The sequence below is a fragment of the Dendrobates tinctorius genome, unplaced genomic scaffold, assembly GCF_039654945.1.
Source record: "Dendrobates tinctorius isolate UK_male_01 unplaced genomic scaffold, ASM3965494v1 ptg000188l, whole genome shotgun sequence".
Classification (NCBI taxonomy): Eukaryota; Metazoa; Chordata; class Amphibia; order Anura; family Dendrobatidae; genus Dendrobates; species Dendrobates tinctorius.
In genome coordinates, this window is record NW_027361855.1 from 6,902,708 (window position 1) to 6,974,796 (window position 72,089).

The following is a 72,089-nucleotide window of genomic DNA, read 5'->3' on the forward strand; positions in this document are numbered from 1 at the left end:
GGATGCCTGAACATGCTCACTAGACATACTGTTCAGAACTGCCATTTTACTTCAGGGCGCCACAGCCCTTTTACTGATTCCATGTAAATACATGTATTAGTGCCTGGGGTTGCGGATTTACACCTGGAATGGTCACAAACCCTAGAGGCACCCACCAAGGTGACAATATGGTTGTGTTGCTGTTTTTACAAGAGATAACGACCTCACACAGTCTCTCTTTACAGCATTACCCAATCCTGAATACCCTTTCACCACCAGAGGTCACTCTCTATGCAGTTCCCATTCACTCTATTTCACACATACCAGGCATTAGTATACTGCAGTGAAATGGCCATAAAACTCATTCTATAGAAAAATGAAAAAATATATATTTTTACATAACGCCTTTTATTAAGTACCCTTCATAATCTTGTAGTCACTATCTTCACAGCATCATAGAACTGGAAAAAAATAAAAAGGATATAATTATAAACATATCCATATATATTAAAATATCAATAGCACATACATCACACAGAAGTCAGGTTACATGGAAAGTTATAGCCAAAAAAGGTAAGTTTCTCAAAACATATGTACCTTAAAATCAACGTTTAATCCTGCCGGTTTTAATGTCCCTAATTCGTATATCCATCTCATTTCCAATTTTTTAAAAACTTCCATACGGTTCCCTCCTCGTCTATGTACCGGTACATAATCTATAATTCTAAATCTCAAATCTTTCTCTGTATGTCCTTGTATATTAAAGTGCTTAGGGACAGGCAGATCTTTGCGTTTTTTCCGTATGTCGCACCTATGCTGATTTAACCGTGTCTTCAGATCACATGTTGTTTCTCCAATATAATAAAGTGGACATGGACATTGTAACATGTATATTACATAATCTGTATTGCACATTAAAAAATGTATGATGTTTAACGTATGTCCTGTACGAGGATTTTGGAATGTGGAGCCTTTAAGCATTAATGGGCAGTTTACACAACAGGGAAAACAACCCTTCCGCTGAGTATTTGTTAGAGTCAACTGCTTAGTTTGTTTTAATAACCCAATGTCTGCTTTAATCAATCTGTCACCCAGACTTCTACTCTTTCTATATGCAAGAATTGGGTTTTTTTTTAAATTCCTCTATTTGTGGACACCCCTTATTCAGAATCGGCCAATGGTTCATTATAATTTTAGATATTTGTGGACTTTCTTCACAGAAATTACTTACAAAAGGAATTCTACTCATATTATCCCGTTTTTTCTCCTCAAACAAATCTCTCCTTTCCACCTCATCCAGTCTCCTTTTCTGTTTAGCGAATATACTTTTGGGGTACCCCCTCTGTACGAATTTTTTACTCATATTGTCAACTGTCTCTGTTAGTTTTTCATCTTTGCTAACTATTCTCTTAGCACGTAGATATTGGCTATATGGAATAGCATCCAGCATTTTTTGTGGGTGATGGCTAGAATAATGGAGGAGGTTGTTTCGATCCGTCTTCTTGCAAAAAAGTTCAGTATCCAACCTCTCTCCATCCTTCCTTATCAACACATCCAAAAAGTTCAACTCTACTCTGGAACATTCCATTGTAAATTTTATGGTTTCATTAATAGAGTTCAAAAAGTCAAAAAACTCTTGAAGCTCTTCACGTGATCCAGTCCAAGTCAGAAAAATATCGTCAATGTATCGCCACCATCCCCCTACTTTGGGTAAATGGGGCGACACATAGACGTACCTCTGCGTCTCTATATATATATATATATATATATATATATATATATAGATAGAGAGAGAGAGAGAGAGAGAGAGAGAGAGAGCTGGCAAAAGCTGTGTATGTATATCTACAGCTCTTGAGTTATTAAAGCCTAACCATTGCTGGAAATCAGGATATTCTCCTCTCCTAAGGTAGTACTGATATCCCTTATAGTTGGTGTGCTCATAGAGGATCCAGTTTCCAGTTTCCACTCAGGTGGAGTTAAAATGACTAAAATGTGAGAATAGGTTGGAGTAATCAGAGCTGCACTCATAGGAGCGGCCCTGGAAGTTCTTGTCCTCATAGAAAATGATCTGCAATTTATTAATGAAACATGCATTGTTATCTTTACCTAAATATTATCATTAGAATACTGATATTTTTTAAAATCTCAAAGATGCCAAACTAGCATTTTAAGCACAGAGGAAAGGCCAATGAATAAAAAACATGTACAGGAAATAAATGTTTGTGTCATAAAGATTTGTTCATTCAATAATTGTTTCATTCACCTTTTCCACCAATTCCCTGCTCTTTCAAATAACTTTTTTATTTTTCTGGTCGACAAAACCATTTGAAGACTTATTTATCTAGGGACAAGGGGTAATGCCATACAATGTACTGGAAAATGAGAAAAATCTCCAAGAGTGGTGAAACTGTCTTTTCTTTTAATAAGAATAAATATGCATCATGATTCTTCAGGTCAGTTGAATCAAAGTGATACACAGCTCTGGCAAAAATTAAGAGACCACTGCAAAATTTTCAGTTTGTCTGATTTTTCTCTTTAGGCTGGAGTCACACACAACGAATAAAAAAAAAAAAATCGGTCCCATTTTAACGGTCCGAAATCGCACAAAGGTATCTTAACCAGTGATGCGTTTTTGATGCGATTTATCTTCATTGATGTGATTATAATCTCATGTAAGCATCCTTTTGACATCCGTCTGGCGAGATTTTCTCGCAGGAAAGCAAAATGGACATATAATGGAGCCTAATGACAGGTTTCCCCACACAAACTAATTAATAGATATAGACACATTAAACAAATAAATATATATACTATATATATATATATATATATATATATATATATATATATATATATATATATATATATATATATTTTATACATGTTATAGAGACACATTAATATATATATTTCTAGTTCATACAGTTCTTAATTGCAGAATAGCCGCTGACACATTAGCCGGCTTTTGTATAACATTCTCCTGCCCGACATGAAATGACACATGGTTTACATATAGTTAACCATTTAATTTCATGTTTTTTACTTTATGTCTATCACTATTAATTATATGAGGGCTTGTGGGTTAAATTTTGGGCTTGTAGGGGTTCATTTAAGGGGTTATAGATAAGGGTAGTGATAGACATAAAATAAAAAACATGAAATGAAATGCTTAACTATATGTAAACCACGTGTCATTTCATATCGGGCAGGAGAATGTTATACAAAAGCCGGCTAATGTGTCAGCGGCTATTCTGCAATTAAGAACTGTATGAACTAGAAATATATATATTAATATGTCTCTATAACATGTATAAAATATATATAAAAATATATATATATATTTATTTAATGTGTCTATATCTATTAATTCGTTGCTTTATTTAACTGGACACTGTGATTTTACTGTCTTTAGGAAAAAAAATTGCCGGCTTTTGGCGCGATTTTTATCGCAACTCACACATCGGGTCCGTTTTTACTCCCATTTTTTCTCGCCCCCATAGACATGCATTGTCGAATCCGATCCGAAAATCCGTGACAATCGCAGAATGCTGCGATTGTTTCGGTCAGAGGATCGGATGCGATAAAAAAAAAAAAAAAAAAAAAAAAAAAAAAATCGCATGATGGGAGCTGCCCCATAGAATAACATGGGTTCGAATGCAATGCGATTTTTTATCGCATTGCATTCGTCCGTTTTATTCGCCAGTGTGACTCCAGCCTTATAGTTATATTTTTGAGTAAAATGTAAATTGCACTCTTAGGCTACTTTCACACATCTGGTGTGTGGGGTCCGGCGATGTGCGGCGAAAAGCCGGGCTGCCGGATCTGGCCTGCAGCCGTGACACCGGATGTGTATGCAGCGTCTGATACGGCTCGGACATGATTTAAAGGAGCCGCAGGAGGAACATATACATCAGGGGACAGAGGCAGCCGCTGAGAGAGACAGCTGCTGAAAGGGAGCTGAGGGGAGGGGAGGTGAGGTGAGGGGAGGGGGGGTGGAGAGAGAGACACATGTGGGGTTAACACTCAGTGTCCAGGCGAGAGACTCTCTCTCTCTTGCCGGGCACTTGTGGGGTTAACCCCACAGAGAGATCTCTCTCTCTCACCCAGACACTGTGAGTGTTAACCCCACAAGTGCCCGGCGAGAGAGATCTCTCACAAGTGTCCGGGTGACAGAGAGAGATCTCTCTCTCTTGCCGGGCACTTGTGGGGTTAACATTCACAGAGTCCGGGCATGCGCTGTTGAAAAAGCCGGTCCGGCGCTGACAAAAAACATTGCAGAGAACATTTTTTGCAGATGCCGGACGGCTAATTTTTGCCGTGTCCGGCAACAACCGGACACGACGCATAACCATCCGGCACGATGCGGCGACCATGAAAGCTTATGGGACAAAACCGGATCCGGTGCTGGATCCGGTTATTAAAAATTTTGCCGGATTACAAAAACCGGATGTGTGAAAGAGGCCTTATTCTATAAACTACTGACAACATGTCTTCGAAATTCCAAGCACTAAAGTTTGTATTTATTTTCAAAAAATTAAAAAGAACAAAAAAATGCAGCGCTTGCAGACCTCAAATAATACTAAGGGTACGTGCACACGCTGCGGAATCCGCTGCGGATTAATCCGCAGGGATTTTGCAAAAACCGCAGATAATCTGCAGGTCAAAAGACCTGCGGATTATCTGCGGTTTTGCCTGCGGTTTGGTCCTGCGGATTCACTATCTCCACAATGGTGGAAATAGGTTTCCGCAGAAAGAATTGACATGCAATTCTTTCTGCGGATTCAAAACCGCAGCAAATCCGCGCGGATTTTTCCGCAGCGTCGGCACAGCGTTTTTTTTTTTTACCATTCATTTGAATGGTACTGTACACCGCCAAAACCGCTGCGGAAACGCAGCGGAATCCACAGCGTGTGCACACAGCCTAAGAAAGCAAGTTTATATTCATTTTGAAACAACAATATTAATGTTTTAACTCAAGAAGAGATCAGAAATCAATATTTTGTGGAATAGCCATGATTTTTAATCACAAATCACAAATTTCTCACACAGCAATGCCATAAAATGAGACTAGGGACTTTTTTTTTACGGTGGCGGAGGAATACAGTGCGGAAGGATACTTACCTCCCGTCATTGGTTTCCTGGAGCCCGTAGAGAATGGTAGCATCAGCTGATGCTGCTGTTCTCCACGCAAGATCGTCGTGGGACACTCGTGGACTTCTGTGGATCAGGGGTAAGTATATTGGTGGTTTGTTATTTTAATATTTATTCCACAGATGACAATGGCTTCGGGGATCAAAGTGACAAGTGATGGTGAGTATGTACTCTATGTTATATGTACTGTATGTCTATATGTATGTATTGTATGAATGTATTGTATGTAGTATATATGTATGTTGCATGCATGTAGTATATATGTATGTTGCATGCATGTAGTATATATGTGGTATATATGTAGTATGCATGTTGCATATATGTATTTTGCATGCATGTGGTATATGTAGTATGTATGTAGTATGTATGTATGTTGCATGTAGTATATATGCATGTATGTATGTTGCATGCACATAGTATATATGTAGTATATGTATAGTATGTATGTAGCATGTATGTAGTATATATGTGGTATATATGTAGTATGCATGTTGCATGCATGTAGTATATATGTAGTATGTATGTTGCATGCATGTAGTATATATGTAGTATGTATGTAGCATGTATGTAGTATGTATGTTGCATGTATTTTTTTTTTTTTTTGTACATTCAACACTTTAGCCGGATGATGGGACTACTACTGTCCCATCATTGGCTAATGTGTCAATCACCGTCATGGTAGCAGGCATCGCCCGATGGGACTTGTAGTCCCATCGGACGATCCTGCACAGACCCCCCGCAGCCTGCACAGACCCCCGGACAGTGGGTACAGACCACCGGCACAGCCCCCCGCAGCCTGCACAGACCCCCGGACAGTCGGTACAGACCACCGGCAGGCCGGCACAGCCCCCCGGCAGGCCGGTACAGACCCCCACAGCCTGCACAGACCCCCAGTCGGTACAGACCCCCGGCAGGCCGGCACAGACCTCCAGCAGGCAGGTACAGACCACCAGCAGTCGGCACAGACCACCGGCAGGCCGACACAGACCCCGGGAAGGTCCGTACACCCCCCCCCCCCGAGAGGCTGTACAAGGACAGAAGAGGGTTTTTCTTATTCCGATACCGGGGACTTCCGGTATCAAAATCGGCGATACCCGATACTTTTTTCATATCATACCATACCATACCATCCGATCCGATATTTTAGGGTATCGGATGGTATCGCTCAACACTAAATATCACCATTACACACTGAACGGTAAACCACTGTGTAAATCTGACATGGAGAAGAACTTGGGGATCCTAGTTAATGATAAACTTACCTGGAGCAGCCAGTGCCAGGCAGTGGCTGCCAAGGCAATCAGGATCATGGGGTGCATTAAAAGAGGTCTGGAAACACATGATGAGAGCATTATACTGCCTCTGTACAAATCTCTGGTTAGACCGCACATGTACAGTTTTGGGCACCAGTGCTCAGGAAGGATATAATGGAACTAGAGCAGGTACAAAGGAGGGCAACAAAATTAATAAAGGGGATGGAGAACTACAATACCCAGAGAGATTAGCAAAATTAGGATTATTTAGTCTAGAAAAAAGATGACTGAGGGGCGATCTAATAACCATGTATAAGTATATAAGGGGACAATACAAATATCTCTCCAAGGACCTGTTTATAGCAAGGAAGGTGATGGTCACAAGGGGGCATTCTCTGCGTCTGGAGGAGAAAAGGTTTTTCCACCAACATAGAAGAGGATTCTTTACAGCTAGGGCAGTGAGAATCTGGAATTCCCTGCCTGAGGAGGTGGTGATGGCGAACTCAGTCGAAGGGTTCAAGAGAGGCCTGGATGTCTTCCTGGAGCGTAACAATATTGTATCTTACAGTTATTGTTAGGTTCTTTAGAAGGACGTAGATCTGGGGATTTATTCTGACAGAATTTTATAGGCTGAACTGGATGGACTAATGTTTTTTTTCAGCCTTACTAACTATGTTACTATAATCTTTTGGTATACAAGCAGATCCATACACTTCTTCTAATTGATTCTTCTCGAATAAGCTGTGAACTAATGCAGTTGACTAGTGTTGAGCGATACCGTCCGATACTTAAAAGTATCGGATGGTATCGGCCGATCTAAAAAAAATATCGGGTATCGCCGATTCCGATACCGTAAGTCCCATTCAAGTCTATGGGACTTCTGGTATCGGAATAAGAAAAACCCTATTTTTGCCTTGTACAGCCTCTCTGGGGTCTGTACGGGCCTTTCGGGGGGCTGTGCCGGCTTGCCGGGGGGTCTGTGCTGGCCTGCCGGTGGTCTGTGCAGGCTCGGGGGGCTGTGCCGGCTTGCCGGTGGTCTGTGCAGGCTCCGGTGGTCTGTGCCGGCCTGCCGGGGGGCTGTGCCAGCCTGCCGTTGGTCTGTGCAGGCTCCGGTGGTCTGTGCTGGCCTGCCGGTGGGCTGTGCAGGCTCCGGGGGTCTGTGCAGGCATTGTCCGATGGGACTACAAGTCCCATCGGGCGATGCCTGCTACAATGACAGCAATGGCATAAAGTGAGACTAGGGACTTTTTTTTTTTTTTTAAAGTGGTGGAGGAATACAGTGCGGAAGGATACCTACCTTCCGTCATTGTATTCCTGGAGCTGGTAGAGAATGGTAGCATCAGCTGATGCTGCTGTTCTCCACGCAAGATGGACGTGGGACCCTCGTGGACTTCTGCGGATCGGGGTAAGTATATTGGTGTTTTTTTATTTTGATATTTATTCCTCAAGGGGACAATGGCTTCGGGGATCAAAGTGACAAGTGACGGTGAGTATGTACTCTATGTTATATGTACTGTATGTCTATATGTATGTAGTATATATGTATGTTGCATGCATGTAGTATATATGCAGTATATATGTAGTATGCATGTTGCATGCGGTATATATGTGGTATGTATGTAGTATGTATGTTGCATGTATGTAGCATGTAGTGTGTATGTATGTAGCATGTATGTTGCATGTATGTAGCATGTAGTGTGTATGTTGCATGTATGTAGCATGTAGTATATATGTAGTATGTATGTTACATGTAGTATATATAGTATATATGTAGTATGCATGTTGCATGCATGTAGTATATATGTATTATGTATGTAGCATGTATGTTGCATGTATGTAGCATATATGTAGTATGTATGTTACATGTAGTATATATAGTATATATGTAGTATGCATGTTGCATGCATGTAGTATATATGTTGCATGCATGTAGTATGTATATTATGTATGTAGTATGTAGCATGTATGTAGTATGTAGCATGTATGTAGTATGCATGTTGCATGTAGTATGTATGTTACATGTAGTATATATGTAGTATGCATGTTGTATGTATGTAGCATGTAAATTTTTTTTTTTTTTTACATTCAACACATTAGCCGGATGATGGGACTACCACTGTCCCATCATTGGCTAATGTGTCAATCACTGTCATGGTAGCAGGCATCTCCCAATGGGACTTGTAGTCCCATCGGACGATGCCTGCACAGACCCCCGGAGCCTGCACAGACCACCGGCAGGCCAGCACAGACCCCCGGAGCCTGCACAGACCACCGGCAGGCCGGCACAGCCCCCCAGCAGGCCGGCACAGCCCCCCGGCAGGCCGGCACAGCCCACCAGCAGGCTGGCACAGCCCCCCGGAGCCTGCACAGACCACCGGCAGGCCGGCACAGCCCCCCGGCAGGCCGGCACAGACCACCGGAGCCTGCACAGACCACCAGCAGGCCGGCACAGACCCCCGGCAGGCCGGCACAGACCCCCCCGAAGGCCCGAACTGACGGCGCATCATGATGCGCACAGACAGCGCATCATGATGACGTCATTTCGGCAGCCAATCAGAGCAACAAAAGTGGCTCATTGCATTTTGGACTTCCGATTCTGGTATCTGATAAGAAAAAAGTATCGGTACTCGGTATCGGAATTCCGATACGGCAAATATCGGCCGATACCCGATACTTGCGGTATCGGAAAGCTCAACACTGCAGTTGACATATTTTATATTCAGATAAATTTATCCCTTTCCAAGGGTTTTTTTAAGCTTCAGACCGTTTCCCTTTATGAGGCATTCTGCAACAGTAATAATACATTTCTTTATAAAGATGTATTCAAATACAGGCTAATACAACCATAAATCCTGTCAAATAATAGACTTAGGCCTTATTCACAGGAGCACTTTTCCGGCACTAAATGTGAACTTTTTTAAACTCGCACCTTTTTTAATCACAGTGCCGAAAATGTGCTTGAAAAACGTGAACATTGCTATATAGAACTCTATGTGCCAGGAAAGTATGCATTAAAGGTATGTTTTTTTTTAAGTGCTTAAATTATTGCAACATGAGCTATTATCCAGCGTTTAGCGTTGACAAATGACCCATTATCTCCTATGGAGAGTGCAAAATTGCCTGCAAAAACATCTGCTTAGGTGTTTTTTGCAGGCGATTTTCACAGCATGGTCCAGTTTGTCACACACTGGACAGTAAAGGGTTAATACTCACCTGTCCTGCTGCTGGCCATGGTGTTTTCTTTGTGGTGCAAAAGTACCTGCCTGACATCAGCAACCCATGTGACTTCTGTATTTTTCGGACTATAATCCACCGGACCATAAGAAGCACCCCAAATTTTCAGAAGAAAAATAGGGAAAAATATTAATGCGTCAAATGAGGGTCCGTCTTATTACAGTCTGAATTATTCAGCTTACCTGGGGGGTAGGGTGTGATATGGAACGCTGGTTGAGTGGGGTCACGGGAGGTGGTCTGCCTCATCCCTGGCTGGTGCAGCAGGTTCGGTGGTGTGGGGGCTCTGCCATTTTGTGAAAGCCCCCACACATCCATCCTAGGCTGATGGGCGGCGATTTGGCAGATGATCGGTGGTGCGGGGGCTCCGCCGGCATTGGTGGAAATCCCGGAGCACCAGCACATCATGGGCTGGTGCGACACTTTTGCAGGTGATTGGCGGTGCAGGGGCTCCGCCGGCATTTGGTGAATGGAGCCCCCCGCACTTCCATTGTAGTAATGCTGATTTGAAAATGGCGGCGCATAGTGAGATCTCGGGAGACGAGATGTTGTCCCGGGAGACGAGATGTTGTCCCGGGAGACGAGATATCGTCTCCTGAGATCACACTCTGTGCATGCGCCGCCTCCGGCGGCCATTTTCCTGAAGCTCAATTCAGCATTACATTGCGGCCATTTTCCTGAAGCTCAATTCAGCATTGCATTGCGGCCATTTTCCTGAAGCTCAATTCAGCATGCACAGAGTGAGATCTCAGGAGATGAGATCTCGTCTCCCGGGACGACATCTCATCTCCCGAGATCTCACTATGCACAGCCATTTTCAATTCAGCATTACAACAATGGAAGTGCGAGGGCTCCTTTCACATAATGCCAGCGGAGCCCCTGCACCGCCGATAACCTGCAAAAGTGCTGTACCAGCCCGAAATGGATGTGCGGGGGCTCCGGGATTTCCACCAATGCCGGCGGAGCCCCCTCACCACGATCATCTGCCAAATCGCCGCCTTTCAGCCTCGGATGGTGTCTCCTGGTAAGTGCATCTGGACGATAAGATGCACTCCAATTTTTCCCCAAAATTTTTTGGGAAAAAAGTGCATCTTATGGTCCGAAAAATACAATAGTTCATGGGACGATCCATTGGTCACACGTAACACTGACGTCACGCAAGTCCTTTTGCACCAAAAGGAAGCTGCCGTGGCCAGCAGTAAGGACAGGGTGGGTGAGTATTAACCCTTTTCTATCCGGTATATGACAGGTGGTGACATTGAGATATTCCGCGATTAACTGTTAGGCCGGGGTCACACTAACCGACGCAAAATACGGTCAGTATTTTACATGCGTAATACGGATGAATGGCCCCTAAACAGTGCTCCGTATGTCATCCGTAATCAAGGTGTGGTCGCGTATTTTGTGCATGTAAGCATCCGTATGTAATCCGTATGGCGAGATTTTCTCGCAGGCTTTCAAAATGGACATATAATGGAGCCCTATGACAGGGTTTATAACAGAAACCAAAGAATAGATATCGACACAGAATATATATATATGTGTCTATATCTATTCATTCGTTTCTTTATTAAAACAAAGACAACTGGTGCGTATTTCTCGCAAATCACGTGTGGTCCGTGTGTAATCCGTATTTTTTGCGCACCCATAGATTTGCATTGGCACACTACGGCCGTAGTACGCTGACAATCTCAGCATGCTGCGATTGGCACGGACCGTAGAATACGGATGAGAAATATACGGCTGATGGGAGCTGCCCCATAGCGAATCATTTGTCCGTGTCTAATGCGTGCTTTTAGCGCCTCTCACTCGGCCGTATTCCTCGCCAGTGTGACCCCGGCCTTAGGGGTTGGCTGTCACCCTGCAGTGACAGCCGGCTGCCACCAGCTCTCTAGAAAGTGCCCAGGAAAAGTGTTTTCTGGGTGATTTTGACTGGTACTTAAAAAAGCGCAGATGTAGGTACTTTTTTTTTTATGCACAGGGCAATATCACCTGGAAAGTGCTTATCTGAATAATGCCTTAGGGGGTTATTTAGACAAGCACTTTTTTCCAGCGCTAAACTCACTTATTTTTTACTCACATGTAGTGATTGAAAAGCACTCAAAAAACACAATCATAGCCTCATAAAAGTATATGGGATAGAAAAGTGCATGTTAATTGCATACTTAGGCCGGTTTCACATTAGCGCTTTTTCAGCGCGCGCACGGCCGGGGGTAGCTCCGCCCCCGAGCCGGCTCTCTGCCCAGCGTGCCCGCCCCTTGCTTGTAGCGCCGCCTACTAGCGGACAGCGGCGCCTGCGATCGGCGCACCCTATCTTTAGCATAGGGTGCGCAGATCGTGCGCAGGCCGTGCGCTAGTTGCGCTTTGACCTGCGCTGCGCACTTTTGACGGTGCGCCGTAATCAAACTTTTCGGATTTTGGCGCGCACGGCGCACCGTCAAAAGTGCGCAGCGCAGGTCAAAGCGCAACTAGCGCACGGCCTGCGCACGATCTGCGCACCCTATGCTAAAGATAGGGTGCGCCGATCGCAGGCGCCGCTGTCCGCTAGTAGGCGGCGCTACAAGCAAGGGGCGGGCACGCTGGGCAGAGAGCCGGCTCGGGGGCGGAGCTACCCCCGGCCGTGCGTGCGCTGAAAAAGCGCTAATGTGAAACCGGCCTTATCCATCAGCGTTAGGGCCTTTTTACACTGGCTCTTTTTTATGCAACTGTCGCATGACAAAATCGTGCTGCAGGTGCATCCCCTTGATTTCAATGTGCCCATGCACACTGGCAAAGTTTCTCAGCGTGAAAGCAGCGAGAGAAATACATTGTGGTCATGACTTAAATTTGTGCTAGAGTTGCGTTCACACTACCCATTCAAATGAATGGGAAAGAAAAAAAAAATTCCAAAAACATGCCAGGGGTTGTGCGACCGCTGGCGATTTTTCCCCCTTCTCCCATTGAATTCAATGGGCAGTGCGACACCTGTCAAATCATGTGACTGGTGTCAAAAGTTGCAAAGTCAAATGATGGTTGCAAGCAAAAAGTCGACCAAGTATCACAATCACTAATGTGCTTAAGCCCGTTTAAGCGCATTAGTGCTGGGAAATTGCCCATTATAACATACGGGAGCCTTGAAAATCGCTTGCAAAAACATCTGGCTGGGCATTTTTGCAGGCGATTATAACAGACTTTTATAAAGGGGCCATGAAAAGCCATGTAAAAGCATCAGGAGTATGTGCAAAATACAAAATTGGTGCAAATTTTTCCAGTATAAATTTTGTCTTTGAGTTTCACTCCTGGTTTTTGCCTCCAAACATCATTGAAAAAAATCAACACTGCTGTATGCCTGAGGCCTATTTTAGTAAATTTTCCCAAATTTACTGCAGACTGCAAAATTGTTACAGACACACAGCAAATCCACAGCATTAGGTTCGTTTCACAGGGGCAATTTTTTGGCATGAGAATTGCGGACAATTTTCTCGCTAAAAATCATGACCCATTGTTATCAATGGGCATATTCACATGTGGCCATGTGAATACGGCCATTGAAAATAATAGGTTGTGATTTGTAGAGCTAAAATGTCCGGCTATATTCGTGCCAAAGAATCTCATGTGTGAAACGACCTTATTGCCACAAAACCTGTAGCAAATCTGCTTGAATAAGCACGGCATAGTTCCCCCCATGGAAATTAATAACAGAGGTGAAATACTGTATTTTAGGGCTGCGGGAAAGAAACAATGACATGCCCTATTTTTGGCTCCCAGCCCTTACATAATACTGTATGGCAAAATCTGCTATGAGAAAAAAAAAGGCAGCGATTTGTTAACTGCTCTTCTCACACGTGTGAATACACCCTTAGGGGCAGATTTACCTCAGTGGAAATTCCTACTGAAATTCTGCTTTGTGTTATTCACCGAACACAGAAATGAGGCCGGGGTCACACTAGAGAGGAATACGGACGAGTGAGAGGCGTAAAAAGCACGCATTACACACGGACAAATGATTCTCTATGGGGCAGCTCCCAACAGCCGTATAATTCTCGCCCGTATTCTACGGTCTGTGCCAATCGCAGCATGCTGCGATTGTCAGCGCACTACGCCCGTAGTACGCCAATGCAAGTCTATGGGTGCGCAAAAAATATGGATGACACACGGACCACACGTGTGACTTGCGAGAAATACGCAGGTCTTTTGGCAGGTGACAGGAAATGGGCCAATCCATCATCAGGAAGCTTAGACATTCAAATGAGCTCCAAAAGCGCTCCAGACATCCAGGAAGAATGCCTCCACGGAGTACATCAGCGTCTTGGCGCCATATTTTCTCAATGTGGAGATGTTTATTGTCTTAGTGCAGGAGCGGCCAGAAATCTGGGACCAACGTGATGCCCATTATGCCAACCGGGCAAGAAAGGAGGCGTCATGGAGGCGCATATGTCGCCAGATGTTCCACGATTTTGGTGATCGGCCACGTGCGGAGCAGCAGCAACTGAGTAAGTACAACCCAAAAACTGTTTAAAATTACCTCACATCAAAAAATGCATATAGAATCAGTCCCCCCTTCCTGTGCTTGCACTCTTTTCCTCATGAGGCGGGTAGATTTTGATGTGACCCATGGTTTTACACTGCCATAATTTGGGCCAGGCCACAAGCTCCTCATCCTCCTAGCCAACCAAGTTAGAATGTGTAGTTACTTGATACATGAACTACTGTGACCCTGTGTATCTGGCCTGTATACCTCAATTATATATGCCACCCTGGGTAGAAAGCACACCCCAGAAGGCCACATGCCTAGGCTACTGGTAGCAAATTTGACCTATCAAATATGTGAAATTGAGAATATTTCCTGTCACATTGCAGTGGAAGATGTGATGAGACGCTGGTGCAGCATCCGTGACCAATACAGGCGGGAACGTCAGCAGTGGTCCAGGAGTGGTGATGCGGGCCACCTAAAGAGGAAATACATATATTATGACCGCCTCTCCTTCCTCGCCCCTATTCTGGATCTGAGACCGTAAGTAGATACCTCACACCACATTACACAGATACTTTACAGGGCCAAAATTATTGATTTATTTTTGGCTCTGTTCTATTTCATAACAGAACTCAGTCCAACCTTACGGAGAGAGGAACTGGCTCAGATACAGAGCCCATCATTGATCCTGTAGGGAATGAGGTGGCTGGCCCATCTTCTCCCCCTACAAGAAGCATGGGTGAAGAATCCTCTCAGGAAAACCCAGTGCCTGCGCCACAAACCCCACCACCAGGACCACATCCACAACCAGGACTGTCTGCTGCAGGAGGAGCAGGGCAACATGAGCAGCAGCCCAACTGCCCAGATCCGGGGCTCTCCACAGCCTGCTGGACCATCCCAGCGAGGAAGAAGAAGGTGCCAGATCCCTGCCCAAGATACATGTACAAATGTGGACACTGGGGTCCTCAACTATTTGGCTAGAGTCAATAATGATGATGGCGAGGAGGCATACTCGCACAGCCTGGCCCTATATCTTCGTGCCCTTTCCCGTGAGGTGAGGCTCCGTATTCGAGGAGGTTTTCAAATCCTGCTTGATGCTTGCACAAACCCCAATACCCCATATGAATTATTTGAATATCTTGAGAGGTGGCAGCTTTCACCCAGAAATCTAATGCGCCTTAGACACCCCACACACATGCTTGCTCAAGCAGGCTCTGAGGATCCTCAAATACTTGAGCCTACACCTCACCCCCTTCCTCCCCCTACCCAACCTTCCCAACAGCAGCCACATATGTCTGGCTCTAGCCAACCTCACCAATATGGCCACTTGTTCCCACCCAGTGTTGGAGGCTGGTCCCAACCTGGTTGGTGACGACATGGATATATTGGTGGGTATGAGACATGGGCCTACCAGACCCAACAAGATGCCCCTCTTCATTTTCACTCTGGCCAGTACCCACAACAATCCCAAGAGGCAGTACACTACCCACATCATGGGCAACAGTATGCCCCCACACAGGGCGATGTTGGGCAAAGTAGCCAGCAGCAACCACAGGCTGGTCTTCCGCCTTCTCCATCCCCAACTTACCAAAATTTATAATGTAGCCATTTTGGTATTGCATAATGTTGTTTTTTTTTTCTATGTGTTAAAATTTTATTTGGAAAAAATGTTTACATCTGCAAATAGGCCAATTTGGCCCATTACCACAGTTCACATATGGCAATAATATGTTTTGGTTAAAAAAAAAAAACAAAAAAAAAGGCAAAAGTAAACATTTGTCTACTACATTTTACGTCTGTCTCAATTCTAAAAAACAGTGTCAGCATACTAACATACGCTTACCAATGCAATTAAACAGTCATAGAATCAGAAGGGGTAGAGCTATATATGTTTAGACACACATAAACCAAAAAATTGTAACATAGACACAGCATGCTCTTGCCAAGAAGTTTCCCCCTCAGGTGACATAAAGTAATTTGTGAAAATATCACGCACTTTGAGGCCAGAGAGCGGTCTACGTTGAGGGTTGATAGGTGGTCTCGCCCTACGCACATTGTCCAACCCACGCACAACACCAGCAGAGGAGGAACAATCATGTATCCTGGTGAAGTTATGAAGAACCACACAGGCTTTAACTACTTCATTAATATTTTGTTCACTCAGCTGAATGGCAGACTGGAGTACCCGCCATTTGGCACAAAAAATGCCAAAGGAACACTCCACCAGTCGCCGAGCACGTGATAGGCACGTTAAAAATTTTGCTCCGGTGGTCAAGGTTGCGCCGGGGATATGGCCTCATGACATTGCGCGTTAACTGAAATGCCTCATCTGCCACAAGGACATAAGGGACAGATTCTTGAGTGGAGCCTGGTAGCTGGCGTGGTGGTGGTAGATCCAACTGGTTGGTGCATAGCCGCCGAGCCATAATGGAAGTATTGAAGACTCGAGAGTCTCCCGTCCTTTCATAGGCCCCAATGTCAACAATTATAAACTTGTATTGAGGATCGACCAGAGCCAACCATACAACAGAAAAGTATTGTTTATAATTGAAGAATTGGGAGCCAGAGTTCGGCGGCTTACACACCCGGATATCTTTGCCATCAAGGGCCCCAATACAATTAGGAAACTGGCATTCCTCCTCAAAGTCCCTTGATATCCTCAACCAGTCTTCCATCCTGGGCTCGGGCATGACGAGTTGATGTAATCTTGACCATATTTCACTACATGTCGACCTGACTATGCCAGAAATGGTAGATCTTCCAATCAGAAACTCATGGTGGAGGGCAGCATAAGACAGGCCAGTGGACAGGAAGCTGAAGAACAACAGAAAAGGAACATTTTAGAATGCACAAATTAACCAAAAAACAGGTACATACATACCAAACTTGTTAGGATTTCAGATCTACTAACACACATATTTGGTCGCACAATAACTAAGTGATATTCAGTACATATTACACATAACATTCTGGTCTGTAAGTTTCAACATATCTGGAATAAGATGAGGGCATTAAAATTAGTCAATGAAGCAATAAATACAGACTTTGGGCAACACATCATGAACATAGAGAATGTGGTTGTGTGGTACATACCGTAATGTGAGTAGAAGTCGCTCCTCTGCAGATATAGCTTTGCGCATCCTTGTGTCCTGAAAGGTTATCCCAGGGCGCACGGTCTCCAAGAGTCAATCAAATGTTGCAAGGCTCATGCGACAGTATTGGTAGAATTTTGCAGGATGCTCCCGCAGAGAAGAATAGAGGCGGTGAAAATGACCTCTTGTGAGTCGCTGCCTCAAAAGTGGATGGACCCACATGCGTCTCCTCCTCCGCGGATCCACTATCACTGGGTATGGTTGACCAAAGCGGCGTGACAAAAGCCAGTTGAAAAGAACCTGCTCAGTTGTGTTGAAACTCAGACTGTCTGCCATGTTGCACATACAACACCAACACACCTAGTGAAGACAAGGTCACAAATGGACAGAATGGAGGCAGCCACCTGTTCCTGAGCAAATAGATATGGTGCAGGCTAATGATTTAATCAGTTTGCAGGCCTCAAAACCATTAAATGTCCATTTTGCAAGCCTGCGAGAAAAACTCGCAATACGGATTCCATACGGATTACATATGGATGCTGACATGCGCAAAATTCGCGACCACACCTTGCTTACGGAGCACTATTTAGGGGTCATTCATCCATATTACGCATGTAAACTACGGACCGTATTTTGCGTCGGTTAGTGTGACCCCGGCCTTAGAAGGTGACTAGCAGATTAGGAAGAGCAGGTCTCACACAGTGAAACTGCCTGACAGACTGCTCTAGTGGCCCTGACAACCAATTAGCAGTCAGCTTTCATTTTACCTCAGCAGTTTCAAATATGGAAGCTGACCTCTGGTTGCTATGGACAACCAAAATGGTTTTACTCTGAGGCAATTTTCATTAATCAGGCCACTAACATTTGTTATAGACATCAAGGGAATATTGTCACATACATTTCTTATAGCAGTGCAGTGGTCCCTATTGTGAGGTAGCGCTGTCATTTACTTAGGGGATTCTCGCTTGCAGCAAACAAAAACCAGATGCGGCACGGATTTTCCCATCAAATCATACAGTCCTTGCGGTTTATTCTCACCTCATAAACCACAGCAGCAACAGAAAGTTCACTTAATAGCATTACCAGCATAGCGTCCATTATAATGCTTCACTCTTATTATCAATGTCCAGTATGCAGGCTCACTTAGCCTCAGAATTATCTCACCCACGTCAGGGCTCCTCATGCGGCTGCAGCATTCCGCACACGTTCGTTCCCTCCAGGGAACTCTCAGGCACACATCGCCATTGCTCCCAGCCACTTCACACGTGCTGTCTGGGAGGAAGCTCCATCTCTGCAGGACCTTCCACACTGGACCAACCAGGTCCCAGCATTCACCACATGTGACCTACCCTGGCCACATTATATGGTCTATAGCCACACCCACCGGGTCACGTGACTATGACCTCATCACAGGTCCTTCACACCCTCACAGTCTTTTACTACAGGCGTTTTCAGACACACCTCTGGGTGAGTTTGTAGGTAACTGGCCTGCCCAACTCCCAAGTTACCTAGAGACTTCTCCCTTATACCTTGAAATAACACCTCAGCAATACCATTGCTGATCAATACGCATAACTAAGTCCCCATCTCAAAGCCACCCCCTTTGAGATACACAACCATCCTTCAGGATTCTGCCACTCATCCTCTCCCTTGGAACCTCCACACAGCGCCCCCTAGCGGACATAGTGGTTACTACACCACATACCTCACCCCTCTGTTCAAACTCGTGGGGTTGAACACACAACATTACATCAGGCTCTCGAGACCGGGCACTCACCATACCTTGCCCTACAGGTCGAGAGAACCTTTTCCACCTGTCATATGGCCACCTCTCTACGTTAGGCCTCCCCCACCCCCAGCGGTCAGAATATCGGTCCTGCTCTTTGACCCTCCAGTTACAGTGCGTCATCAGACACGGTACAGTCACCACCTTCCTCTCTCTGTTTGTTCCGTTCCCCGACCAGCTCCCCCGCTTGGTACGGTAATCAGTCCTAATCAGGCCTACTGTCTGGCCTGAGTCTGATTCATTCAGGGTCTCACAGGAACTAGGGTCTCTCAACGTCATCCTGCCAGTCGAACTACCACTTGCTGACATTCTTCGGCCCGCGGTCCTGTCACTTCTTGGCGAAACTCTCCGGGTCCTTACATCTTGTTGGGTTGTAGGCGGCCGCCACCTGGTATTCCGTACTTCTTTATTAATTAGCCGGCGGTCCTACCTCAACTGCTCGATCTCTTGCAGGTACCTCACTCGATACTCCAAGAGCATCTGAAAGTCTCTCAGGCTCTCCATGGAGCCAACCACCAGGATGGGAATCCCACCCACCTCACTAGATACTTGGTCTTCATCATCAGGAGGGATCCTCACTCTCACTACACCAGAGATATTCACAAGGTCTTGCATTACCTTCCCGGATCTTCCAATGATTCTCCCCATCAGAGCTTTGGGTACCGGCACCACATCTTTCCGCAAACCCAGCTGATCCATAGCCTCCCTTGCTATCTCTAGGCATCGAGCAGCCTTCACATTACTCTGCCTGACCCGCTGTTTGGTGTTGAGACATTGTAGATGCATCTCTTTTAGGACAGCTACTCGGTTAGATGTATCTTCTCTGTCCGATACTATCACTAACTGCCGAGTCTCAGGTGCCCAGTGCACCTCACATGCTTTGACCCCCTCTTTGAAAGCCTCATGCACACCTTCCTCCGCACAGGCCTCTTGCATGTCCTCTGGTACAAATTACAAATTGGAAGGTTGATTCCAATTACAAATTGGAAGGTTGATATAACTGCACAACATATTCTATGTGCTGAGTGGTTCCGTAACACATAACAATGAGCTTAACTGCCATTTGAATCACCTCAGGGCATGTTTTCTCTGTGGCAACATTTTCCCATTGAAATGCATTGAGACAGTGCATTCCAATGACAGGAAAAAAAATTTTCAAACGCAAATTGCGTAAAAACTACAAATCTGATTGACACGAAAAATACTTAGCACACCACTCGTGGATGCTGGCTTCGAAACGACACCTCATCGGACTCAGTCCGTGTAGCGGTTCGGGCCGCATTAATTGCGGAAATCAACTGAAAAACTAGATGTTTATTTCCTGAACGAAGTACAGATAGTGCTTTGAAATAGTGCCCGGGCTGCCCCTTTAAGACTGAGTGCACGCGTACTTTTTTGCCCTGTGGACTTTTCCACGCAGAATTGAAGAAATCCACAGGTAAAATGACCTGCATTTTTCCTGCGGATTTCTTCCATTTTTAATGTGGTTTTCTTGTGTTTTTTGTGATGTGCTGCAGATTTTTTACCTCAGGAAAACCGCGCAGAAAAAAACGCAGTGCCTGCACATCGTTTTTTTTTTTTCATTGGTTTACATGCTACTGTAAATCCCACTGCGGATCTGCAGCGTTTCTGCGTGGTAAAATCCGCTGCGACTCCGCAGGAATTCTGCATCGTGTGCTCACAGCCTAAGAGAGACTTGCCTGCTCCCCCTGCAAGACTTTCATCTCAGGATCCATTTTAGCTGTGGGTGCCTCTCAGGGGCCACTTTGGCCTGTGGGGCCCCTCAGGGTCTGATTTGGTGGGTGGGGCCCCTCAGGATGCATTTGGTGGGTGGGGACCCTTAGGGTCTGATTTTCTGTGCGGAGCCCCTCTGGGTCCAATTTGGTGGGTGAGGGCCCTCAGGGTCCGGTTTGGGGGCAGGGCCACTCTAGGTCCAATTTGGTGGGCGGGGCCACTCTGGGTCCGATTTGGTGGGCGGGCCCATAGGGTCCGTTTTTGGTGGGTGGGGCCCCTCAGAGTTCGATTTGGTGGGCGGGGCCACTCTGTTTCCAATTTTGTGGGCAGTGGCCCTTTAGAATCTGATTTGGTGGGTGGGGCCCCACAGAGTACAATTTGGTGGGTGGGGGCACTCTGGGTCCAAGTTGGTGGGTGGGGCCCCTCTGGGTCTGATTTGGCAGGCGGGGCCACTCTGGTTCCGATTTGGTGGGTAGGGCCCTTCTGGATCCGATTTGGTGGACGGGGCACCACAGAGTCTAATTTTTTGGGTGGGGGCACTTTGGGTCCGATTTGGTGGGCAGGGCCACTCTGGGTCCGATTTGGTGGGTGGGGCCCTTCTGGTTCCGATTTGGTGGACGGGGCCCCACAGAGTCTAATTTTTTGGGTGGGGGCACTCTGGGTCTGATTTGGTGGGCGAGGCCACTCTGGCTCCGATTTGGTGGGCGGGGCCCCTCAGGGTCCGATTTGGTGGGCGGGGTCCTTCAGGGTCCGATTTGGTGGGCGGGCCACACTGGGTCCGATTTGGTGGGCGGGCCACACTGGGTCCGATTTGGTGGGCGGGACCCCTCAGGATCCAATTTGGTGGGCGGGAGCCCTCAGGGTCCGATTTGGTGGGCAGGGACACCCTAGGTCTGATTTGGTGGGTGGGACCCCTCAGGGTCCGATTTGGTGGGTGGGAACCCTCAGGGTCAGATTTGGTGGGCGGGGCCACTCTGTGTCTGATTTGGTGGACGGCGCCTTTCAGAACCAATGTGGTGGGCGGGGCCACCCTGGGTCCGATTTGGTGGGCAGGACCCCTCAGGGTCCGATTTGGTGGGCGGGACCCCTCAGTGTCCGATTTGGTGGGCGGGGCCACTCTGGGTCTGATTTGGTGGACAGGGCCCCTCAGGGTCTGATTTTGAGGTCGGAGCCCCTCAGGGTCCGATTTGGTGGGCGGGGCCACTCTGGGTCCGATTTCGAGGCCAGGGTAGCTCAGCCTCCAATTTGGAGGCCAGGGTCGATTAGCCTCCGATTTGAAGGCCGGGGTCACTCAGCTTTCGATTTGGCGCGCCAGCCCTTTAAGACTCATTTCGGTGCACTGGCCCTTTAAGAATCACTTTGGCGCTTCGGCCCTTTAAGAGCCAGTTTGGCTCACTGGGCTTCTAAATCCACTTTAGCGCACATTCTCTCTCAGGGGCATGTGTCATGTGATGAAGCTAGATTTGCATTTGTGCTGTAGGTTTCACTTTAAGAGCTGAAATTATCTGGCAAAAACTGTGTCCTGGGGGGGTCATGTGAAGTTCGTAGTCATTGGCATAGTAACTGGGTCTACCTGCGCATATCAATTAGCTTAACTGCCATTTGAATCGCCTCAGGGCATGTTTCCCTGTGGCAAAATTTTCCCATTGAAATGCATTGAGGAAAATGTTTTTTCAAACGCAAATTGCACAAAAACTACAAATCCGATTGACACAAAATTACTTAGCACACCACTCGTGGACACTGGCTTCGAAACGACACCTCAACGGAGTCTGTGCGTGTAGCGGTTCTGGCCGCATTAATTGCGGAAAATCAACTGAATAATAAATAAATGTGTATTTCCTGAAGGAAGTACAGATAGTGCTTTGAAATGGTGCCCGGGCTGCCCCTTTAAGAGAGACTTGCCTGCTGCCCCTGCAAGACTTTCAACTCAGGATCCATTTTAACTGTGGGTGCCTCTCAGGTGCCACTTTGGCCTGTGGGGCCCCTCAGGGTCTGATTCGGTGGGTGGGGCCCCTCAGGGCCTGATTTTGTGGGTGGGGCCCCTTAGGGTCTGATTTTGTGGGTGGGGCCACTCTGGGTCTGATTTGGTGGGCGGGGCCCCTCAGAGTCCAATTTGGTGGCTGGGGCCCCTCAGTGTCTGACTTGGTGGGTGGGGTCACTCAGGGTCTGATTTGGTGGTCGGGGCCCCTCAGGGTCTGATTTCGTTAGCGGGGCCACTCTGGGTCTGATTTAGTGGGTGGGGCCACTCTTGGTCCGATTTGGTGAGAGGGGCCTCTCTGGGTCCGATTTGGAGACCAGCGTGGCTCAGCCTCCGATTTGGAGTCCAGGGTTGATCAGCCTCCGGTTTGGAGGCCGGGGTGGCTCAGGCTCCAATTTGGAGCCTGGAGTTACTCGGCTTTCGCTTTGGCGCACTGGCCCTTTAAGGCTGGAGTCACACACGTTTTAAAAATCGATCCGATTTTAACAGTACGAAATCGCACAAAGATTTCTTGTCCAGGGATCAGTCTGTCATCCCATTTTCCAGCGATGAACCGATTTTATTCGCATCTAAGCATCCGTTTGACATCCAATGCCAATGCCTGATGCTCTCTCCTGTTGTCCTGGAGAAGTCTTGTGATTTAATCGCAAGTCACACGTGTGGTGTGCTTTCAATGCGATTTTTAATCTCATACTTAGACTTGCATTGGCGAATCCGATTCGAAAATCGCTGACAATCACAGCATGTTGCAATTGTCTCGGTCCGAGGAACGAATCCGATAAAAAAACGCATGATGGGAGCAGCACCATAGAAGAACATTAGGACGAATGCAATGTGATTTTTTATCGCATTGCATTCGTCCGATTTAATCGCTAGTGTGATTCCGGCCTAAGGCTGGAGTCACACACAACGAATAAAAAATTGGTCCGATTTTAACGGTACGAAATCGCACAAAGAATTCTTGTCCAGGGATCCGTCTGTCATCCCATTTTCCGGCGAGAAACCTATTTTATTCACATCTAAGCATCAAATTGACATCCAATGCCAATCGATTTAATCGCAAGTCACACGTGTGGTGCGTTTTCGATGCGATTTTTAATCGCATCCAAAGACTTGCATTGGCGAATCTGATCCAAAAATTGGTGACAATCGCAGCATGCTGCGATTGTCTCGGTACGAGGAACGGATCCGATAAAAAACGCATGATGGGAGCAGCACCATTGAATAACATTGGGACGAATGCAATGCGATTTTTTTATCGCATTGCATTCGTCCGATTTAATCGCTAGTGTGACTCCGGCCTAAGACTCATTTCGGTGCGCCGGCCCTTTAAGAATCACTTTTGTGCATCGGCCCTTTAAGAGCCAGTTTGGCTCACTGGGCTTCTAAATCCACTTTGGCGCACATTCTCTCTCAGGGGCATGCGTCATGTGATGAAGCTAGATTTGCATTTGTGCTGTGGGTTTCGCTTTAAGAGCTGATATTATCTGCCAGAAACTCTGTGCTGGGGAGGTCATGTGAAGTTCGTAGGCGTTGGCATAGTAACTGGGTGTGCCTGTGCATAACAATGAGCATAACTGCCATTTGAATCACTTCAGGGCATGTTTTCTCTGTGGCAACATTTTCCCATTGTTGCCACAGAGTCAGTGCGTGTAGCGGTTCGGCCTGCATTAATTGCTGAAAATCAACTAAATAAGTAGAAGAAGAAGAAGAATAAGTTAGCAGCGTTTGGATTACAATATAGTGTTTTTTTCAAGCAGAAGAACTAGATGTGTATTTCCTGAAGGAAGTACAGATAGTGCTTTGAAATGGTGCCCGGGCTGCCCCTTTAAGAGAGACTTGCCTGCTGCCCCTGCAAGACTTTCAACTCAGGATCCATTTTAACTGTGGGTGCCTCTCAGGGGTCACTTTGGCCTGTGGGGCCACTCTGGGTCCGATTTTGTGGCCGGGGCTCCTCAGGTTCTGATTTGGTGAGTGGGGCACCTCAGGGTCTGATTTGGTGGGCAGGGCCCCTCAGGGTCTGATTTGGTGGGCAGGGCCCCTCAGGGTCTGATTTGGTGGGCAGGGCCCCTCAGGGTCCGATTTGGTGGGCGGGGCCCCTCTGGGTCCGATTTGGTGGCCGGAGCCCCTCAGGGTCCGATTTTGTGGACGGGGCCCCTCAGGGTCCGTTTTGATTGGTGGGGCCCCTCAGGGTCCTGTTTGGTGGGCAGGGCCCCTCAGGGTGCGATTTGGTTGGCGGGGACACTCTTTGTCCAATTTGGTGGGCGGGACCCCTCAGGGTCCGCTTTGGTGGGCAGGGCCACTCTGGGTCAGATTTGGTGGGCAGGGCCACTCTGTATCCGATTTGGTGGGCGTGGCCACTCTGGGTTCAATTTGGTGGGCATGGCCCCTCATGGTCCGGGCTGCCCCTATAAGAGAGATTTGCCTGCTGCCCCTGCAAGACTTTCAACTCAGGATCTATTTTAACTGAGAGTGCCCCTTAGGGTCTGATTTTGTGGGTGGAGCCCCTCTGGATCCAATTTGGTGGGCGGGGCTACTCTGTATCCAATTTGGTGGGCGTGGCCACTCTGGGTTCAATTTGGTGGGCAGGGCCCCTCATGGTCCAATTTGGTGGGTGGGGCCCCTCCGGGTCTGATTTAGTGGGCTGGGTCCTAAAGGGTCCGATTTTGTGGGCTGGGCCACTGTGGCTCTGATTTGGTGGGCGGGGCCCCTCAGGGTCTGATTTAGTGGGCAGGGCCACTCTGGGCCCGATTTGTGGATTTTGTGGCCGGGGCACCTCAGGGTCCAATTTTGTGGGTGGGGCCCCTTAGGGTCTGATTTTGTGGGCAGAGCCACTCTGGATCCAATTTGGTGGGCGGGGCCACTCTGGATCTGACTTGGTGGGCGGGGCCACTCTGGGTCCGATTTGGTGGGCGGGGCCCCTCAGAGTCTGATTTGGTGGGCGGGGCCCCTCAGGGTCCGATTTTGTGGCCAGTGCCCCTCAGGGTCCGATTTTCTGGCTGGGGCCCCTCAGGGTCCGATTTTGTGGCCGGGCCCCTCAGGGTCTGATTTGGTGGGCGGGGCCTTTCAGGGTCTGATTTTGTGGGTGGAGCCAATCTGGATCCAATTTGGTGGGCGGGGCCACTCTGGGTCCAATTTGGTGGGCGGGGCCCCTCAGGGTCCGATTTGGTGGGCGGGGCCCCTCAGGGTCTGATTTTGTGGGCTGGGCCACTCTTGGTCCGATTTGGTGGGCGGGCCCCCTCAGGGTCCGATTTAGTGGGCTGGGCCACTCTGGGCCCGATTTTGGGGGTGGGGCCCCTTAGGGTCTGATTTTGTGGGTGGGACCCTCAGTCTGATTTGGTGGGCGGGGCCACTCTGTATCCGATTTGGTGGGTGGGGCCCCTCAGGGTCTGATTTAGTGGGCGGGGCCTTTCAGGGTCCAATTTTGTGGGCTGGGCCACTCTGGGTCCGATTTGGTGGGCGGGGCCCCTCAGGGTCTGATTTAGTGGGCTGGGCCAATCTGGGTCTGATTTTGTGGGTGGGACCCTCAGGGTCTGATTTGGTGGGCGGGGCCTTTCAGGGTCTGATTTTGTGGACGGAGCCCCTCTGGATCCAATTTGGTGGGTGGGACCACTCTGGATCTGATTGGTGGGTGGGGCCACTCTGGGTCCAATTTGGTGGGCGGGGCCCCTCAGGGTCCGATTTGGTGGGCGGAGCCCCTCAGGGTCTGATTTGGTGGGCGGGGCCTTTCAGGGTCCGATTTTGTGGGCTGGGCCACTCTTGGTCCGATTTGGTGGGCGTGCCCCCTCAGGGTCCGATTTAGTGGGCGGGGCCACTCTGGGCCCGATTTTGGGGGTGGGGTCCCTTAGGGTCCAATTTTGTGGGTGGGGCCTCTCAGGGTCCGATTTTGTGGGTGGGACCCCTAAGGATCCGATTTTGTGGGAGGGGCCCCTCAGGGTCCGATTTTGTGGCCGGGGGCCCCTCAGGGTCTGATTTTGTGGTTGGGGCACCTCAGGGTACGATTTTGTGGCCAGGGCCCCTCAGGGTTTGATTTTGTGGGTGGGGCCCCTCTGGGTCCAATTTGGTGGGCGGGGCCACTCTAGATCCGATTTTGTGGGTGGGGCCCCTCAGAGTCCGATTTTGTGGGCGGTTCCCACTCAGAGTCCGATTTGGTGGGCGGGACCCCTAAGGGTCCGATTTGGTGGGCGGGGCCCCTCAGTGTCCAATTTGGTGGGCGGGGCCTCCTGGCTTGGCTATCGTTACTCCATTACAGGTTACCCCTTTTGTACCGTCTAATGCCCGTTCTGGTTTTCTGATCTATTGCTACGTCCTGACTGTCCTTTCTGTCTAATCCTTTGGTACTGTATTGCTATCTCATGCTTTGACCTCGGCTTGATTTGGTTTCTGTCTCTGTCTATGCCCCTTGGTAACATTGTCCTGTAGTTACCTTTCTAGGAGTTTCCCTGCAGCTCCTAGCTCTGTGGAGCTTAGGCCACGCCCCCAGCAGTCACCTGCTTCAGGTCCTGGAGCATGCATTGTCACCACTGCTGCCCGCTCCGCAGGTATCTTTGTGCACAGTCTTTGTACTCAGGACACGCGCACTGGCTCAGTGAGCAAGTGCAGTGCGGTGTTCCTGACAACTCGTGGACGCTGGCTTCAAAACGACACCTCAATGGAGTCTGTGCGTATAGCGGTTCGGGCCCCATTAATTGCAGAAATCAACTGAATAATAATAAGAAGAATAAGTTAGCAGCGTTCGGATTACAATATAGTGGTTTGTTCAAAGCACTATAATAAGTTAGCAGCATTCGGATTACAATATAGTGCTTTTTCAAAGCACTTTAATAATAATAATAATAATAAGAAGAAGAAGAAGAAGAAGAAGAAGAAGAAGAAGAAGAAGAAGAAGAAGAAGAAGAAGAAGAAGAAGAAGAAGAAGAAGAAGAAGAAGAAGAAGAAGAAGAAGAAGTTAGTAGCGTTTGGATTACAATATAGTGCTTTTTTCAAAGCACTATAATAAGTTAGCAGCGTTCGGATTACAAGATAGTGCTTTTTTCAACCACTATAAGTTAGCAGCGTTTGGATTACATGATAGTGCTTTCTTCAAAGCACTATAGCTAGATGCCCTCATTTCCATACTGGTGATCCATACTGGTGATCCCTTGAGTCAGAATCAGAGCGCTGAGTGGATTTGCCCTAACTCCCATACCGGGGATCCCTTTAAGAAAGCCTGGGATCAGAACCAGAGCGTTGGATAGATTTGCCCTGACTTGCATACCAATGATCCCTTTAATAGAACCCTGGGGTTAGAATCAGAGCACTGAGGGATTTGCCCTAACTTCCATACAGGAGATCCCTTTAAGAGAGCCTGGGGTCAGTACCAGAGCATTTGAAGGCAATTGCCCTGACTTCCATACCGGGGATCCCTTTAAGGGAGGTATGGGGTCAGAATCAAAGCACTGGATGGATTTGCCCTGCCTTCCATACCGGAGATTCCATACCGGAGATTCCTTTAAGAAAGGCCTGGGGTCAGTGCCAAAATGCTGAGTGGATTTGCCCTAACTTGCATACAAATGATCACTTTAAGAGACCCTGGGGTCAGAACCACAGAGCTGAGTGGAACGGTCCTAATTTCCATACAGGAGTTCCCTTTAAGAGAGGCCTGGGGTCAAAACCAAAGCGCTGGAAGGATTTGCCCTGACTTCCATATCGGAGATCCCTTTAAGAGAGAAGATGTGCCTGTGTATATGGGCATGGGAGGGGGGATTCATTTCTGTCATGTGCTTTGTGCTCCTTTCTGGGGGCAGACAATGGCTGGGAGCTTATGTTCCCAGGGTTGCTAGATTTCTCCCATCATGTCAGTGTCTGTTGAGGTGTTAAGTGGGAAAGCTTGCTCATAGCAACCAATCACGGCTCAGCTTCTTTTAACCAGCTCTGGTGAAATGAGAGATGCTTAGTGATTGGTTGCAAGGAAAACTGTTGCTCATAGCAACCAATCACGGCTCAGCTTCTTTTAACCAGCTCTGGTGAAATGAGAGATGCTTAGTAATTGGTTGCAAGGAAAACTGTTGCTCATAGCAACCAATCACAGCTCAGCTTCTTTTGAACAGCGCTGGTGAAATTATAGATGCTTTGTGATTGGTTGGTGATACACACATACATACATACAGTACTGTCAGTTTTATATAGAGAGATTTATGTATTCAATATGAATATCCATGTACACATGTAAGCTGCACATATACATATCTGTGTTATGCATGTGGGGATGACAGAGGGAGAGGCAGACAGATTCTGCAGAGGGGCCCTTCGCTGTCAGTATCTGCCCCTGTGAACAACACACAGATAACAAAGAATAAACCATTGGATGAGTAAAATAATTCTTCAGTTCACTTAATATTACATTGATTCTGGAATTCTTCAAACTATGTCAAAAAATGTTATTATTTTCTCTGTTTTTCTTTTTGTAGTCACATCTGTACACATTTTTGCTTATGAAATAGTCTTTCACAATTAATGTTGACACCAATATTCCAAGGGATCCTAGTTTTTTCAACCTGCTTTCCTTCTATACCATTTTTATACGCAAATGTTTTTACTATTTTCCAAACTCTTTTAACTGCTATAGATTACTGTATACTTTACAATTTCATATATGTCACACAGATGCAATCTCTAATTATTGCTTATCAGTAGGAAACATAAACAAAGAAAAACAAGCTACAGAATGATGTACACAAAGCAATGCAGTCTACACAGCACTAGTGTATAGAGAGTGAAATCGCTATGCTCACTGTTTTTGTATCTAAAGCCCAGATGTCTTTTGTTAAGCAGCGGCCGTACTGGCTATGAATGATGTATATAAATAGAAGCTGGGATGCTTTATTTCAGAGAACCAGTGTCTATACAACAGCTACAATGGGAAAGGTACTTTAAAAACTCTTAACTATCTTATGCATTGCAACTGACCTGATCACTTTCTTAATTGATCCACTACAGCTGTTGCAACAAAAATGTTTTCTATGTATTTCAAATTGATGTTACATTTATCATACTATGTAGAAGAAGCATAGCCTAAAACACCAGAGAGGCTGGAAAAGTATTACATCAGTCCTTACCTACTACAATTCTTACATAAATAATACATCTAACGCTTGTTTCATGTTGTTCTTTTTCGATGTCTAAATTCCAGAATTATGATGTTAAACATGTAAGTTGCTTTACAGATCATCTTTTATGAAGACAAGAACTTCCAGGGTCGCTCCTATGAGTGCAACTCTGACAACACAGATCTTCACTCCCATTTCAGCCGCTGTAACTCTATCAAAGTGGAAACAGGAAACTGGATGGTGTATGAACGTGCCAACAATCAGGGGCACCAGTACTTTTTAAGAAGGGGAGAATATCCTGACTTCCAGCACTGGATGGGCTTCAATGACTCAATCAGCTCTTGTCGTATTATTCCTCAGGTATGTAATCTTAGCAATCAATTAAAGAAAGTCATATTATAAAATATATTTTTGTTTTTTATTTTTCATGATTATATCACATTATTAAGTTAAATGAGTTGTCCACTACTAGGGCAACCCTTCTCATTCCCCATGTGTGGCCCTGTTAAAAAAGAAAAATACTTATACTCTTCTCCAGTGCTGGTGCCATTCTAGCAGTGGTGGCACTCGTGTTCACGGGGCTGATACATTCAAGCTTACGCAGTCTAAGGGTATCTGCACACGCTGCGATTGGGGTGCAGATTTGGCCGTGCGGATTTTGTTAAATCCGCAGATAAATCTGCAGGTCAAAAGAGCTGCGGATTGCTCTGCGGTTCTGCCCTGCGGTTTTTCATCTCCTCAATGGAGGAGATGGCAAACCGCAGCAGAATCCGCAGAAAGAATTGACATGTCAATTCTTTCTGCAGATTGAAAACCGCAGCAAAACCGCGCGGAAAAATCCGCACCGTCTGCACTGCGGTTTTCGTTTTCCATAGGCTATAAAGGTACTGTACACGGCAGCAAAAGCAAAATCCGCTGCGGAACCGCAGCAGAATCCGCAGCGTGTGCACACAACCTAAGACTACGTTCCCACAATGAGCTTTTGGTGAGTTTTTGATGTTGTAGATTTTCTGCACCATTTCTGCACCTATTATGTAGATTAGGTTACTTTCGTTTTTTCATTGTGTTTTGATTACATGTGTTTTTGATGTGTTTCTGCAGTGGACACACATGTACATATTTGACCTGTGAATTTTACCCGTAGGAGAAATTGACATTTTGCAAATTTGAACCAAGTACCACAGGTCAATTGACGCTGAGCAAAAAAAAGCACAGTGGGCATGAAATTTCTATAAATCCCATTCTCTTTGCTAAAATTGTAAGACGCTGCGTTTTTGCTACGCATAGTTAAAAACTCACCAAAAATTTGTCATGGTCACACAGTTTAAGAGTTCAGAACTGGAAGGGTAGATGGAGCTGCAATTTGTTACTATTTTATGGCACCTCTGCTATACTTTTATAGAGTTGTCATTTTTAGAGTTTTACTTTTTTATTACCAGCTCTCATGTTTTGCAGTTTACCAAGATTTTAAACCAGCTATGTAGTAGTTCCAGCATACAGAGCTGTGTCTGCATTTGTTTTCCTTCTTATTGGTTATGACTTCTTGCATCTGTTGATTATTCTTCTCCTGCTTCAGAGGTTGTAGTTCTGGCTACATGAATGCTGATTTAGGGCATGTGCATACAATGTCTTTCCTAGGCAAGTCTGCTTCTGGAAGAAAATGGCGGTTTTGTTGTTTGTTTTTTTGCAGCAGGTTCTCAGCTGGCATCTTTTTCCTATACTTTCAGTTAAAAAAGATGGGCAGCTGCAAAATAAAGCCTCCAAGGAAATAAACATGTTACTTCTTTTAACCGCTTCACAGTTTCTGAACCCTGAAGTACTTAAAACAAGTAGCAAAAGACTGAACATGTGCATAGCAATTTAATTCTATATTTCAGTGCACAATGTTTTCTTGGGGTGCATTCTTGGGCAAATTTCAAGCTAAATCCACCCAAAAAAGATGTCATGTGCACATATCTTAAGTCTCACTATTTTATTTGGACAGCTTATGCAGGATTCTACCTGATTAAATTAGATGACGTGCTGGTTGATATTGACATATTGTAATAATAATTTTACTAAATCGATTAGTTTCATACCTTTATGTTGTCAAAGAAACTGCATTTGTAAAAATATTTTAATAATACTGCATGTACTATGTAAACTTTTTTACATTAGAAAAATAATGAGGCGGCCATTTTTATTGTCAGCATCGTGGAACTTTCCGCATTAAGATCTACGAGAGAGAAGACTTCCGGGGCCACACAGTGGAATTCATTGAAGATTGCCCACAAGTTTATGAAGAATTTAAATACCATGACATCTGCTCATGCAATGTGCTCGAGGGACACTGGATCTTCTATGAATCGCCCAGTTATAGAGGGCGTCAGTATTACCTCAGACCTGGAGAGTACAGGAGATACTCTGATTGGGGGGCTGTGAATTCAAAGGTTGGCTCCTTTCGAAGAGTTCAGGATCTGCACTAAATGTGTGGAGACTTTGCATTTTAACTTACAATAAAATGTATAAAAAATAATGTTTGCTTTTCTTCTGTTTTTTTTTTCTGATAATTCAGCATACAGTCATGGCCAAAAGTATTGACACCCCTGCATTTCTGTCAGATAATATTCAGTTTCTTCCTGAAAATGATTGCAAACACAAATTCTTTGGTATTATTATCTTCATTTAATTTGTCTTAAATGAAAAAACACAAAACAGAATTAAGCAAAAAGCAAAACATTGATCATTTCACACAAAACTCCAAAAATGGGCAGGACAAAAGTATTGGCACCCTCAGCCTAATACTTGGTTGCACAACCTTTAGCCAAAATAACTGCGACCAACCGCTTCCGGTAACCATCAATGAGTTTCTTACAATGCTCTGCTGGAATTTTAGACCATTCTTCTTTGGCAAACTGCTCCAGGTCCCTGATATTTGAAGGGTGACTTCTCCAAACTGCCATTTTTAGATCTCTCCACAGGTGTTCTATGGGATTCAGGTCTGGACTCATTGCTGGCCACCTTAGAAGTCTCCAGTGCTTTCTCTCAAACCATTTTCTAGTGCTTTTTGAAGTGTGTTTTGGGTTATTGTCCTGCTGGAAGACCCATGACCTCTGAGGTAGACCCAGCTTTCTCACACTGGGCCCTACATTATGCTGCAAAATTTGTTGGTAGTCTTCTGACTTCATAATGCCATGCACACGGTCAAGCAGTCCAGTGCCAGAGGCAGCAAAGCAACCCCAAAACATCAGGGAACCTCCGCCTTGTTTGACTGTAGGGACCGTGTACTTTTCTTTGAATGCCTCTTTTTTCTCCTGTAAACTCTATGTTGATGCTTTTGCCCTAAAAGCTCTACTTTTGTCTCATCTGACCAAAGAACATTCTTCCAAAATGTTTTAGGCTTTTTCAGGTAAGTTTTGGCAAACTCCAGCCTAGCTTTTTTATGTCTCGGGGTAAGAAGTGGAGTCTTCCTGGGTCTCCTACCATATAGTCCCTTTTCATTCAGATGCCGACGGATAGTACGGGTTGACACCGTTGTACCCTCGGACTGCAGGGCAGCTTGAACTTGTTTGGATGTTAGTGGAGGTTCTTTATCCAACATCCACACAATCTTGCGTTGAAATCTCTTGTCAATTTTTCTTTTCCGGCCACATCTAGGGAGGTTAGCCACAGTGCCATGGGCTTTAAACTTCTTGATGACACTGCGCACGGTAGACACAGGAACATTCAGGTCTTTGGAGATGGACTTGTAGCCTTAAGATTGCTCATGCTTCCTCACAATTTGGTTTTTCAAGTCCTCAGACAGTTCTTTGGTCTTCTTTCTTTTCTCCATGCTCAATGTGGTACACACAAGGACACAGGACAGAGGTTGAGTCAACTTTAATCCATGTCAACTGGCTGCAAGTGTGATTTAGTTATTGCCAACACCTGTTAGGTGCCACAGGTAAGTTACAGGTGCTGTTAATTACACAAATTAGAGAAGCATCACATGATTTTTCGAACAGTGCCAATACTTTTGTCCACCCTCTTTTTTATGTTTGGTGTGGAATTATATCCAATTTGGCTTTAGGACAATTCTTTTTGTGTTTTTTCATTTAAGACAAATTAAATGAAGATAATAATACCAAAGAATTTGTGTTTGCAATCATTTTCAGGAAGAAACTGAGTATTATCTGACAGAATTGCAGGGGTGTCAATACTTTTGGCCATGACTGTAGGTTTGTAGATAATGTCTAGTGATGAGCGAGAACTAATAAGCTCAGGTGCTCGCTGCTCCAGTCGAGCAAATTGGAATACTCGGGTACTAGACCAATGTATATCTATGGGAAACCCGAGTATTTTTACCGTGACCTTTTAGAGTCTAAAATCGTCTGAAAATGATGGAAACAGTGCTCAAATTATATGAGAACATTATGGTGAAGACCCCTGGAAGCATTTCTGACTCCCAGGTCACAGCTGTGAACAATGTTGTCTTAGTCGTATGCCATTTTCACAGGCGCACAATAAAACATACAAAAACGAAACCAAAATGGATTTTCCAGGGAAATATGTTAAGGGACATCCTTTCCAGGGTAATGACTTATATAAGGCAAAATGAATAACCCAAAACAAAAAAGTTCTTCCACCACTTGGAATATATTCATATGTAGCATTTTTGCGTCATTGTCGTAGCGTCATTGTGACCAATGACCTTCTGACAGCAAAACGTAACGGGAACCACTCTCTGCTCATTCTTCTTGACCTATCTGCAGCTTTCGACACTGTTGACCACCATCTCCTACTCTCTAGGCTCCAGTCACTAGGCATTAAGGACATTGCTCTCTCCTCGTTCTCTTCCTATCTTTCTGACCGCTCCTTCAGTGTTTTGTTGTCTGGCTCCACGTCATCTCCTCTTCCTCTCGCTGTCAGGGTACCTCAGGGCTCAGTCCTTGGCCCCCTTCTCTTCTCTCTCTACACGGCCCCAATTGGACAGAAAATCAGCAGATTTGGCTTTCAGTGCCATCTTTATGCTGACGACACACAACTATACACATCATTCCCCGACCTTACCCCTGCTGTACTACAGAACGCCAGTGACTGTCTGTCCGCAGTCTCCAACATCATGTCCGCTGTCTATCTGTAACTCAACCTCTCCAAAACTGAACTTCTTCTCCTCCCGCCATCTACTAACCTCCCTAAATCTGACATTTTTCTCTCCGTGGGTGGCACTATAATAACACCCCAGCAGCGGCGCATTTGTCTGGGTGTTATATTTGACACCAATCACTCCTTCACATCCCATATACGATCTTTTGCCCGCTCTTGCCGCTTACACCTAAAGAACATCTCTAGAATCCGCCCTTTTCTCACCATGGAAACAACAAAAACTCTCACTGTAGCATTTATCCACTCCCGCCTGAATTACTGCAACGCTCTATTAATTGGCCTCCCCGTTACTCGACTATCCCCTCTCCAGTCCATACTTAATGCAGCAGCCAGGGTCATCTATCTGGTTAATCGGTACTCGGACTCGTCCGCTCTTCGCCAGTCCTTACACTGGCTGCCCATTCATTATAGGATCCAATTCAAAGTACTTGTTCTCACCCACAAAGCTCTCCACAGTGCAGCACCCCCCTACATCTCCTCCCTCATTTCTGTCTATCAGCCTAACCGACCACTGCGCTCTGCAAACGACTTTCGTCTAACCTCTGCACTAATCCGTACCTCCCACTTCCGACTCCAAGACTTCTCCCGCGCTGCACCAATCCTCTGGAATGCTCTACCCCAAAATATTAGAAAACAACACACAAAACCACAAATGACCATAAGTCCCAAAACAATTATTGTTTATTATTATATCAAATCATTAATAAAATAATTATTAAAAACATTCCATAAAAATAGATGTAATATTCATATACTGAAACATTATTACAAAAGGGTCTTGCCACCCAGATATAGAACATACAAAGTGTGTGAAAAAATAAAAAAAAAAAAATAAAATATAAGTGATTTTGATAATGATAACAAAACTGCAGTGTTGTTATTTATAATAATGATAATAATAATAATAATAATAATACAGTGCATATAATTCCCATGCAACCGAAATAAAAACAGTGACAGTGTGTAACCATATGCATAAGTGTTATGAATGAGTCACCGTAGGAGGCAAAAACAGAAATACTAGTAAGTCCAGAAAACCAGAGAAGTTGGCAGCTATCGGATTGCAGACCCCTGAACCTAACAACAACAACTAGCAGTAGCCGTGGGGGGTTCCTACGGAGCCCTAGACCCCTCGATCACAGCCGGAGAACTAAATAGCCTAAAGACAGAAAGGGAAATCTAAACTGCCCCAGAGCAGACCCCAAAGCAATAGGCAGCCCCCAACATATAATGACGGTGAAGCAAGATGAAAAAACACTCACACAGATAGAAAGATAGGCTGAGCAAATGATGGGGCCAAAGCTAACTAAATAGGACAGGATAGAAAAGCTGCTGTCTGCAATCCGCCAAAACCCTATCAAAACAAGAGCCAACAGACTGATAGGGAAAAAAGCCCTGAAGACGCTAGGCTTCAAAAAGACTATATCAGTACTCAGGTATTTTCTGAAGACAGAGCAAAACGGAATTCAGCACACCCCAGCAGGGAATGGCAGAAATCCAGAAAAACAAGGCAAAACAAAACCAAAACACAAATGCAAAAAGCAGAGCAGAAAACTTAGCTTTTGACGAGCAGGAATCAGACTGGTCTCCTAGAATCCCTCAGGGAAATCAACAGCAAGGCAGAAGGGCGTCAGCTGCCTTATATCCAGTCAGCAATTCCAGTCACCCAGTCATCATCATCCAGCTCAGGTGCTTGGTAATCAGCCTCACTACCTTCCTTCACCAGAAGAGGGAGTTCATCAGACCTCAATGGTGAAGGGGAAAATGAACTCACAACACATAAGTGTAAAACACTACCACAATAAACCAGTGTATGTCACAGTATGCCTATGCTGTGCATCCATATAATATCAAAAAGAGAGACACAAAAAGTGTCACCATAAAAAGACAGATGCCTTCCGACCAGGAAAAGAGAACCAATGTGAAAAAATGTGAAAAAAAGTGAAAAAATAATTATAGTATACAACCTCTCCTGGTCTCCTGGGATAGCTACCCGGTCCCGACACGCGTTTCGGCACTAAGCCTTCATCAGGGGGTGGCGTCTAACAGAGACAGGGGAGTATAAATACTAACACTAACCAATAAAAACTGTGGGTGTGTAAAAAAAGACCAATCAATACGAAGGGCGTGTATGTTTATTGAAACACCATAGCGCAACTACGCAAAAGCGGAAATTATATGCTGGTATCCCTGAAAGAATTGCCATAAGAGCCATAGCTACAGTGATCAATCGGTATAAAACCGGAAGAAAATGGCCGCCAACCGGAAATAACGTTACCAGGCAACCAGACGCATAAATTGTCATATGACAGAAGGAATATAGCCGACATAGAAAAGCATCCTAGTTACTAAGAAACGGGCTGTCCTATGACCGGAAAAAGATGGCCGCCAACCGGAAGTATCGTTACCAGGTAACCAGATACACAAACTGTCACATGACAGGAAGAATGTGGCCGACCTAGAAAGCATCACAGTTTCTAAGTAACGAGCAGTCATGAGACAAGAAGAAAATATAGTTCACATGAAAACAAACAGTCACTTGACAGAAACGATATAGCTACCATAACATCTTCATAATAAATTATCACTTGACTGAAAATATAGCTACCATATGGCAATTGGCATTTATATTACCAGGGTACATCAGCAATTTAGGAACCAAATCACATGAACAGTGTAAACAAAAACGTGCACTCATTGACCTGAACAGAAAAGGACGCACATATAACAGGGGAGGCGGGAGCACAGGAAGGAGCGCGTCCAGCCACAAAAGCGGCAAAAAATGCGACCTCAACCAGGGCAAACCACATACCACGGCTATATGCGCGTACCTGCACAGACCAATGAAACCATAAAACAATTATAGTGCTAAGAGCCATAAATAAAGTGCAGAATTATTTTACAATCATATAAAGTGATGAAATATAATACACATGTAAAAGACAAAAATCAAATTTAAAACCATATTATGTAACTACACATTACAGCAGAATAATGAATAATGCCATAAATGACCAGCATTATAATAAATGAATTATATCATATAAATAGTGCATAATGAATATACAACAAAAAAACTTTAGTGCTCATATGAATATCAAATAGTGTGTTACATTAAAAAATCGGTGATATTTTCTTTATTTCACTCTTGTATTTCAGGCTTGAACAGATTCCATGTAGAAAACGGACTAAAATTCATACCAAATCTTTATAAGACTTCGCCCTAAACTATCATAAATAAAAATAATATGATGACAAGATTTCGTACAAGACCTAAATGTAACCGTGAACAAAGACAATTCCCTTATAAACGTAATAATGATGTTTCACCAAGTAATGACAGACATGAATTAAAGGTAATTAATTTGAGTGAGCACATATTAACTGAGACTGATTTATATGTATTGTCAAAAGGTTTGTCTTTCTCTCCCAAATTGGATTTTGATTTGTTCACTGTTATAAAAGATTTACATATCTTTGCTAGGCCATTAATTTTTAAGAAGCATTTTCATGATCAAACTTTACATGAAATGTTTCCCACAGAAACGGAGCAGGAGGCTCTAAAAACTCTTGAAGGACTAGCAGTTGAACATGACACTCTCGAAAATGACTGAATTCCTGCATCTATACGCCCTAAATCTAAAAAGTTTCCGGCTCTCTCTACATGTGCCAATGTAGATTAATTCGTCCAAATAGTCTCTAAAGATCTGGAGGCGATCTCAAGACAAATGACAACTTGTCAGGTGAGGAACGTAAATCATTAGCAAAGATTCAAGGTTGGGATGATGTTGTTATAAAGCCTTCAGACAAAGGGGGAAATATAGTTATATGGCCAACTAAACTATATGAAAAAGAAGCATTTCATCAGTTGAATAGTCAACAATGCTCTAAAAAACTGACATTTAATGCCTCTAGTAGTTTCTGTCTTGAATTGTCAAAGATCTTAACACAGGCTTATAATGATGGTGTTATATCTAAAGAACTTTGTACAATTTTACAAGTTCCGGAACCCATTATCCCGACATTATATTTATTGCCTAAAGTTCATAAAGATAGGAAGAATCCGCCTGGTAGGCCGATTGTGTCGGGGACAGGAAACTATTTGGAAAAGGTCTATCGTTTTATAGATAGTAAATTACAGCCATTGGTAGAATGTCTTCCCTCTTATGTTAGGGATACCTCTGATATATTGAAAAAGATTGATGGGCTATATGTGGGTGATGACACCATATTGGTGACCTGCGATATAGAATCATTGTATACGAGTATACGACATAATGATGGGTTAAAAGCAACACGATTCTTTCTGGAGTCTTCCAATCTTGGAACCAGTATGGTGTCATTTACTACTCAATTTTTGGAATTCTCTTTGTCCCATAATTATTTTATATTTAAGGGGTCCTTCTTTCTGCAGCTCCAGGGGACAGCTATGTGCGCATCATTTGCACCATCTTACGCCAATCTGTTCCTGGGGCTGTGGGAGAGGGACCTCTTTTTGTCAGATCGGTTGTCGTCGGTGGACCGTGTTCTCTTCGGGGCCACATTACATCGACGACATCTTTTTGATCTGGCAGGGTACTTTTGAAACATTGAATTTGTTTTTGAAGAGTTTAAACAACAATGACATGAACATACGGTTGACTTATAATGCGAATTCCAACTTTGTTGATTTTCTAGATATCACAATTATACGTGATTCCAAAAATGTGCTGCAGACGAATATTTTTCGTAAACCGACGTCCGTTAATTCGCTGTTGCACGCTTCGTCAGCCCATCCACAATCTGTAATCAGAGCAGTCCCTATTGGACAGTTTCTTCGGTTGAGGAGAATTTGTTTATCTGATGAAATGTTTGAAAAGCAGGCACTTGATTTAAAAACAAGTTTTTATGCCCGGGGGTATAGTCATCGTACGGTCAAACGTGCATATTTAAGAGCGAAACATTTGTCACGTAACTGTTGTGAGTTCATTTTCCCCTTCACCGTCGATGTCTGATGAACTCCCTCTTCTGGTGAAGGAAGGTAGTGAGGCTGAATATCAAACACCTGATTTGGTAGATGATGACTGGGTAACAGGAACTGCTGACTGGATATAAGGCAGCCGACGCCCTTCTAAGTCGCTGGTGATTTTTCTGCTGGATTCTTGGAGACCAGTCTGATTCCTGCTTCCCAAAGATAAGTTTTTGCTGTGCTGTTGAACTTATTGGTTTTGTTTTGTTTGCCTTGTTTTTTGGAGTTCAGCCATCCCCGGTCGGGGGTGTGCTGAGTTCCATTTTTGTCTCTGATCAGTTTGTCTCTTTGCTCTGTCTTCAGAATTTACCTGAGTGCTGATATAGAAATTTTGAAGTCCTAGTGACTTCAGGGCCTGTTTTTCCTATCAGACGGTTGGGACATTTTTTGGTAGGGTTTTTTGCGGATTGCAGACAGCAGCTTTTCTATCCTGTCCTTTTTAGTTAGCTTGGGCCCCATCGTTTGCTCAACCTATCTTTCTATCTGTGTTAGTGTTTTCATCTTGCTTCACCGTCATTATATGTTGGGGGCTGCCTATTGCTTTGGGGTCTGCTCTGGGGCAGCTTAGATTTCCCCTTTCTTTCTTTAGGCCTTTTTAGTTCTTCGGCTGTGATCGAGGGGTCTAGGGCATCGTTGGAACCCCCCACGGCTACTGTTAGTTGTTGTGGATAGGATCAGGGGTCTGCAATCCGATAGCTACCAACCTCTCCGGTTTTCTGGACTTAGTTTGTATTTTTGTTTTTTCCTCCTTCGGTGACTCATTCATAACATGTAGCTCTTTGTTATATTCTAATAAGCAAAGTGAGACAACAAATAAATACAATGCCCAAGGTGAGCAGATTAGAGAATGCCTGAATAAATCTTGGCCCATCTTATGTGCTGATTCAACTTTGGCCAACTATCTTTCGAGTAGGCCTCAAATAACATTCAGGCAATCAAATAATTTGCGTGATCAATTGGTGAAAAGTCACTATATACCGGCTTCGATACCTACTTTTTTGGATAATTTTTCAAAAAAAGATTTTGGGTGCTCCCCGTGTGGCAATTGTGTTGCCTGTGTTAATGTAGAAAGAACTAAAACATTTTTCAATCAAGGTGAAACACGTACATTTGAGATTAGACATCATATTACTTGCACCACCAAAGCAGTGATATATTTTGCAATATGTCCATGCTGGAAAATTTATATTGGTATGACCACAAGACAATTTAAGGTGAGGGTTCGAGAGCACATTTTAGGTATCAAAGCGGCAGCAACTGAAAATGATATGAATGCCTTAAAGACAATTCCAAGGCATTTTAAACAACATCATAACTGTGACAGCATTAAATTGAGTTTTCGTGGGATTGATATGATACCTACCACTATTAGGGGTGCAAATGACAGTCGTAAGCTTGGACAATGTGAGACCAGGTGGATTTGGACTCTTAATACAGTCCAACCACATGGTCTCAATGAAAACAATAGTTTTGTTCCATTTATCTGATTTTTGTATAAAAAAATATATATACTGATCCTATTTTATGTGAGTGTCTTTTGGTGACATATGTTGTTAAATTATCTCGGCATATGGTACAAATGTAATTTGAATAACCTTAAGTAACGTTACTTCCGGTTGGCGGCCATTTTCTTCCGGTTTTATACCGACTGATCGCTGTAGCTATGGCTCTTATGGCAATTCTTTCAGGGATACCAGCATATAATTTCCGCTTTTGCGTAGTTGCGCTATGACATTTCAATAAACATACACGCCCTTCGTATTGATTGGTCTTTTTTTACACACCCACAGTTTTTATTGGTTAGTGTTAGTATTTATACTCATGTGTCTCTGTTAGACGCCACCCCCCGATTAAGGCTTAGCGCAGAAACGCGCGTCGGGACCGGGTAGCTATCCCAGGAGACCAGGAGAGGTTGTATACTATAATTATTTTTTCACTTTTTTTCACATTTTTTCACATTGGTTCTCTTTTCCTGGTCGGAAGGCATCCGTCATTTTATGGTGACACAATTTGTGTCTCTCTTTTTGATATTATATGGATGCACAGCATAGGCATACTGTGACATACACTGGTTTATTGTGGCAGTGTTTTACACTTATGCATATGGTTACACACTGTCGTTGTTTTTATTTCGGTTGCATGGGAATTATATGCACTGTATTATTATTATTATCATTATTATTGTTTCATTTATGAAGAAGAGACCAGTTTTATAGGGACAGCCATCAGCCCTAAATATTCTTAGAGAGCCATAAGCCGGCTATGCTGTGTTGTATCCATTATTAAACATTGGGTCTCTTATACTGTTATTGTGTATGCAGTGAGTGGCAGGGCTGCCCAAAATTTGGACGCACCCCAACAACCCATTAAACAGAAGTCATGGATGACCACATGTAACCAAAGTGAAGTGAATATAAGGTCCTCCCAAAATTTGCACACCCTCCATTCCCCCAAGGAAGAAATGTGGAAGATGGTCTCTGAAAAATGTTTTCCCAGTTTAAAGGAGCGGGTCTCCTATACTTGTAATGCCCATACACTAAGTGTAAGGGCTGACAAACATTTCACCCTGGGGGGTACATATCAACCTACTGTGTAAATATTTTTTTTTACAGCCACCATAAACACCCTTGCAAAAAACTATAGTGGCTGTTGCATCACTGAATATGTTCACCTTTGTGTTCTAGTGGTGGTGTCTGAAGAGACAGGGAATGTGGCCTCTGAAAAATGTTTTCCCAGTTTACAAGAGCGGGTTTCCTATACTTGTAATGCCCATTCACTAAGTGTATGGGCTGAAAAACATTTCACCCTGGGGGGTACACATCGACCTACTGTGTAAATTTTTTTTTAGGACCATCATAAACACCCTTGGAAAACAGTATTGTGGCTGTTGCATCACGGACCACGATTATCCTGGTGATCAAGTGGTGGTGTCAGAAGAGACGTGGAGTATGGACTCCAAAAAATGTTTTCCCAGTTTAAAAGGAGCGGGTCCCCTATACTTGTAATGCCCATACACTAAGGGTGTAGGCTGAAAAGCATTTTCCTCTGGGTGGCACCTCAACATAGAATGCAAACATTTTTTGAACGGGCATCATAAACACCCTTGCAAAAATTTCCAGTTGCTGTTTCATTACAGACCATGGTAACCATGGTGATCTAGTGGTGGTGAATGATGAGGAGAAGGAGGAGGATAACAGCAAATAGCCAAAATCAGGAAGCGCACATCCATGTGTGGGTGCGAAGAGGCGCATGGGAATATACCTCCCCAAAAAAAAGACACTGGATTTGAGGTTAGGTTTCAGTTATCATGTGGTTTACAGAAATCTGGCCCAATCCAGCCCTTGTTCATTTTTATAAGAGTTAGTCTGTCAGCATTTTCAGTTGACATGAGGATGCACTTATCAGCTATAACTCCACCAGCGGCACTAAAGACGCTCTCTGACAAAACGCTAGCAACAGGAGAGGCCAGGATCTCTGAGGTGTAGAGAGCCAGTTCATGCCACGTTTCTAGCTTTGAGACCCAATAATTAAATGGCACAGAGGAATCTTGGAGGACATTGGTACTGTCTGCAAGGTATTTTTTTACCATCTTCCAAAACTTTGCACCCCTTGTGAGAGTATCCCGCACTTCAGTGCCATGGTGATGGGAGGGTCTGAGAAAACTCTCCCAGAACTTTGCCAGTGTTTCTCTGCTTCTGCTGGATTGGAATTGTGTCTCTCTCGCCTATACTCCTTGGTTGTCCAACGAACTGTGACCTCTGCTGCCAGTGTTTTCAGATAGGATTTTTTTAATAATTCTGCAACAAGGGCCTCCTGGTACTGCAACATTTTAGTACACCTGTCTGCCTCTGGAAGAAGAGATTGAAAGCTCTTGTTGTAGCATGGGTCTAGAAGTGTCACCCACAAGTAATGACTGTCAGCCAAAATTTTAACAATGCGAGGGTCGAGGGAAAGGCAGCGCAACATAAAGTCAACCATGCACGGCAGACTGCTAAAAGGCAAGACTTCCGTGTCCTCACCTTGAGGATGACTGACCTCCTCCTCTTCCCTGTCCTCAGGCCATCCACACTGAACAGACAGTATGACAGTTGTGCTTGCAGTATTGTCTATAGTGAATGAAAGTAACTCCTGTTCTTCCTCCTCCGCCTCATTGTCAACCAATCCACATTGGGATGACATGAGGCTGGGCTGTGTGCAATCACGCTGTATGCTTCCTTGCTCCATCTCATCGTAGTCAGCCTGCAATGCCACCTTTGATTTTGAGGAGAGAGTATTTCAGAAGACACAGAAGCGGGATGATTACGCTAGTTATGGAGTCATCACAGTTCACCATCTTGGTGGACTTCTCAAAGTTTTGTAGGATGGTACATATGTCTGACTTCCATGTCCACTCCTGAGGTCTTATGTGTGGAGTCTGAACTGAATACCGAAGGCCTTGTTGATGCTGTTAGTCAACAACTGCCCTCTTCTGCTTTGAAATCCTTTCCAACATGCTCAGTGTTGAGTTCCAACATGTGGGGACATCACACACCAGTTGGTGAGCTGGATTCTGCAAACTCTGCTGAAGCACAGCAAGGGCAGTGGAAGCTGTATCTGACTTTCTAAAATGGGCACACAGGCGGCGTACTATGACAAGCAGATTCGGCAGCTCTAGGTAGGTTTTGCGCATTGTCTGTTACTGCTCTGTGTAGCAACATGGCAGATTCTTTGTTCTGTGCACATTGCGTGACATTTAACACAGTGTGCTTAGCCTTAGGGGCTCTGTAGCATTATACCACTCTGTGTAGCTACAGAGCGCAGTACCTTTGTGTTCAGTACACACTGTGTGCAGTTAACCCAGTGTGCTCTTTGTGAACACTTACAGTGCAGCGCTAGCATTGTACACATTAGCTGCAGTTTTACACCCAGGTTGCGAACACACTTCTTTATCATATTTTATTTAGTGCGTTCTGCCAACCCTAAAAATGTAGGCCTGAAATGCAACAATTTGTAGCCCACAGAGAGATCAGGCATCTGATGGAGATTCCACACTGTGTCATATGTGGCCTGCATTTTTATTTTTTTACAGGAAAATAGTTTCAAGATCTAGGGAAACAGACAGCCAAAATAGTTGAATGGAGGTCTCAAATTCTGCAATTTGTGGCCCACAATGAGATGAGGAGTCAGACAGAGATATCACACTGTTCAATATGTGGCCTGTATTTTTTATTTTTTAGATTCAAGAACTAGGGTAAGGCAGGAGTCTCACTAGCGAGAAAAACGGACGAGTGCTAGGAGATAAAAAAAATTGCATTGCACTCGTCCCAATGTTAATCTTTGGGGCAGCTCCCATCATCCGATTTTTGCTGCAATTGTCAGCGATTATTGGCCATGACTCACCAATGCACGTCTTTGGGTTGCCAGAAAAAAAATTGGATTACACACGGACCACAAGTGTGACTTGCGAGAAATACACACCGGTAAAACTCACACTGACATGTTTAATAAAGAATAGATATAGACACACAGAATATTATATATATATATATATATATATATATATATATATATATATATATAAATACACAAACACATACGTCAGTGAGACACACACAAATATATATTTTCTATAAATAGGCCCGATGCTATCCCATCGGGAGTGCAGTGAAATGAACATCTGCCGGTGGGCGGCTCAGCCAATGAGCGGTGCTGCGTGGGATTTGAATCATCTGCCAAAGCCACGCTGCACCGCTCATTGCCTCAATCTCCCGCCACACCGGCTAAGCCAATGAGCAGTGCCGCATGGGATTTGAATGCATGCATGGTTCTCTCACCCCCCTATCCTGGTAGGCATGGTCCCCTCACCCCCCTATCCTGGTATGCATTGTCCTCTCACCCCCCTTTCCGGGTATGCATGGTCCTCTTACCCCCCTATTCTGGTATGCATGGTCCCCTCTCACCCCCTATCTTGGTATGCATGGCCCTCTCACCCCCTATCCTTTTATGCATGGCCCTCTCTCCCCCTTATCCTGGTATGCATGGTCCTCTCACCCCCCTTTCCTGGTATGCATGGCCCTGTAACATCCATATCCTGGTATGCATGGTCCTCTCACCACCCCAACCTGGTATGCATGGTCCCCAAACCCCCCTATCCTGGTATGCATGGTCCTCTCACCCCCCAATCCAGATATGCATGGTCCTCTCAACCCCCTATCCTGGTATGCATTGTCCTCTCACCCCCCTATCCTGGTATGCATGGTGCTCTCACCTCCTATCCTGATATGCATTGTCCCCCCTCATCCCTATCCTGGTATGCATGGTCCCCTCACCCCACTATCCTGGTATGCATCATCCTCTCACATCCCTATCCTGGTATGTATGTTCCCCTCACCCCCCTTTCCTGGTATGCATAGTCCTCTCATCCCCCTATCCTGGTATGCATGGTCCTCTCACTCCCCTATCTTGGTATGCATGGTCCTCTCACCCCCCTATCCTGGTATGCATGGTCCTCTCACCCACCTATCCTGGTATGTGTGTTCCCCTCACCCCCCTTTCCTGGTATGCATAGTCCTCTCATCCCCCTATCCTGGTATGCATGGTCCTCTCACTCCCCTATCTTGGTATGCATGGTCCTCTCACCCCCCTATCCTGGTATGCATGGTCCTCTCACCCACCTATCCTGGTATGCATGGTCCTCTCACCCCCCAATCCTGATATGCATGGTCCTCTCACCCCCCTATCCTGATATGCATGGTCCTCTCACCCCCCTATCCTGATATGCATCGTCCCCTCGCCCTCTATCCTGGTATGCATGCTACCTCTCACCCTCTATCCTGATATATAGGGTCCTCTCACCCTTATTAAGAGGTCATGGGTCTTCCAGCAGGACAATGACCCAAAACACACTTCAAAAACCACTAGAAAATGGTTTGAGAGAAAGTACTGGAGACTTCTAAGGTGGCCAGCAATGAGTCCAGACCTGAATCCCACAGAACACCTGTGGAGAGATCTAAAAATGGCAGATTGGAGAAGGCACCCTTCAAATATCAGGGACCTGGAGCAGTTTGCCAAAGAAGAAAGGTCTAAAATTCCAGCAGAGTATTGTAAGAAACTCATTGATGGTTACCGGAATACTGTGTATGGTGGGACTCATATATCATTCTCCAGAGTATAGTGCTCCCCAAAAATAGCTGTCCCAACATTGGAAACAATTAAATAAGTCTCCTCGCTAGGGAATCCCTGCACTAGTCTGGACTTCTCATTGTCCCCATCTTCCATCTCACTGCACTTGGACTGTTTAGTCAGAGGGCGTACAGACGTGATGTCATCGCGCTCTCTGACCAGATGTCAGGAAACGCGGAAGACGTCACGGTGGTGGAGCAGGGAGAGGTAAGTATTTCAACTTTGCAAGTGCTGTGATCCTGTGCAAGCAGGGGGGGCCCACTCGTTGGCGACGGCACTGGCACAGGACCCATCATAGTACGCCGGTGTGTCTGACAGTGGGTGTGCACCCCCCACTGTCAGAGACACTTGATTGTTTATGAAGGACCTTGTGCCATTGCCAAACAGTGTGTCCACCCACCTGTCCAGGGCAAAGGCACTCGCATGGGTGCGTGCGCCAGATGGTGACCCCGGCCCTGTGCGGGGAGGCAGCCCAGTTAGGGAGGTGGAAAAATTGGCATATGTTGATGTTGGACATTCAGCAGCTGCAAATGGAGTAATTGGAGAAGTCCGCAGAAGAGGAGGACAAAAGCAAGCAATTTTTCTTGCAACCTACGTGTCAGCAGGGGAGGGTGGGACAAAATCCTTTGAAACCCATGCATGGTTCATTTTAATGAAGGTTAGATCATCAACATTTTGGGTCGACAGACGGGTCCTTTTTTCTGTCAGGATTGATCCAGCAGCACTGAAGACTCGTTCAGATAGCACACTAGCAGCAGGGCAAGCGAGCTCCTGTAAGGCATATTGTGCCAATTCAGACCAGATGTCAAGTTTACTGGCCCAATATTCAAAGGGGAATGACCGGTGAGGGAGAACATCGATATGGGAGAAGTAGTTTGTTACCATAGTTGACAACTGCTGTCTCCTGTCACTTTCGATCGATGCTGTATTACCAGTCGTGTGAGCGGTACTTGAAAAAGCCGTCCACAACATGGTCATGAAACCCCTGTGTCCAACGCCACTTCGGCTGTGTGCACCACGAACACATCTTTCATTTTCCCACCTACGGCTTGTTGGAAAAACATCACCGCCGCTGTGTGCTGGGAATGCCTCAAACAAACAGTTTACCAGAGTTGCTTGTTTGTTAACCAATATTAGCTCTAGGTTCTCCTGTGGCATGATGTTTTGTAATTTGCCTTTATAGCGTGGATCCAGGATGCTGGCCAACCAGTAGTCATCATCGTTCATCATTTTGGCTATGCGGGGGTCCCTTTTTAGGATCTGCAAGGCATAATCAGACATGTGGGCCAATGTTCCAGGTGTTAATGATGCACTGTGAGTGCTGGGTGGAGGAGCACTTTCTGGCAAATCCACATCCCTCCATCACGCACAAACCCTGTACCAGACCATGCCACGCCAACATTTTTTCTTGCCACCTGAGAAGCATCCTCCTCCCCAAAATAATCATCCTCAACATCCTCCTCCTCTTCTTCCTCCACCTCGTCCACCTGACTTCCCTGAGCAGACAATGGCTGACTGCCATCAAGGCTTCCCTCCTCATCTTCCTCCTCGGCTGCAGATGCCTGCTCCTTAATGTGCGTCAAAGTTTGCATGAGCAGACGCATAAGTGGGATGCTCATGCTTATGATGGCGTCATCTGAGCTTACCAGCCGTGTGCATTCCTCAAAACACTGAAGGACTTTACAGAGGTCTTTCAGCATCAACCACTGCACATCAGACAACTCCATGTCTGCCTGCAAACTGCCTGCCCGTGCATCCTCCTACAAATTAATTACAGCCTGCCTCTGTTCGCAGAGTCTCTGAACAATGTGCAGGGTGGGGTTCCACCTTGTTGCAACGTCAATAATTAGGCGGTGCTTGGGAAGGTGGAGCAATCGCTGCAGCTTCTGCATACGACTGGAGTGTACGGGCGACCAGCAGATGTGCGAGCACAGTCTTCGCACCTCATGGAGCAGGGGTGTTAACTCCGTATAATTATTGAGGAAGCACTGCACCACCAGGTTCAAGGTGTGAGCCAGGCAAGGTATGTGTCTGAGTTTTGAAAGGGCTATGGCTGCCACAAAATTCTGGCCGTTATCACTAGCTATCTTGCCTGCCTCAAGATGTAGACTGCCCAGCCATGACTCATTTTGTCGCTGCAAGTAGTCGGCCAGTACCTCCACGGTGTGTCTGTTGTCGCCCAAACACATCATCTTCAACACAGCCTGCTGACGCTTACCACTAGCTGTTCGATAGTGGGACACCTCATGTGCAACACTGGCAGCTGCGGATGGAGTGCTCATGCGACTGCGCTCTGTGGACCAGCTTTCGCTTCTGGAGGAGGAGGAGGAGGGTCGAACGCCTACAGCTAACTGTTTTCTATACCATGGGCTAGGCAGCACTGTCCCACTGCCACTGTCCCCTGTGGACCCTGCATCCACAACATTAACCCAGTGTGCAGTGATGGACACGTAATTGCCCTGGCCATGCCTACTGGACCTTGCATCTGTTGTGAGATGCACCTTTCCACTCACTGATTGCTTGAGTGCATGGACAATGCAGTCTTTCACATGCACGTGGAGAGCTGGGATGGCTTTTCGCGAAAAGAAGTGCCGACTGGGTAGGTCATAGCGTGGTACTGCTTAGGCCATGAGCTCACAGAAAGCTTTGCTTTCAACCAACCAGTAGGGCATCATCTCTAACGAGATTAGTTTGGCAATGTGGGCGTTCAAAGTCAGTGTACGCGGATGAGAGAATGAGTACTTTCTTGTCCTACTCAGAGTCTCTGGTAGGGTGAGCTGGACTTCAGAGCTGCATATTGTGGAACTAGCGGTGGACATGGCGGACTGAGAGAGGGTTGGTGATGGTGATGGTGGTGTTGCTGATGACCTAGATTCAGTCTTTCGTAGCAATAACATTGTGATTCCATGACTGATTTGCCCTTGCGACGACACCTCAACATTTGCTGCTGGTGGTGTGCTAACCAGTGGGCTTAGAGTGGGGGAAGCGATGTAGCGTTGCTGACTACCTTCATTCGGAGCAGGTGCACATGTGGTACGTGAGGTTTGGTAGTCCGTCCACGCTTGCAAGTGCATGGTGGTTAAATGTCTAAGCATGCAACTGGTATTCAAATTTCTCAGATTTTTCCCTCAGCTAAAGGTCTTTGCGCGTTTCTTACAGATAACTTTTGCCTGATCTTTAGGATTTTGCTCAAAAAAGTGCAACACTGCACTCTTCCTACTATGGAAGACATTTTGAGACCTTGCACACTGTGCTAATTTGAATGTCTGGCCAAGCTGTCCTGCAACTCTTTCGTTTTTTTGTAGCACTTTTTTCGACTGCTACGGTCCTGCCAGATAACAGTTGTTGCGATGTCGTTGCCTGCTGCGGATCCTCCTCCTCTTCTGAGCTATTGGCAGCGGCATCCTCTTCCCCCAATGGATGCCAATCTGGGTCAACAACTGGGTCATCCATCACCTCCTCTTCAATTTCATGTGCACCTTCCTCTGTGTCACCGTGTAAGGTGGTATAGTATGCGGGAAGGGGCACCTGAGTTTCATCAGGGTCTGATTCTGCCTCAGTACACTGCGAGGACATTGTAGTGCTCTGAGTGAATGTACCAGCAGAAAAATCTAGCAGTGGCTGTGCATCAGTGCACTACATGTCAGATTCATCTTGGACTGGGGAATTCACGATTTGACTTACTAACCCAAGCATGGTATGTGAAAAGAGCTCCAAAGAGTAATCGGTAGTGTGGCCTGCCACATCCTTCACTTTTGGTTGGGGTGAAGGACACAAGGAAAGGTGTTGTTCCTGACCAGGAGCCTCCAATGACGACTCAGTGCTATTATTTTTTGAAACTTCAGAAGAGGAGGCGAGAGAGCTGGAGGCTGTGTCAGCAATGTGAGCCAAAACTTGTTCCTGAATCTCCGGCTTTAAAAGTGGGTTACCTACTCCCAGAAAACAGAGCCTTCTAGGCCTTGTGGAGCCAGACGATGATGCAGGCTCAACACCTCCTGCCTTAGGTGCTATTGTGCTTTTGCCACTACCAACAGATGCAACACCACTACCATCGGGACAAGCTGGCAACCCCCGCCCACTTCCATGGCGTCTTCCACCATACTTGCTCATTTTTGTGAAGATGTACCCAAAATACCACCAGCTATATGGTACTGTAAAACAAGGTAGAAGGTGTATCTACTATTGGTGAGAATTTGAATCTCACTAGGGATTTGAGGACGCTGAACTATTGTCTCTGGCCAAGTAGAGATTACACCTCAATGTAAGAGACTGAAATTGGATGCTGTATGACAAGGTGTAGGGTGTCTATAGGATTGGTGAGAATTTGAGTCTCACTATAGATTTGAGGACACAGAACTATTGTGTCAGGCCCAGTAGAGATTACACCTCAATGTAACAGGCTGAAATTGGATTGTGAATGACAAGGAGGAGGGTGTCTACAGCATGGGTGAGAATTTGAACCTCACTATAGATTTGAGGACGCAGAACTATTGTCTCTGGCCCAGTAGAGATTACACCTCAATGTAACAGGCTGAAATTGGATGGTGAATGACAAGGTGTAGGGTGTCTATAGGATTGGTGAGATTTTGAATCTCACTATAGATTTGATGATGCACAACTATTGTCTCTGGCCCAGTAGAGATTACAACTCAATGTAACAGACAGAAATTGGATGGTGTATGACAAGGTGTAGGGTGTCTATAGGATTGTTGAGAATTTGAATCTCACTATAGATTTGAGGACGCTGAACTATTGTCTCAAGCCCAGTAGAGATTACACTTTAATGGAACAGGTTGAAATTGGATGGTGAATGACATGGTGGAGGGTGTCTATAGGATTGTTGAGAATTTGAATCTCACTATAGATTTGAGGATGCAGAACTATTGTCTCTGGCCCAGTAGAGATTACACCTCAATGTAACAGGCTGAAATTGGATGGTGTATGTCAAGCTGGAGGGTGTCTATAGAATTGGTGAGAATTTGGATCTCACTAGAGATTTGAGGACGCTGATAATGATGCTCTCAGTCCAAGTATGAACGCAGGCAGCCTAATAAGCAGGACTGCTGCACAGTGCACACACAAAAGGGTGGACAAATGAACCCTTGGTAACTGTGCAGAAAAGAGGAAGAAAAGTATTTTTGCTTTTAAAAAAGCAGTTTGCACAGCAGTGTGCAGCTATCAGGGAGCCTTATAAGGCAGCCTAATAACCATCAGAGCTGATGCACAAAAATAGAGCCTCCCCTGTCCCTGCACATAAAGTGTTGTGTTGTAAGTGGAAATCGCTAACAGCAGAAGTATTTTTTTGGCTCTTCTTCCCTGCCTAACACTTTCCCTACAGAATCATCATCAGCAGCTCTCCATATGCTAAGATCGGCATCAGTAAGATGGCGGTCGGCGTTCACGCCCTTTTATAGCCCCTATGATACCACACAAAGCCAGCCAATCACTTGCATGCCCTTCTCAAAGATGGTGGTGACCGATGCCTATGTCATCGCGTTGCCCACAGTGTGCATCCTCCATCATTGGCTGAAAAATGGCGCTGGAAGCATCTTTTGAGACGCGACTTTGGCGCTGTGGTTGCTGACCTAATGGCCGACCTCACGCTATGGTCGGGTTTCGTTTCATGAAACCCGACTTCAGCGAAAGTCGGCGACTTTTGAATATGACCGACCCGTTTCGCTCAACTCCAGTAGAGGGCAATAATGACTTCACATGATCTAGACTGTATGCTTCTGTTAATACATCCTAGAATTGCATTTGACATTTTTGCTGCTGCATCACACTGTTGACTCATATTCAGTCTGTGATCTATTAGTATACCCAAGTCTTTTTCACATGTGCTGTTGCTTAGCCCTATTCCTCCCATTCTGTATATGCTTTTTTCATTTTTATTGCCCAGATGTAGTACTTTGCATTTTTCCCTGTTGAAAACTATTCTGTTAGTTGCTGCCCACTTCTCCAGTTTATTTATATCTTTTTGAATACTCTCTCTCTTCTCTAGTATTAGCTATCCCTCCTAGCTTTGTGTCATCCGCAAATTTAATCAGTTTACCCTCAATTCCTTCATATAAATATCTAAATTGTTGATAAAGATGTTGAACAATACAGGTCCCAGGACAGAGCCCTGTGGTACCCCACTTGAGACATTCTTCCAACTGGATGTGCAGCCATTTACGACCACTCTTTGGGTCCAATCACTAAGCTAGTTATGAATCCACCTAACAGTTGCCTTGTCCATTCCATACCTAGTCATTTTTTCAACAAGGATTGTGTGAGATACTTTGTCAAATGCTTTGCTGAAGTCAAGATATACTATATCTACAGCATTCCCTGATCCACCCAATCAGTGATTCCGTCATAGAAGGAAATTAAGTTAGTCTGACATGACTTATTAGTTACAAACCCATGCTGACTCTGTTTAATCACTTCATTCTTATCCAGGTACTGACATACATGTTGTTTAATAATTTGTTCAAAGATCTTTCCTGGTACAGAAGTCAGACTCATCGGCCTATAGTTGCATGAGTCCACCTTCTTCCCCTTTTTGAAGATAGGAACAACATTTGCTCTTCTCCAGTCTACTGGGACTTCTCCTGCTCTCCAAGAATTTTTAAAGATTATGGAGAGGGGTTCAAAAATTACTTCTGTTATCTCCTTCAGTACTCTGGGGTGTAATTCATCTGGACCTGGAGACTTGAATTCATTTAGGTTAGCTAAGTGTTTCCTCACTATCTCTCTGTTTATTGATATCCTGGATTCTTCTATTCCCTTAATAGGACAGTGAAGAATAGCTGATGTTACATTTCCTTTCTGAGAGAAAACAGATGCAAAATAGGAATTTAAAACTTCGGCCTTCTCATCATCCTGTCTTACCATTTCATCATTTTCATCCTGTAAAAATCCTATAGCATCTTTGACTTTTCTTTTACTTTTGACATATCTCCCAAATCCTTTATTATTGCTTTTGACATCTCTTGCAAGCCTCAATTCATTGTCAGCTTTAGATAAATCTGATTTGTGCCCTGCAGGTTCTGCAGACAGCATTATATTCTTTAGATATGCCTCCATCTTTCCATTTTAAAACCATTTCTTTTTTCCTTTTTAGCATGTGCTTAAGTTCTGTGTTCATCCATCCTGGTTTCCTTAAATGCTTCCTATTCTTCCCTCTTTTTGCAATTGTTAACAATTGTGCTTTGAGAATTTCACTTTTCAAGGTTTCCCATCCCTCCTGGACATTTTTGTCTTTAAGGATATCCAGCCATTGGATCCCTCCAATTCTCTTTCTGAATCCCTTAAAATCTGCCTTTCTGAAATCTAACCTTGACATCTGATTAGTGTTGAGCGATACCATCCGATATCGTGAAGTATCGGATCGGATTGGATCGGACCGATCCCCAAAAAAGTATCGGGTATCGCCCATTCCGATACCGGAATCCCCATTCAAGTCAATGGGACAGAAATATCGGAATTAAAAAAACCCTTTCTTTACTTGTACATCCAGTTTGGGAGGGGGGAAGAGGGTGGGCGGTGTGTGGGCGCACTCTGTGCATGTCTGTGTGTGCGGGATCTGTACGGGCCTCTCGGGGGTCTGTGCGGGCTTGCTGGGGGTCTGTGCGGGCTGTCGGGGGTCATGTGTGTGTGCAGGCATCGTCCGATGGGACTACAAGTCCCATTGGGCTATGCCTGCTACAATGACAGTGATTGACACATTAGCCAATGATGGGACAGTAATAGTCCCATCATCCGGCTAATGTGTTGAATGTAAAAAAAAAACATACATACTACATACATACACCCCTGGCAGGCCCGCACAGACCCCCGGCAGGCCCGCACAGACCCTCGGCAGCCCGCACAGACCCCTGGCAGGCCCGCACAGACCCCCAGCAGAGCCGCACAGACCGCGCATCATGATGACATCATTTCAGCAGCCAATCACAGCCACAACACTGGCTCATTGCATTATGGGAACTTCCTATTCCAGTATCCGAAATTGTAAAAATATCGGTAATCGGTATCGGAATTCCGATACAGTGAATATCGGCCGATACCCGATATTTGCAGTATCGGAATGCTCAACAATACATCTGAGTCATCACAGGTCTTCCTCCTCTAGTTATCCAAAATTCTAAAATATCATGGTCTGTACCTCCTAGGGTCCCAGTCACTATTACCTCGTCAACCATTTCCTCCCTGTTTATAAGGCTTCGATCCAAGGTAGCAAATCCCCTTGTTTTCTCCCCTAACTTTTGGAAGATAAAGTTGTCAGCAAGAGACATACTGATAGGGAATTTAGATTGTGAGCCCCATCACGGACAGTGATGAAAATATGTGCAAACTGTAAAGTGCTGCGGAATATGTTAGAGCTATATAAAAAAAAGATTATTATTATTATTTATTAAGAGAGGATAAGAATTTCCTTGACCTGTTAGTTTTGCCTGAGAGAGATTCCCAACAAATGTCTGGTTAGTTGAAATCTCCCATGACAACTATGTCATATTTTTTGGAGAACTTGGCCATTTGATGCATAAAGAGTTCATCCATATCTTCAGCTTGCACAGGCAGCCTGTAGTAAATGCCTACAATGGTGTCCTTTCCATTGTTCAGTCCTTGTATTCTTACCCAAACAGTTTCCACAGAACTCCCAGTCTCTGAAGCTTCAATCTCTGTGCAGATATACACGTTTCTAACACACAATGCAACACCTCCTTCTTGTTTATCAAATCTCTTTCTTGCAAATAAGTTGTATCCTTCTAGCCTTGTATTCCAATCATGTGTATCATCCCTCCAAGTTTCAGTGATTCCAAATGACATCATATTTCTTTTCCTGTGTTAGTAGTTCCAGTTCTCCTTGTTTGTTGCCCATGCTTGTGCATTAGTATAGAAATATTTTAGTTTGTGATTGGTTTCTCTTTCTCCAATATTTTTATTATTTAGATTTTTTTGTCTTTGTTCTTTCCTCCTGCTTCTAATAGCAGAGTTCTCAATAGTATTTGCCAGGTGTATGGCTTTTTCTGGCCTTTTGCTTCCCTTCCCACTATGTTCTAGTCAAATTAGTGTAAGATCTAAGCGCAAACTTCCTACATATTCAGACATAGCTTTGAGGGAGCATTTATGTACATTTTATTCTAAGTACATTTTTTCAAAGTACCTTGCAGTTAATCATGGCAGTTAGATTGGGCAGGAGACAGGTAAGACATATAAAGAAACCTATTTCCAGTACATTTTGATAGCACAAATATGCATTTGTATAATTTATATCCTGGCTGCTGCATTCACTCACATCCACTATTCTTGCACTAACTCTTTACTAGAGTTGAGCGAAACGGGTCGAAAAAATTCAAAAGTCGCCGACTTTTGGCAAAGTCGGGTTTCATGAAACGAAACCCGACCCTAGGATGAGGTCGGCCACGAGGTCGGCGACTTATGCGCCAAAGTCGCGTTTCAAAAGTTTGTTTTGCGCTCTTTTTCAGCCAATCAGGATCCACGGACACTGTGGGCAACGTGATGACCTAGGCACGGGTCACCACCATCTTTCAGAAGGGCATGCAAGTGATTGGCTTGCTTTGGTGGGCGTCACAGGGGGTATAAAAGGGCGTGCACGCCGACCGCCATCTTACCTCTGCCGGTCTTAGTATAGGGAGATGTTGCTGCTGATTCTGTAGGGAGAGCGTTAGGCAGGGAAGAAGACAAAAAAACTGCTTCTGCTGCTAGCGATTTGGCCTGCACAACACACAAGTCACTGTGTGTGCAGTGCAAGGGGAGGCTATATTGTGGCGTATCAGTGGTGTTGGTTGTTGGGCTGCCTTTTAAGGCTTCCTGACAAGCTGGCATTGCTGTTTACCCACTGCTCCGCAAACTGCTTTTTTAAAAGCAATCCAATCTCCCTTATCCTCTAGTCACTTTTGTCACAGCTGTGCCATCGAGCGTGTCACATAGCGCTCAGATATCAGTGGGCCTCACACAATCCACAAGTGTCCAGTGTCCAAAAGTGTACGCAGAGATTCAAAATCTCCATTATCCTCTCGTCACTTTGGTCACAGGCAGCTGTGCCATCGAGCGTGTCACATAGCGCTCAGATATCAGTGGGCCTCACACAATCCACAAGTGTCCAGTGTCCAAAAGTGTACGCAGAGATTCAAAATCTCCATTATCCTCTCGTCACTTTGGTCACAGGCAGCTGTGCCATCGAGCTTGTCACATAGCGCTCAGATATCAGTGGGCCTCACACAATCCACAAGTGTCCAGTGTCCAAAAGTGTACGCAGAGATTCAAAATCTCCATTATTCTCTCGTCACTTTGGTCACAGGCAGCTGTGCCATCGAGCAAGTCACATAGCGCTCAGATATCAGTGGGCCTCACACAATCCACAAGTGTCCAGTGTCCAAAAGTGTACGCAGAGATTCAAAATCTCCATTATCCTCTCGTCACTTTGGTCACAGGCAGCTGTGCCATCGAGCGTGTCACATAGTGCTCAGATATCAGTGGGCCTCACACAATCCACAAGTGTCCAGTGTCCAAAAGTGTATGCAGAGATTCAAAATCTCCATTATCCTCTCGTCACTTTGGTCACAGGCAGCTGTGCCATCGAGCGTGTCACATAGTGCTCAGATATCAGTGGGCCTCACACAATCCACAAGTGTCCAGTGTCCAAAAGTGTACGCGGAGATTCAAAATCTCCATTATCCTCTCGTCACTTTGGTCACAGGCAGCTGTGCCATCGAACGTGTCACATAGCGCTCAGATATCAGTGGGCCTCACACAATCCAAAAGTGTCCAGTGTCCAAAAGTGTACGCAGAGATTCAAAATCTCCATTATCCTCTCGTCACTTTGGTCACAGGCAGCTGTGCCATCGAGCGTGTCACATAGCGCTCAGATATCAGTGGGCCTCACACAATCCACAAGTGTCCGGTGTCCAAAAGTGTACGCAGAGATTCAAAATCTCCATTATCCTCTCGTCACTTTGGTCACAGGCAGCTGTGCCATCGAGCATGTCACATAGCGCTCAGATATCAGTGGGCCTCACACAATCCACAAGTGTCCCGTGTCCAAAAGTGTACGCAGAGATTCAAAATCTCCATTATCCTCTCGTCACTTTGGTCACAGGCAGCTGTGCCATCGAGCGTGTCACATAGCGCTCAGATATCAGTGGGCCTCACACAATCCAAAAGTGTCCACTGTCCACAAGTGTGTGCAGAAATTCTAAATCTCCCCTGTCCTATAGACACCTTGTACCTTGTTTTACATTACTATATAGTTTGTTGGATTTTGTCTACATTTCTACTAAAAATGAGGAAGGCTGGTGGAAGAGGCCGTGGAATTGGGCGGGGGTTGGCAGCTGGTAATGATGGTGTTGGTGGTGGATCTGATGGTAGTGGCAAGAGCAAAATAGGACCGAATGCAGGAGGTGCTGACCCTGCGTCATCGTCTGGCTACATAAGGCCTCGAACGCTTAGTTTTCTAGGAGTTGGCAAACCGCTTTTAAAGGCAGAGCATCAGGAAAAAGTTTTGTCTTACATTGCTGACTCAGCCTCCAGCTCTATCGCCTCCTCTTCTTCAGTTGTAAAAAGTAAAAGCACTGAGTCGTCATTGGAGGCTCATGTTCATGAACCACACCTTTCCTTGTGTCCTTCATCCCAACCAAGATTGAAGGATGACGCAGGCCATACTACTGATTACTCCATGGAGCTGTTTTCACATACCATGCCTGGATTATCAAGTCAAATGGTGAATTACCCAGGCCAAGATGAATCTGACATGGAGTGCACTGATGCACAGCCGCTGATGGATGATTCTGCTGGTACATTCACTCAGAGCACTACATTGTCCTCGCAGTGTACAGAGCCAGATTTTGACCCTGATGAGACTCAGGTGCCCCTTCCCGCACACTATACCACCATACACGGTGACACAGAGAAAGGTGCACATGACATAGAAGAGGAGGTGATGGATGACCCAGTTGTTGACCCAGATTGGCATCCATTGGGGGAAGAGGGTGCTGCTTCCAATAGCTCAGATGAGGAGCATCCACAGCAGACATCGACATCGCAACAGCTGTTATCTGGCAGGCCCGGAGCACTCCAAAGACAGGTTCCAAACATCAAAAGAGTTGCTGGACAGCTTGTCCAGAGGGTCAAAAGATCACAGCGTGCTAGGCCGCAAAATGTCTGCCAAAGTAGGAAGAGTGCAGTGTGGCACTTTTTTGAACAAAATCCTCATGATCAGGCCAAGGTTATCTGTAAGAAGTGCGCAAAGACCTTTAGCCGAGGGAAAAATCTGAAAAATTTGAATACCAGTTGCATGCTTAGACATTTAACCAGCATGCACTTACAAGCGTGGACACAACACCAAACCTCAAGTGCCACATGTGCAACTGATCACAACAAAGGTAGTCAGCAACGCTACATTGTTTCCCCCACTGTAAGCCCACCGGTTAGCACAGCAGCAAATGTTGAGGTGTCGTTGCAAGGCCACAGCAGTCAGGGAATCCCACTGTTATATCAACGAAAGACTGATTCTAGGCCATCAGAAAGAACACCAACTCCATCACCATCATCAACCCTCTCTCAGTCCGCCCTGTCCACCGCTACTTCCACCATATGCAGCTCTCAAGTCCAGCTCACCCTCCCAAACACTATGAGTAGGTCAAGAAAGTACTCAGTCTCTCATCCGCGTACACTGGGTTTGAACGCCCACATTGCCAAACTAATCTCGTTTAAGATGATGCCCTTTCGGTTGGTGGAAAGCACAGCTTTCCGCGAACTCATGGCCTATGCAGTACCACGCTATGACCTACCCAGTCGCCACTTCTTCTCTCGTAAAGCCATCCCAGCCCTCCACCATCATGTGAAAGACCGCATTGTCCATGCACTCAAGCAGTCAGTGAGTGGAAAGGTGCACCTCACAACTGATGCATGGTCCAGTCGGCATGGCCAGGGCCGTTAAGTGTCCATCACTGCGCACTGGGTTAATGTGGTGGATGCAGGGTCCACAGGGGACAGCGGTGGTGGGACAGTGCTGCCTAACCCATGGTATAGGAAACAGTTGGCTGTAGGCGTTCGACCCTCCTCCTCCTCCTCCTCCTCCTCCAGAAGCGAAAGCTCGTCCACAGAGCGCAGTCGTACGAGCACTCCATCTGCAGCTGCCACTGTTGCACACGTTGTGTCCCCCTATCGAGCAGCTAGTGGAAAGCGTCAGCAGGCTGTGTTGCAGATGATGTGTTTGGGCGACAGACACACCGCCGAGGTGCTGGCTGAGTACTTGAAGAGACAAACTGAGTCATGGCTGGGCAGTGTACATCTTGAGGCAGGCAAGGTAGTTAGTGATAACGGCCGTAATTTTGTGGCAGCCATAGCCCTTTCAAAACTCAGCCACATACCTTGCTTGGCTCACACCTTGAACCTGGTGGTGCAGTGCTTCCTCAAAAATTATCCGGAGTTAACAGCCCTGCTCCAGAAGGTGCGAAGACTGTGCGCGCACATCCGCCGGTCGCCTGTACACTCCGTTCATATGCAGAAGCTGCAGCGATTGCTCCACCTTCCCAACCACCGCCTCATTATCAACATTGCAACAAGGTGGAACTCCACCCTGCACATGGTGGAGCGGCTGTGCGAGCAGAGGCAGGCCATAATGCATTTGTGGGAGGATACACGGCCAGGCACTTTGAGAGCAGACATGGAGGTGACAGGCGTGCAGTGGTCGAAGCTGAAAGACCTTTGTAAAGTCCTTCAGTGTTTTGAGGAATGCACACGGCTGGTAAGCGCAGACGACGCCATCCTAAGCATGAGCATCCCACTTATGCGTCTGCTCATGCAAACTTTGACGCACCTTAAGGAGCAGGCTTTTGCAGCCAATGTTGATGAGGAGGAAGAGGAGGAGGGAATCCTTGATGACATTCAGCCATTGTCTGCTCAGGGACCTCTCCTGGACGAGGTGGAGGAAGAAGAGGAGGATGATGGGGATGATTACTTAGGGGAGGAGGATGCATCTCGTGGGGCAAGTGAAAATGTTGGCGTGGCAAGGTCTGGTACACGGTTTGTGCGTGACTGGAGGGATGTGGATTTGCCAGAAAGTGCTCCTCCACCCAGCACTCGCAGTGCATCATTGACACCGGGAACATTGGCCCACATGTCAGATTATGCCTTGCGGATCCTAAAAAGGGACCCCCGCATTGCAAAAATGATGAACGATGATGACTACTGGTTGGCCAGCATCCTGGATCCATGCTATAAAGGCAAATTACAAAACATCATGCCACAGGAGAACCTTGACCTAATATTGGCTAATAAACAAGCAACTCTGGTAAATCGGTTGCTTGAGGCATTCCCAGCACACAGCAACGGTGATGGTTCTCACATGAGCCGTACGGGCCGGGGGCAGCTTGGCAGAGGTGTTTGTGGTGCACACAGCAGAAGTGGCGTTGGAGACAGGGGTTTCATGACAATGTTGTGGACTGATTTTTCAAATACCGCTCACACAATTGGTAATACTGCATCGATGGAAAGTGACAGGAGACAGCAGTTGTCAACTATGGTTACAAACTACTTTTCCTCCCATATCGATGTTCTCCCACACAGGTCATTCCCCTTTGACTATTGGGCCGCTAAACTGGACACCTGGCCTGAATTGGCCCAATATGCCTTACAGGAGCTCGCTTGCCCAGCTGCAAGTGTGCTATCGGAAAGAGTCTTCAGTGCAGCTGGATCAATCCTGACAGAAAAAAGGACCCGTCTGTCAACCCAAAATGTGGATGATCTAACCTTCATTAAAATGAACCACGCATGGGTTTCCAATGATTTTGTCCCACCTTCCCCTGATGACATATAGGGTGACAGAAAAATGGCTTGCTTTGGTCCACCTCTTCCTGGTACTATTTCGCCTTTTGCATCAGCTGAATGTCCAACATCAACATATGCCACTTTCTAAAACTCCCTAACTGTGCTGCCTCCCCCCCATGGCCGGGGTAACCACCTAGTGCATGACACCGTGCGAGTGCCGTTGCCCTGGACAGGTGGGTAGGCCAACTCTTGGGCGCGGGCACTGGCACAGGGTCCCTCATAGTGCAATCAAGTGTCTCTGACGGTGGTGGTGCACACCCGCCGTCAGACACACCTCTGTACTATGAGGGGCCCAGTGCCAGTACCGACGCCCACGAGTGGGCCCCCCTTGCTTGGGCAGGGCCCCAGCATTTGCAATCTTTACCTCTCCCTTCTCCTCCGCTGTGTAATCTGGGCCGTCAAATCCATACTGTGCCTGACACCGTCTGAGCCTGCCTCCTGAGACATATATTTTGAATGTGTACGCTATCCATACATGTTATCCAGGGATACGGTACCCTTTCTAACCTTTGTGCAATGACATGCAATCCATACTGGGCCTAACACCGTCTGAGCCTGCCTCATGCTGTATAGAAATATATTTTGAATGTGTACGCTATCCATACATATTATCCAGGGATACGGTACCCTTTCTAACCTTTGTGCAACCACGTGCAATCCATACTGGGCCTAACACCGTCTGAGCCTGCCTCATGCTGTATAGACATATATTTTGAATGTGTACGCTATCCATACATGTTATCCAGGGATACGGTACCCTTTCTAAACTTTGTGCAATCACGTGCAATCCATACTGGGCCTAACACCGTCTGAGCCTGCCTCATGCTGTATAGACATATATTTTGAATGTGTACGCTATCCATACATGTTATCCAGGGATACGGTACCCTTTCTAACCTTTGTGCAATCACGTGCAATCCATACTGGGCCTAACACCGTCTGAGCCTGCCTCATGCTGTATAGACATATATTTTGAATGTGTACGCTATCCATACATGTTATCCAGGGATACGGTACCCTTTCTAACCTTTGTGCAATCACGTGCAATCCATACTGGGCCTAACACCGTCTGAGCCTGTCTCATGCTGTATAGACATATATTTTGAATGTGTACGCTATCCATACATGTTATCCAGGGATACGGTACCCTTTCTAACCTTTGTGCAATCACGTGCAATCCATACTGGGCCTAACACCGTCTGAGCCTGTCTCATGCTGTATAGACATATATTTTGAATGTGTACGCTATCCATACATGTTATCCGGGGATACGGTACCCTTTCTAACCTTTGTGCAATCACGTGCAATCCATACTGGGCCTAACACCGTCTGAGCCTGCCTCATGCTGTATAGACATATATTTTGAATGTGTACGCTATCCATACATGTTATCCGGGGATACGGTACCCTTTCTAACCTTTGTGCAATCACGTGCAGTCCATACTGGGCCTAACACCGTCTGAGCCTGCCTCATGCTGTATAGACATATATTTTGAATGTGTACGCTATCCATACATGTTATCCAGGGATACGGTACCCTTTCTAACCTTTGTGCAATGACGTGCAATCCATACTGGGCCTAACACCGTCTGAGCCTGCCTCATGCTGTATAGACATATATTTTGAATGTGTACGCTATCCATACATGTTATCCAGGGATACGGTACCCTTTCTAACCTTTGTGCAATCACGTGCAATCCATACTGGGCCTAACACCGTCTGAGCCTGACTCATGCTGTATAGACATATATTTTGAATGTGTACGCTATCCATACATGTTATCCAGGGATACGGTACCCTTTCTAACCTTTGTGCAATGACGTGCAATCCATACTGGGCCTAACACCGTCTGAGCCTGCCTCATGCTGTATAGACATATATTTTGAATGTGTACGCTATCCATACATGTTATCCAGGGATACGGTACCCTTTCTAACCTTTGTGCAATCACGTGCAATCCATACTGGGCGTGAGAACGGCTGGCGAGCTGTTAAGCAAGCTACAGCACCTCTCCAGACAAGTACAGGGATTCCCTAGCGAGGAGACTTATTTGATTGTTTTCAATGTTGGGACAGCAATTTTTGGGGAGCACTATACTCTGGAGAATGATAGATGGGGCCCACCATACACTGGAACATTCCAAAGGTGGACATCAGACACTGGAGCAGCATTTACAGGGCCCATTATACACTAGAGCATTAGAAATGGGGCCCATTATGTTTGGAGCATTATTTGGGCCCATAAGACAGTGGAGCTTCATCCATGGGGACCAACATATACTGTAGCATTATGTGGAGCTCATCATTTACTGTTTCAAACATTATATGGGACCAATGATTCTGTATGGAGAAATAGATGAGCCTCGTCATGAGATGTAAAAAGTGAGGTATTTTTCATTGTACTATACCGCTATTTATCTGCCGTATCGGAGCATGATGAGTTGTGGTATGTGTTAAAGGGCCGCTTTTTCGCCCAGGGCACATGAAAACCTGCAGCCAGCCCTCCCCCCCCCCACAACTTTAGCCAAATAACCCCCATTTTTCAGTGCGTAACTTATATTATGAAGTTAATTAAGGTTGACAAGCTTAAGTAAGAAGAATTGATGCTTTTGGCATTCAAATGGGCACTGTAGGTGTGTTTCCTGTCCTCCTCTCACTGCCGACTTTTATTCCCCATTGACTTACATTGGGTTTCGTGTTTCGGGACGACCCCGACTTTTCCCTATAATCGGACGATCTTGCTCGACCCGACTTTTGGAAAAGTCGGGTTTCACGAAACGAAACGCGACCCTAAAAAACCAAAAGTCGCTCAACTCTACTCTTTACACTCCATGTTTATCAGCCCCTCTGACCTCTCCTATGTATAGCACTCATGCTCTTTTTACAAAGTTAAACTGTACAGTTCCATTCAGTCCCACCATCCAACACAAGAGACACTCTCACAAATCACTTAACGATTTTCTCACTCTTTCTATCCTCCTTCTCCTAGTCGCAGGAAATATCTCTCCCAACCCTGGCCCTTCATATTATAGTAAGATGTGATGAGCAAATTTGTTCAGAAAATGGTCACCAAATATAAATTCTGCACGATTGTGGCACATTTGGATTCGTGATCGGAAATATGAGTAAAATTATATAAATCGGTAACAATCGGTAACATTTGGTAAAAAGTGTGGGAAAATATTTGCGTTGTCACAAAAGTATTTTCAGCACTTTTGAAACGATACTGGTGTTGCATCATGAGCATTTTGCATGTGTTTGATGAGGGGAGGGGTTTGCAGAGCTCAAAGGTGTGGCTTTCTGGTAAACTTTTTTTGCTGTTGTTTTTTTCCCTAACTTTATGTGTGCTCATTGCGGCTAGCCAATTAGGGCGCAGGAAACATCCACAATGTCCTCACACCATGGCTTGTGTCATTGGCTGCTGAAATCACATATACCTCTCCATATAAAGAATGGACATCTTGTTTTAGCACCATTTTGACACTGTAACAGTGAAGAGAGGCTGCTCCTGTAGCAGCAACTATTAGCAGCAAGATTTTAGCTAGTTATCTAGGCGGTTGTATATCAGTGAGATAGTGTAGCTAGCTAGTGTCCAAAGTGACTGTTAAATTTGCCTTACAGCAATATTTTTTTTTGGCCATTACTGAGGTCCACAGAAAAAGCCAGAAGGGCACATGTCCTACAAGTGTATTGTGCACTGCTTCTATTGTGCTCCATGCACGAGTACAGCATTCTAAATAATATTTTTTTGCTAGCTAAATGTGAAACAGCATGCTGTATCCCAACTTGTCATTTAGTGCTGTGGTGTTATTAAATTGTCTGCAGACCTAAGGCACATTAAAAAAAAAATATATTTTTTTTTCAGTTCCAAAAAGTTAGACAGGCCACCGTATCACACTTTGTCATTTTGGTGGGTTGAAATTAAGCTGTCTGCAGATCTCACACATATAACCCAAAAAATTTCTGGTGCTAAACATCATACAATAGTGGACCTGACTTTTAAATAGATTGGCAGCATCTAGTGTGTTAAAGAGGCCTGATCCAGAGGCCAGAAAAATATTCTTATGTTCCTAGTGTCAAACTGTAGGAGACTAGAGTTGAGCGAAACGGGTCGAACAAATTCAAAAGTCGCCGACTTTCGCCAAAGTCGGGTTTCATGAAGCAAAACCGGACCTTAGCGTGAGGTCGGCCATGAGGTCGGCGACTTTAGCGCCAAAGTCGCATTTCAAAAGATGCTTTAGCGCCCTTTTGCAGCCAATGAGGAAGAACGGACACTGTGGGCAACGTGATGACATAGGCAGCGGTCACCACCTTCTTGGAGAAGGGCATGCAAGTGATTGGCTTGCTTTGTGGGGCATCACAGGGGGTATAAAAGGGCGTGCACGCCGACCGCCATGTTACTCATGCTGATCTCAGAATAGGGAGAGCTGCTGCTGATTCTGTAGGGAGAGCGTTAGGGAGGCAAAAAGAAAATAAAACTGCTTCTGCTGATAGCGCTTTTCACTGTAGTTACTGTGCAGTGAAAGGTGAAGATTTTTGATTTTGTGCAGCAGCGCAGGTGGTGATTAGCCTGCCTTTAATGGCTAGCTGCATTGCTGTGCGCACACTGGTGTTCAAACTGCTTTTTTAAAAGCAATCCAAATTGTATTGTTTTGTCCTGGTGAGGTAGTGAGCATTCATTTTTTCACACACCGTACAGCGGTGTACGCTCCTCACACAGTACCGTGCAATGGCTGTTATCACCGCCAAATTGAAGCTATATACGTGTGTGACTCTGTAAGGAAAAGCCGAGGAGTTTGTCCTTTCTTACAGACCTACACCTTATAGTTTTGTCCGTTTTTCAAACAGTTTAGTATATTTGCTGTTTGATTACATTCAAAACTAGAGAGAGACAGCGTGCGTCAATCCGTATACAAAAACACGGAGCTTGACAATTTTACATACACCGTACAGCGGTGTACGTGTACACTCCTCTCTCAGTTCCGTGTAACGGCTGTTATCACGGCCAAATTGAAGCTATATACGTGTGTGACTCTGTAAGGAAAGGCCGAGGAGTTTGTCCGTTCTTACAGACCTACACTCTAGGGAGATTCCAATTCTGCCCAATTCTATATACACCTTATAGTTTGTCATACACTAGGCAATTTCTTCCTGTCACATTGCGGTGTAATATACACAGGGACTGACAGAATCCAACTGTGTCCTGAAGTCTGGAGAGATTCCAATTCTCAATAGTCCTCTATACACTTTCTTACACCAGCGAGAATCTGCCTGTCACATAGCGGTGTAATATAAACAGGGACTGACAGTATCCAACTGTGTCCTGAAGTCTAGAGAGATTCAAATTCTCACCTGTCCTCTATACACCTTTCTAAGACCATCCAGAATCTGACTGTCACATAGCGGTGTAATATAAACAGGGCCTGACAGTATCCAACTGTGTCCTGAAGTCTAGAGAGATTCCAATTCTCACCTGTCCTCTATACACATTTCTAAGACCATCCTGAATCTGACTGTCACATTGCGGTGTAATATAAACAGGACCTGACAGTATCCAACTGTGTCCTGAAGTCTAGAGAGATTCCAATTCTCACCTGTCCTCTATACACCTTTCTAAGACCATCCAGAATCTGACTGTCACATTGCGGCGTAATATAAACAGGCCTGAGAGTATCCAATTGTGTCCTGAAGTCTAGAGAGATTTCAATTCTCATCTGTCCTCTATACACCTTTCCAAGACCATCCATCCAGAATCTGTCACATTGCGGTGTAATATAAACAGGGCCTGACAGTATCCAACTGTGTCCTGAAGTCTAGAGAGATTCCAATTCTCACCTGTCCTCTATACACCTTTCTAAGACCATCAAGAATCTGACTGTCACATTGCGGTGTAGTATAAACAGGGCCTGACAGTATCCAACTGTGTCCTGAAGTCTAGAGAGATTCCAATTCTCACCTGTCCTCTATACACCTTTCTAAGACCACCCAGAATCTGACTGTCACATTGCGGTGTAGTATAAACAGGGCCTGACAGTATCCAACTGTGTCCTGAAGTCTACAGAGATTCCAATTCTCCCCACTACTATATACACCTTGTACCTTGTTTTATAGGACCATAGAGTTGTTGTTTTTTTGGGCACATTTTCCCCAAAAATGAGGAAGTGTGGTGGAAGAGTCCATGGAAGTGGGCGGGGGTAGGCAGCTGGTAATGATGGTGTTGGTGTTGGATCTGCTGATAGTGGCAAAAGCAAAATAGCACCTAATTCAGGAGGTGTTGACCCTGCGTCATCGTCTGCCTCCACAAGGCCTCAAAGGCTCCCTTTTCTGGGAGTAGGTAAACCGCTTTTAAAGCCGGAGCTTCACGAACAAGTTTTGTCTTACATTGCTGACTCAGCCTCCAGCTCTATCGCCTTCTCTTCTGAAATTTTAAAAAATAAAAGCACTGAGTCGTCATTGGAGGCTCATGGTCATGAACCACAACTTTCCTTGTGTCCTTCACCCCAACCAAAATCGAAGGATGCGGCAGGCCACACTACAGATTACTCCATGGAGCTGTTTTCACATACCATGCCTGGGTTATCAAGTCAAATCGTGAATTCCTCAGTCCAAGATGAATCTGATATGGAGTGTGGGTGACCAGCCAGGGCAGTGGGGTTAATTGGTACCGGGCCGATGTCTCACAGTGATGTGTCACGGTGGTGGTGACCCGTTCCGTGTCCCTGGGCGTCCATGCAAAGGGGTGAATTACTTTTATAGGTGAATGATACGTGATGCCACCTGTGGTTTCTGATTAGATTGACCAGCGCTGCAGTGGCTCTTCTCTGGGACAGATGTTGTGGTGCAGGTAAGATGTAGAAGCCCTGCACAGGTAGGGCCATAGTATCAGGGCAGATGAAAGAGTTGGTAGATGGTGTGCAGTGCAGGATGTAGCAGAGCCATGCACCAGGCGCAGGAGAAAGAGGACAGACACAGTCGTGCAGTTCCTTTACCTGGACTTGGTAAATGCCGTCCAGGACCCAGAGTACAGATGGAGAAGGAGTTGGTCAGCCTGGAAGCCAATTTGGAATTCTCTCTCTGCAGATAGGTAGTGTGGCCTCCGTTCTAGCGCTTATCTGAGGTACTCGCAGTGCTGAGTTCAATGAAGTTCCCCCTGTTGACTCTCTCTTGGAACTTTCTCGTATGGCAGGCAGCCGTAGCCTTTTCCTTCTGGCTACCACACGTTGCTGCTGGGGCCTCCGAGCCGTAGTTGGATACACAGCATTTACAGCTGCTACTTCCTCCGGTTTCTGCTGCTGGAACCTCAGTGTCCCTACAAACTCGGAGACCGGAATCCAGACCATGCGCTCCAGCTAGGAGTGAGCCTTAACTCTGCTCATCCTCCAGCTCCCCTTCTCACGTCCACACACTTCCCCTTCCCTTCACAGACTGCCCTAACCTACCTCCTCCCAACCACAGAGAGCAGCTCCTCAGCAGTCAGGTTCATAGGTCTCCCTGCTGGCCTGGAGTGGGAAATGTGCTGTGTGTTGGTTTAACTGTTTGAGAGATCCTTCATTGCTCCAAGCATGACATCACACTCCCTAGGAGGAAGGTTATGCCACTGTGGCGACCGTACTCCTGGGGACGCCACAAGTGCACTGATGCCCAGCCACTGCTAGATGATTCTGCTGGTAAATTGACCCAGACGACTACATTCCCCTCGCACTCTACACAGCCAGAATCTGACCCTGATGAAACTCAGGTTACCCTTCCCATATACTGTACCACCTTACACGGTGACAAAGAGGAAGGTGCAGATGAAAGTGCAGGTTCGGCCCACCCGCCGTCAGACACACCGCCGTACTATGAGGGGCCCTGTGCCAGTGCCGTCGCTAATGAGTGGGCCCCCCCTGCTTGCTCAGGATCACAGCACTTGCAAAGTTGAAATACTTACCTCTCCCTGCTCCACCACCATGACGTCTTCCGCGTTTCCTGACAGTGATATTCTGATCAGAGAGCGCAATGACATCACGTCTGTACGCCCAGACTAGTACAGAGATTCCCTAGCGAGGAGACTTATTTAATTGTTTTCAATGTTGGGACAGCAATTTTTGGGGAGCACTATACTCTGGAGAATGATATATGGGGCCCACCATACACTGGAGCATTCCAAAGGTGGACATCAGACACTGGAGCAGCATTTACAGGGCCCATTATACACTAGAGCATTAGAAATGGGGCCCATTATATATAGAGCATTATTTGAGCCCATAAGACAGTGGAGCTTCATCCATGGGGACCAACATATACTGTAGCATTATGTGGAGCTCATCATATACTGTTTCAAACATTATATTGGACCAATGATTCTGTATGGATACATATATGGGCCTCATTACTCTGTATAGCGCACTATACGGTGGCCATAATACTGTATGGAGTAATATACTGTCCGTTTTTGGAGCTATTGGAGAATTTAAAATGGATATCATTCATGAGATGTAAAAAGTGAAGTATTTTTCATTGTACTATACCGCTATTTCTCTGCCGTATAGGAGCCTTATGAGTTGTGCTATGTGTTAAAGGGGCGCTCTTTGGCCCAGGGCACATAAAAACCTGGAGCCAGCCCTACCCTCCCACAAATTTAGCCAAATAACCCCCATTTTTCAGTGCGTAACTAGTATTATGAAGTAAATTAAGGTTGAAGTGCTTCAGGAATAAGAACTGATGTTTTTGGCATTCAAAAGGGCACTGTAGGTGTGTTTCCTGTCCTCCACTCCCTGCCAACTTTGCTTCCCCATTGACTTGCATTGGGTTTCGTGTTTCAGTCGGCCTTCGACTTTTCGCAATAATCGGCCGATTTCGTTCGACCCAACTTTTGCGAAAGTCGGGTTTCATGAAACACGACTCGACCCGAAAAAGGCAAAGTCGCTCATCTCTATAGGAGACATATGATTTTCAAATTGTTTATAGCATATCTTTTTTGTCGTACAGATCTCATCCACACTCAAACAATTTTTTCTTCTGTAACTAACACGATACAGCACGCCATATTTCACCTTGGAATTTACTGTCGCTGAAATTCATCTGTTTGCAGAGGTGGTGTAGAGTTTAAATTCTATTTTTTTTCGTTGCAATTATGATTCTCCTATCACAGTATCTGAGCAACATGCTGTTAGGCCTCGGGTTCCTGTCACTGCACAGCAGGAATCCCGAGCCTCGCATTGAGCGGTCTCTAGAGTTGAGCGAAACAGGTCGAAAAAATTGAAAAGTCGACGAATTTTGGTAAAGTCGGGTTTCATGAAACGGAACCCGACCCTAGGGTGAGGTCGGCCACGAGGTCGGCGACTTTAGTGCCAAAGTCGTGTTTCAAATGATGCTTTAGCGCCCTTTTTCAGCCAATCAGGAACACCGGACACTGTGGGCAACGTGATGACATAGGCAGCGGTCCCCACCATCTTTGAGAAGGGCATGCAAGTGATTGGCTTGCTTTGGGGGGCGTCACAGGGGGTACAAAAAGGGCATGCACGCCAACCACCATCTTACTTCTGCTGATATCCGTATAGGGCTAGCTGCTGCTGCTGCAGATACTGTAGGGAGAGCGTTAGGCAGGGAAGAAGAAAAAAAATCAGCTGCTGCTGCTAGCTATTTTGCCTGTACAACACAAGTCACTGTGTAGTGCAAGGGGAGGCTATATTTTGGTGGATCAGCTCTGTTGGTTGTTAGGCTGCCTTATAAGGCTACCTGATAGCTGCATTGCTGGCTTTGCACTGCTCTGCAAGCTGCTTTTTTAAAAGCAATCCTTTTTTTTTTGTCCTGGTGAGATACTGAGCGTGTATTTTTTCACACCGTACAGCAGTGTATGCTCCTCACACAGTACCGTGTAACGGCTGTTATCACGGCCACAGTGAAGCTAAGTGTGTGACTCTGTAATGATAAGTCGAGAAGTTGTTCCGTTCTTACAGACCTCCACCTTATAGTTTTGTCTGTTTTTCAAACAGTCTAGTCTATTTGCTGTTTGATTACATTCAAAACTATAGAGAGACAGCGTGTGTCAGTCCGTATACAAAAACACGGAGCTTGACAATTTAACATACACCGGACAGCGGTGTACTTGCACGCTGCTCTCTCAGTACCGTTTAACGGCTGTTATCACGGCAAAATTGAAGCTAAGTGTGTGACTCTGTAAGGATAAGTCAAGGAGTTGTTCCGTTCTTACAGACCTATACTCTAGGGAG

General features: G+C 45.6%; 1 protein-coding gene across 1 annotated transcript; it reads left to right on the forward strand.

Annotated features, from left to right (window-relative positions):
* Positions 1-10,350: 10,350 nt before the first annotated feature.
* Positions 10,351-32,263, forward strand: LOC141055606 (gamma-crystallin 1-like). The gene is made up of 3 exons (XM_073552254.1): positions 10,351-10,638; positions 29,866-30,108; positions 31,938-32,263. The coding sequence occupies exons 1-3, from the start codon at positions 10,540-10,542 to the stop codon at positions 32,211-32,213; spliced, it is 618 nt and encodes a 205-aa protein (XP_073408355.1). The 5' UTR covers positions 10,351-10,539; the 3' UTR covers positions 32,214-32,263.
* The last annotated feature ends 39,826 nt before the right edge of the window (positions 32,264-72,089 follow it).

What these genes read in the sequence shown, in the direction of transcription:
- LOC141055606 (XM_073552254.1), top strand. Translation starts at nt 10,540, where the DNA reads ATGTGCGGGGGCTCCGGGATTTCCACCAATGCCGGCGGAGCCCCCTCA. An exon ending in GCCTCGGATGGTGTCTCCTG is followed by an intron (nt 10,639 to 29,865) that starts GTAAGTGCATCT and finishes GTTGCTTTACAG; the next exon opens with ATCATCTTTTATGAAGACAA. An exon ending in CTTGTCGTATTATTCCTCAG is followed by an intron (nt 30,109 to 31,937) that starts GTATGTAATCTT and finishes TTTTATTGTCAG; the next exon opens with CATCGTGGAACTTTCCGCAT.